The sequence below is a fragment of the Papaver somniferum genome, chromosome 11 (assembly GCF_003573695.1).
Source record: "Papaver somniferum cultivar HN1 chromosome 11, ASM357369v1, whole genome shotgun sequence".
NCBI lineage: Eukaryota > Viridiplantae > Streptophyta > Magnoliopsida > Ranunculales > Papaveraceae > Papaver > Papaver somniferum.
The window spans coordinates 35,743,984-35,816,072 of NC_039368.1; the positions used below are offsets into that span (position 1 = coordinate 35,743,984).

A 72,089-nucleotide genomic window follows, 5' to 3' on the forward strand; every position below is an offset into this window, starting at 1 on the left:
AAATCAGGTAAAGAATGAAGTAGCCAATATCTTGAAAATTAAAAAACTAGCTTTAAATGACAAATATCTTGGTGTACCTCTTCTATTGCAGCAAAACAAAATGGAATCCTTCTCTAGTTTAGTTGATAACAACTATGGTAGACTTGCAGATTGGAAAACTCACTTTTTGAACCGGCCTGAGAGAACTATCATGATTCAGTCTGTATTAGGTACATTAGCTACTCATCAGATGGTTGTTTTCCAGATGCCCAAAAAGCTGACTGATAAACTTTATACTATCCATATGAGGTTCTGGTGGAACAAGAAAGAAGGAAAAAAAGGTATATTCTTTAAAAAATGGAAAGAAATTTCTCTAGCTAAGGAATTAAGGGTTCTAGGAATCAAACAATCTGCCATTATGAACCAAGCCCTCTTAGCTAAATTAGCTTGGAGAATGTTACATTCCCCAGATGCTTTGTGGGTCAAGCTCATGGAAAGCAAATATTTTTTTGGGATTAATCCTTTAACTGATACTGTTAATGCTTCAGGTTCTTGGATCTGGAAAGGAATGCAACAAGGTTTATAGATCATTAGGAAACATGTGTGCTGGGAAATAGGAGATGGTTCTAAGATTAAAATCTGGAAAGATGTTTGGATACCAGATACTGATAAACCAGTTGATAACACCTTTGATTCTGCACACTACGAAACAGTTAATCAACTTTTTGATCAGGATACCAAGCAATGGGATATGAACATCATTACTGCCTTATTTGATCCTAATACAATAGCAAAAATCACTAGAATTAGAATTCCTTTTAATGGACAGGATAGACTGATATGGAAGCACACTCATGATGGTATTTTTTCTGTCAAGCCAGCTTATAAAACTATTCAGTACTCTACAGTTACTATTACTCATAGCAACTGGAATTGGAAAGGTTTCTGGAAGAAGGATCTTTCACCAAGAATCCTAACTTTCTTGTGGAAGTGCATACATAATTGTCTTTCTACTAGAGACAAGATAAGTAAGTATATTTCCACTTGTCGTGAAACTTGTCCTTTTTGTACTTCTGATTAGGAAACTTTCCAACATATTTTTTGTGAATGCAATGTCACAAAAGAAATTTGGAGAGCATATGACTCAACTCTTGCTGCTTTCATGGAGAATATTATGCTACATGATTGGTTGATTAACAAATTCCTATCTGCTACTAACAGTTCTGTTAGTCAAGTTGTTGATGTGGATAAAATTGCTACTGCGTTATGGATTATTTGGAAGGTAAGATGCTCCTTAGTTTTTGATAATGTACAGGTCAATGTCCAAGAAACAGCAAGGAGGATTAACAGGGATTTAATGAATGGCTAATCCACATACCAATTCAACACTCAAGAAGTCAGAATACTGATACAGAATTACTATCCTGGAAAGCTCCTGGCCAAGGAGTTTTTAAGATCAATTTTGATGCAGCATTTTATAAACAGACATGAAATACTGGATTGGGATTAATTTGGCGTGGTTTTGCAGGTAGCTGCCATAGAGTTAGAAGCATCCCCACAGCAGCAGTAGATGCAGAACAAGCTGAAGCACTTGCATTACTAGAAGCAATCAAGTGGGAGAAACAAGTAGGGCTAAAGGAAGTTCAATTTGAGGGTGAGTGTAACAATGTGGTGCTGGGTGTTGTTTGTGGGTGAAAACCATTTCTGCTGATTTCGGTAATTTCGTGTGAGTGCGGGTGAGAAACGAATCTAAACCCAAAACAATGTACTGCACGGGAGTACTTTTGATTCGAGAGATCATTTTGTAAAACCCAGGCCTAAACCAAGAAATGGCCGTTCCAGGTTTACTTCGGTCACAAAGTGAAGGAGAAGGGTTGGTCTTAGGGAGGGAAGCGAAGAAAGTGTTGAGGCCAGAGTAGTTGATTCTAGAAGTGTGGGTGTTTTGCGACTTGTATCCGAGAGTTGAACTGGCGAGCTAAATGGAAAGCTACCATGTGATTTCTGGATGTGTATTGTTCTCCTGAAAAAAACTTGTTCTTTGGTGGAAATAGGTGAAACCTATTTATACAAGTCGTAATAAAACGTATCCTGGCCTCGTAAGAAATGGAAACGGTTGAGTAATAAAAGAAAGCGGTAACGGGTAACGCATGGAATCGATGTTTCCATAATGAAGGAAGCGTTTCACCAATACTTCTCGTATTTACTAACCGCCTCACTCTTATGACACTTTCTTATAACAGGCATATGGCACGCTGCACGCTGTAAACCGCCAGACCAATACCCTGATGAGTATCCCCCAGTTTGTGACATGTTTTGATGTCTCGAGTGTTTTCGTGGAAAACGTGTAGCAGGTTTCTATGTGTGGCATGGTGGCATGCTAGTGGACGTGGCATAGCGACGTGCTAGTAGCTGTGGCATGGTGGCATGCCAGTGGCCGTGGCATAGCGACGTGATAGTAGTTGTGGCATGGTGGCATGCCAGTGGCCGTAGCATAACAACGTGCTAGTAGCTGTGGCATGGCGGTGTGCCAGTAGACGTGGCATAGCGACGTGCTAGCAGTTGTGGCATGGCGGTGTGCCAGTAGCCGTGGCATAGCGACGTGCTAGCAGCTGTGGCATGGTGGTGTGCCAGTAGCCGTGGCATAGCGACGTGCTAGCAGGTGTGGCATGGCAGCATCCTAGTAGTTGTGGCATGGTGGCATGCGAGTGGCCGTAGCATAACGACGTGCTAGTAGCTGTGGCATGGCGGTGTGCCAGTAGACGTGGCATAGCGACGTGCTAGAAGTTGTGGCATGGCGGTGTGACAGTAGCCGTGGCATAGCGACGTGCTAGCAGCTATGGCATGGTGGCGTTCCAGTAGCCGTGGCATAGCGACGTGCTAGCAGGTGTGGCATGGCAGCATCCTAGTAGCCGTGGCATAGCGACGTGCTAGAAACGTGCTAGCAACTGTGGAATAACGACGTGCTGGTAGTTGTGGCATGGCGACGTGCTAGTAGCTGTGGCATGGTGGCGTGCCAGTAGCCGTGGCATAGCGACGTGCTAGTAGTTTTGGCATGGTGGCGTGCCAGTTCCGGCGTGGCCAAAGTTAAAATTAACATCGTGGACGGATTCAGTTGAAACTTTTCCTGAATTAGGGTTTGGCGTGTTGAAACCCTATTTAGTGCGTGTAGTATGCACGTGCAGGCGCGTCTGGAAGCTAGCACGTTTTTGGGAACCTGGCATGCTTTGGGAAGCTAGCACGTTTTTGGGAAGCTAGCATGATTTGGGAAGCTAGCACGTTTTTGGGAATCTAATGTAGTATAGCGACCTCTTTTGAGACAGTGACAGGTTTGGAGCAACCTGATTGGGCGACGGGAAGTGGGGGCAGCACGTTAGGGGCGTGGTTACACTTCCAATGTGCGGTGGCGGATTTGAAGCGACCTAATTGGTCAATGGAAAGAGGGCCGACATGCTAGGGCGCGGCCACACTTTTAGTGCGCTGTGGCGAATTTGGTTGCCTAGCTTGGACGCGTGATAGGGTGTAGAATACATCCTATTTATTATCTATTGTTTATGCTTTCTCTGCTATTTTTCTTGTAAATTATGTATTTTACGCATGTTTTTGAGTTATTAGGTATTTTGGAGTCGCACGGAGGAAAAGAAGAAGAAATCACCCAATTTGTGCGAAATGGGCAATATTGTCATTTCATAGGCGACTCATTTAATGAAGAATTTTCTAGACTCATCTAGACTCATGGGTTTGAATAATTGGACTTGGATTTGGAAAGAGAAGATGGAAGATTTGAGAAAGACTTAGATTTGGAAATTGATATACAAAGGGAAAGTGGTGTTATTATGGAATGAGGATTCTATTCCTAAGAGGATTGCTAGGAAATTGAAGCCTATAAATAGAGAAGTTCTCTACACAATTTTTACACACACAACACTTCTCTTTTCTTTATTCTTTGTGTGAACTTCTTAGCATGAGTAGCTAATTTTATCGATTGAGGATGAATTCCTAGTTCTTGATATGTTTTGAGTTTTGTTTTAAATCTACTTTGAAGTTTTCACATGATTATCGTTTGTTTTACTAATAGGAATGTTTATACATTCATGGTTGATTGATAGGTCGTTTAGGATGCATACTAAATTTATTTGTTAATTGATCTAAAGCTAGTGAAAGTTAGGGGATAAGTAATCGTTTCTTGACTCTTTACATAAGTAGCAAACACGAGACATTGCGGAGGGATTACGTTGAGCAATTGTGTGTGGAAACAACGTTAGGAAGTAGACCTTGAGCTAAGAGTCTAACTACTAATATAAACCTAATAAATTCATAAATCTTAATGCGTTTAAATAAATTACATCTTGAGTGAGCTACTACTAGGTGGTTTGGTGAATAGAATCTGGTAGTCGAGAACTTCCGTATCTGGTGATACTAGGGATTTAGGGGTTTAGCACTGAGATAGCTGCTTTACCTACGGTTGGTGATAATCTGTGACTAATAAAAAGTGGAAAAGAACATAACTTGAATCATTGTTTTGCAACGAAGAAGGATTCCCTGATCTAATCTCTCTTATTGATTTCAACTTTATCTTTTTAATTGCTTTGTTTATTCTTTTACTTTATAAAATCTAAACCCCCCCTTTTTTGTGACATTATAAGACAACTAAAACCTCTTGCTCCTCGTGGGAACGATCCTTAATATCGCTATATTACTTGTTATTTAGTGAGAAAAATATTAATTAATTTGTTGTGGTTACGACGCGCATCAAATTTTGGCGTCGTTGCCGGGGAGCAGCGAAGCAGCTTTAGTTGTTTTTATTTTCGTTTTATTTTTGTTTTTAACTTTGTTTTCTAGATTTTTTATTTCAGGTACCAGTTTTCCATGTACGGTGGACAAGATAAAGCATATTACAACAATCAATACGGTTTTCTACCTCAACATTATGGCAACTTCCAACCATCTTTAGGATACAATCAAAACCAATCTTTTGGATATGATCAATTTCCTACAAAACCTTATGGATATACTCATACATATAAACAACCTTGTAGTAGGTATGTAAGTCAAGCACCAAGGTGGGATAAGTCTACTTCTAAATGGCTTCATTCGAGTTGTATGCAGATTATGAAAGAATTGCAAGATATGCGACAAATACTAGACCAACTTGACCGTGATAAAAAGAACGTCGCAAAAACCAATTTCTGCAACACTTTTTCTTATCCGACTCTGGATCGTAGTTATGATCATTCACCCATTCAAAGGGAAGAGTCCTGGGAAAGAGAACCTATTGTAGCCAACGGTGGTAAGCGTGTGAACGTCAAGAAACTTGCACAGAAATTATACAAGTTTGAAGATGATGGAACCTCGGAAGAGCTTGTCGCAGAAATTAATAGGACCATTCATATGGAACTTAAATGACGTCTGGATAAAGGTTATGAAACCGATGAAGATTCTTATTATGGTGAGTCTGAAAGTGAAGATGATTGTCTTGAAAAGGACCAACCTTTGGAGACTTTTGATGACGCTAGTGCATCCTACTCGAGCCTTGATCTTAATAATGATCAATCACCTATTCAAAAGATAGAGCTTGAGGAAGATGCAATTAGTTCTTTTAAAAAATTTCTTAGGGAAAGAAATGAGTCCGCGGTAGTGTATGAGCGTTGCAACAATGAGGAAGTTATTCCAACTCCGGATCATAATAACGATCCTTCACTTATTCAAAAAGAGGAGATTGGGTGTGACTTACCTATTGTTATAAACGGTGTAACACCCTCACAAGATCTTACAATTTATACCGATGAAAATCATTTTAGTGAATGGCCCAATTCCGATGATGAGAATGTTGAAGAGATGATGCTAGAGGATGAAACCAAATTCATTGATTTTGTGGAAGACCCAATTGAACTTGCCAATGATTTTAATGATTCCGATACTTCGGTTAAGGTAGAAAACGACGAAGAATGGTTGCAAGGTTTGATAGAGGACCACGATATACAAGAGGTAAGTAATTCACTTGAATTTTTTAAAGATGAAGAGGATTCCGTAATACAAGAAATTGTGCAAGGTTTGTCAAACCCTTTGCATATTGATTCTTCTCCTTTAGCTCTTATTGATTTGAATGTATGTGCTTCGAAAGTATTTTTGGATGATTTTGTTTCTAGATATCCACCAGTGGAAATACTTGATGCTAACACTATGCAGGTTTGCCAAGAGGAATACATGGAAGTTCCCAAATTCTATATTCTTTATGCACTTCTGAGTGTGGACAAGACTAAGTGCGGGGGAAATTTCTATCGAGCGATAACATTATTATTATTTTCTTGTGTTAACATTTGTATGGAGTTATTGTTTGCAAAACAGGTATTGTGGGTGGATCCCCAAATTTTCAGATTGTTAGTATATGGGGAGTGAATCTTACAAGGAACCAAGTCGGGTCGTCGACTTTAAAACAAGCGCTAAATGGGAGGCAACCCATCGGTTTTGTATTTCTTATCCTTATCCTTTTTTTTTTGTTTATTTATTTTTTCTTGTTCCATATCATACTAGGATTTCCCACCTTGACTTTACTTGGATGATTCAATTACATTGAGGACAATGTAAGGTTTAAGTGTGGGGGAGTGGTTAAGCATTTAAAAAAAAATTTGCATACAACCTCCAACTTTTAGATATTTTAGAGTCACTAGCATACTTCTAAGTATGTTTACATAGAGAATTCTGAACGACATAACTGAACTTGGAAGGGTTAGGGAACTACTTTCGGATTTCTTGCTTGTTAGAGTGTTAAATAATAGATTTAATCATGCCGGTGATGTAGATTAGGAGCAGGGAGAAATGCATTATTAGAGTTGCTGATCAATCATTAGTGGAGACTACCCTATTTATATCATGCGAGGCACCGAACAGATTTCTTTATAAATAAATAAAGAGCTTTCTTTTGAGTGTGTGTCACCGTACGTTAATTCAGGGTAGAATGCTGAGCTACCCAACCTCCCACCAATAGAAGCACTACTCTTTGATCTCTTGAGTGATAATTTTGTCAATCATGAGGGTGACGTCTATAGATGAAAGCCTCCTTCTTGTAGTTCGATTTGCAGTTAGCACCATTCTCTCTCTCTCTCGACAACAACGGATCCATAGAAACACCATCATCATCAACAAGGGAGCGACATAAAAATATACAAGGAAAGTTGAAAACGTTCGAGGTTTACAAGCAATGGAACAAGAAAAGAGTAAATTTCATATCCAAGTAAAGCAACATATAATGAGCGGATTTTTATATATACATGTTGAAGACTTACATATAAGGAGCGTAATTTTATATCCAAGTTGAAGACTTATTTACAAGAGCAAAGAAAAGCAAAAGGTGAGGATTATTGAAGTTTATGATTTCGAGACGATACAAGTTGTGAAGAATCAAGCGGTAAAGTACTTTTCCCACGACCATGTTTTGTTTTTATTTTCACTTTGTTTTGTATTTTATCTCTCTTGTCTCTAAAAAAAAAGTAAAATAAAAAAATATATATAAAAAAAAATTATGACAAGAGAAATTTTTGGTTCTTGTTTATATAATAAGCCGTGGGGAAGAAAAATTTATAAAGAAGTTTCAAGCAACAAGGATTTTAAGGAAAAAGGTTACAAATTTTCAAGGATCTACGAAGTTCGAGAATTTATCATCAATAGTTGCAACCAAAGACGAAGACCAAAAGATAAAAACGAGGAGCGGAAGACGTTTCTATTGGATGTTGTGAGAGTGGTGTTATCATCATTGCAATCGGATGTGAAGGTGAGTAAGTAATCTCATCCTCGATAATAGTGGTGGATTTCCTTTCTTAGAGATCGTCAGAAAAATGGTTTTTCAAAACGTTAAAAGATGTGGGTTTTTAAAATATTTCGGAAGTTGTCCTTCCCACCATTCAACGTGTTGCAGGAATTCTCTCTTCATTCCTACCTGCACACATGTGAGAACCATAAAAGTACGTCCTTTGAGTGCAATTTCATAAACCCTTTTTGGTGAGGCAGAAGTCGAGGCGAAATGCTTATTGATCGCTCTCAAACATGCGTTCTCTCATTATGGTGTGGTTATTTCTCACTCAACATTTAAGAATGAGAATATGTTCTTTAGTATTTCTAACTTCTTATTACTAGCATGCAGAAACTCTATGTCCTCATAACTCTTTGGATGCTTGGGACGCTGAAACGCTTTGAAGTTGTAAGTTTTAGTTTGATTTGCTCGAGGACTAGCAAAGTATAAGTGCGGGGGAATTTGATAGGGTGCAGAATACATCTTATTTATTATCTATTGTTTATGCTTTCTCTGCTATTTTTCTTGTAAATTATGTATTTTACGCATGTTTTTGAGTTATTAGGTATTCTGGAGTCGCACAGAGGAAAAGAAGAAGAAATCACCCAATTTGTGCGAAATGGGCAATATTGTCATTTCATAGGCGACTCATTTAATGAAGAATTTTCTAGACTCATCTAGACTCATGGTTTTGAATAATTGGACTTGGATTTGGAAAGAGAAGATGGAAGATTTGAGAAAGACTTAGATTTGGAAATTGAGATACAAAGGGAAAGTGGTGTTATTATGGAATGAGGATTCTATTTCTAAGAGGATTGCTAGGAAATTGAAGCCTATAAATAGAGAAGTTCTCTACATAATTTTTACACACCTTTTACACACACAACACTTCTCTTTTCTTTATTCTTTGTGTGAACTTCTTAGCATGAGTATCTAATTTTATTGATTGAGGATGAATTCCTAGTTCTTGATATGTTTTGAGTTTTTTTTTAAATCTACTTTGAAGTTTTCACATGATTATCGTTTGTTTTTACTAATAGGAATGTTTATACATTCATGGTTGATTGATAGGTCGTTTAGGATGCATACTAAATTGATTTGTTAATTGATCTAAAGCTAGTGAAAGTTAGGGGATAGGTAATCATTTCTTGACTCTTTACATAAGTAGAAAACACGAGACTTGCGGAGGGATTACGTTGAGCAATTGTGTGTGGAAACAACGTTAGCAAGTAGACCTTGAGCTAAGAGTCTAACTACTAATATAAACCTAATAAATTCATAAATCTTAATGCGTTTAACTAAATTACATCTTGAGTGAGCTACTACTAGGTGGTTTGGTGAATAGAATCCGGTAGTCGAGAACTTCCGTATCTGGTGATACTAGGGATTTAGGGGTTTAACACTGAGCTAGCTGCTTTACCTACGGTTGGTGATAATTTGTGACTAATAAAAAGTGGAAAAGAACATAACTTGAATCATTGTTTTGCAACGAAGAAGGATTCCCTGATCTAATCTCTCTTATTGATTTCAACTTTATATTTTTAATTGCTTTGTTTATTCTTTTACTTTATAAAATCTAAAACCCCCCTTTTTTGTGACATTATAAGACAACTAAAACCTCTTGCTCCTCGTGGGAACGATCCTTACTATCGCTATATTACTTGTTAATTAGTGAGAAAAATATTAATTAATTTGTTGTGGTTACGACACGCATCAACGCGACTCGGCTTGGTACAGCTTGGGCGCGACTCGGCTTGGACGCGGCTCGGCTTGGCACATCTTGACTTGGTGCGGCTGGGCTTGGACGTGGCTCGGCTTGGCACAGCTTGGCTTGGACGTGGCTCGGGTTGGCATAGCTTGGCTTGGTGCGGCTTGGATAGGGCGCGGCTTGGACGCGACTTGGCTTGGATTGGGCGCGACTTGGTATGGCACGGCTTGGAATGGGAGCCGCGGGCATTGTGCGGCTTGGTAAGCGCATCTTGTAAGCGCGTCTGGCATGCGCCTCTGGTAAGCGTGTCTGGCATGCGCGTCTGGTAAGCGTGTCTGGTAAGCGCGTCTTGCATTGTCTTGGTCGCGAACTGTTGGCGCTGGAACTCGGCTACCAAGCGGTGATGATAGCGCTAATGGATTCAATCCGTGAGACGGTGGAAATGGCCCTTGGAAGGCTTGCAGGGTGGATCACTGAATGCTGGAGCGTTGGCGCTAACTTGACCACAGAGTGCTGGAGTCCTGGAGAGTTGCATGTTGAGCGACTGGTGTTTCTCGTGCTTTTCCGCTGTTGGTTCGGTCATGGAGCAGAGATATTGGCACACTACTTGTTCGGCTATGGAGCATGAGTGTGGTGCGCCTAGTCATCTATTCCCGTTCATGGAAGTAAGGAATCCTTATTCTTTTCAAACTCTAAAAACTGCGTTCGTATGAAAAGGGGTATCGACCCTCTTCTGTTTTTGTTGTTCGTCCAGCTCCGTGCTTTCATATGCAATATCTGGCTCCTCTTCGTAATTTGTTAGCGGTGGTAGAGCGAGCACTAATGGCAAAAAAGAAATCTCCAAATCAACATCAAGGCGAGCCAGGAGAACTCAAGGTAGGTACTCTCGCATGTATCCACGCAACATTTCCATCGATATCCTCCAGAATGTGTAATAAGGTCTGACTCCATAAGGATGAGTATCTGACAGTGGATTTAAAAATTTACCGAAATCCATTGCACTCTTTGGATGGATGGATGAAATAATATCAGGGCTAATCTTTGAGATTGTGGTTGCGTTGTTGGTTCATCCTTGACTTTAGGTTATTTGGTACCTAGACTTTTGATTGCGATGATGATATATTGTGGATGCTTGTATGGTCGAAATCTTCCGCAACCATTGGGTGAATTAGATGAGTTGAGAGATGTTCCATTTCCGATGTGCTCCTATCAAGTCCTCAAGGACTTCGTTCTAAACGACATCCTTTAAACCATATTCTGAACCTTTGACTATTGTATGGAATGGGATGCAGTGAGTAGTGCCCAGTTATACTTCTGTTAGATCCGATAGTGTGTCTGGATATGTGAATGTATCTCTATGGTGTGTTTTTGGGGACTTTGATGCACGTGTACGGCTTCATGTTGAGAAATTATTACGTCTTGTAAAACTTCGACAGTGATGGTGTTGAAATCGGAAATAACCTGGTTGACAGCAATAAAGGCATCCCTTTCTGGTAGTCCCCATGTGTAATTCTCCTGACCCTATTTTCTCGTGGAAGATGTGCTTCTGCTGCATTCGCTGGTAAGGTGGTGACTATGTTTAAGCTTCTAAACACGAAGGAGGCTTCAGTCCCAGGTGTAGTTTACATGCTTATATCCGGTATGGTCGGTGAGTTGACCATGATAAGGATATCACCATCTCACATCCGTAGTGGTGACTCTATCACTTATTCCATGTGAAACTAAAGAATGGAGAAGTACGGATTACCCTTGTAGCGGTTGTTGCTATGGTGAAGTTCTGGATGGTATCGATAAACGAGTAGCAACAGTTCTTGGCAGCAGATGTGATCAGAAGAGACTACACCGCGTGGGAACCAAAATAAGTCGGCTGGAATTGTATGGGAGTCCATGGAAGCAAAGGGATCGGTTGTATGCGTAAACGAGTAAACTGTCCATGACCACGAGGTTTGGCGAGATGGATCAAAAAGCGGCCACAAATGCGATCCTTGGCTGGCTGTGATCACGATCCTTGATAGGGAGGAGTGTGGTGGCTACAGGCACGAACTTTGGAATGAAGGAGTGTGGCGTTGAAGCGGCTTCATCTCTTGGAGACGACGTTGAATCTTATGGAGCAAAACGCTGAAGCTTCGGCTTCGGATCCTGGAGCAGTTTATAGAGAGGATGCTGAAGCGGAGCGACTTCTGGTTCTGGAAACGGAGGCGGCTTCCCGAGAGAATGTTGAAGCGGTTTCCAGAGCGAAACATTGAAGCGGAGCGGCTTCTGGCTCTGGAAGCGGAGGCGGGTTCCCGGGAGAATGTTGAAGCGGCTCCTGTAGAAAACTCCAGTGAGGGTGCCATTAACCCTTGACTCCAAAAAAAACGAATTGATACGATATGGCATGGGAAGACGTCACAATCTGGTCGGCAAGTAGCGTTTTTCTCCTTATAGGAAAGAATACGCTTCTTCTGTTCGATTCTCCCTTGCACTTCTCAGAGCCTTGATGGCTACAATGTTGAAGTCGGAGGCCGCGTCAATCAGCGTGCTGTCAAACTCGACATCCTTCAAGTGAACAATGGTTAGGAGTTCCCAGTTCTGTCTATAAATCGTGCTTCCCATGAGAGGTTGGGGTTCGGGAATGGCTTCCCTGGCTGGAAACAACTGCTTTCCTGATGCAGTGCGGTTGAGGGATGCGAGTATGTCTTGACGATGCGCCTTTTAGAAATACAGAATCTCACAAAAACGGATTATCATGGACTGCATGATTTGGATGGAGTCCCAAGAATCATGCAGCTACTAATGGGAAGAGGGTCTCTGCGAACCCAGGAGGGTTACTGATTTTCTTTGCCTCGATTTTGGAGAAGTCGTTCCTGATCTCTACGTGTGATAAAATTGGATTGCTGATTTTTCTACTGGGCGTTAAGGAGCAACGCGAGCCTTTTCGTCTATAAAGGCGCGTCCTGCTGAAGTGCTTGCGCCAGATGTTAAAAGTATTCTTTGCCGGTTCCATCTGGGGTTGACGTGACTCTCGTGGTAACCGCTCCGCTAGTGTCTTGAGGAAAATAGGTATCTCTTTCTCAGTTGTAGCCATGTATGTCTGAGACCTGCGAGAACCTTTTGTCTTTCCATCAAATCAATAGTGGTAAGAAGAGATCGGCTTTTGCTGGATCCTCCAGTCTCCCATCCTGATGGTGGAGTAGCAGCGGTTCTGGTGACGGTTGGAGATGTCACACTTGGATAAACGTTGGGAGCGGAGGCAGCGGCTCTGGCTCTGATGATCGGTGGCGTAACACCTGAAGGAACGTTTTCCGCGCCGCTGGTGTTGGAAGGTGGTGTATTAACCCCACTGGAAGGAACGTTAACACCGGGAATAATTTCAGTACCAGTGTTCTCAGGGTTTGTTGCTGATCCGAACCGTTTCTGAGGATGTAATCTCGAGTTGGGAGTTCCACCGAGACATGTGAATCAACTTTGAGTTCAACGTTCCCTGGTTCGTTGAGGGTTTCACCGAGATCCAAAAGTTTCAAATTGTGGCGACCAAAGGCTCCTCCGCGGATGTGATCAATCATCAGGAAGCGAAAATCGGAAGGTTGTTCAAAAAGTTGAAGCTGAAACAGGCGGCTCTCCAAAGTGCGAAGGAGGTTTTCTCTAAGAAGAGCAAGTTTATGAAAGGCAAACGAAAATTGGATAATAAAATAGGTTTTCTCTACTTCATGTTTTCTCTTTTGCTTAGGTTTTTTTTTTTTGAAAGGCAAACGAAATGCCTAGTTTATGGTTTGGTTTTCTGGTTTTTGGAGTGATAGATGAATGCTTTTTATAAGAGTTTTGGATTATTTTGGAATAATGGTCTTTTGATATGTTAAAATCTGAATTGCAAGTGTAAGTAGCAAATCATCTGGGAAAATTGTGAAACCGTGAATATTGCATGACGGTGGAAAACATGGGATGAAATTTGGGAATAACATGGTTATCGCTTTCCAATGCGAAAACCTGAAGTAGTAGATTGTGTACTCTGTCTAATAACACTTACTTGCTTTTAGGGTCTCCCAACAAAATGGATCTTCCGGGTGTATGTCTGAGCTTCATGAGCGACGTCGTTGTCTCCGTGATAAGTCCCCGGTCATTCCTCATCGTGTGATAACTGACAACTGAGCCATTGAACCCCGCGCGATCGTTGGCTTATACCATCTTGATGTCTGGGTTGAAGAATGAAACTTGGAATTGGAAATTGATACTGTAACCGAGAGATTAATCTCCCACCGTGGTCGCCAATTGTTTGTGGGTGAAAACCGTTTCTGCTGATTTCGGTAATTTTGTGTAAGTGCGGGTGAAAAACGAATCTAAACCCAAAACAATGTACTGCGTGGGAGTACTTTTGATTCGAGAGATCAACCTGTACAACCATGGCCTAAACCAAGAAATGGTCGTTCCAGGTTTGCTTCAGTCACAAAGTGAAAGAGAAGGGTTGGTCTTAGGTAGGGAAGCGAAGAAAGTGTTGAGGCCAGAATAGTTGATTCTAGAAGTGTGGGTGTTTTGCGACTTGTATCCGAGAGTTGAACTGGAGAGCTAAATGGAAAGCTACTAGGTGATTTCTGGATCTGTATTGTTCTCCTGACCAAAACTTGTTCTTTGGTGGAAATAGGTGAAACCTATTTATACAAGTCGTAATAAAACGTACCCTGGCCTCGTAAGAAATGGAAACGGTTGAGTAATGAAAAAAAGCGGTAACGGGTAACGCCTGGAATCGATGTTCCCATAATGAAGGAAGTGTTTCACCATTACTTCTCGTATTTACTAACCGCCTCACTCTTATGACACTTTCTTGTAACAGGCGTATTGCACGCCGCACGCTGTAAACCGCCAGACCAATACCATGATGAGTATCCCCCAGTTTGTGACATGTTTTGATGTCTCGAGTGTTTTTGTGGAAAACGTGTAGAAGGTTCCTATGTGTGGCATGATGGCATGCCAGTGGGCGTGGCATAGCGACGTGCTAGTAGCTATGGCATGGTGGCATGCCAGTGGCCGTGGCATAGCAACGTGCTAGTAGTTGTGGCATGGTGGTATGCCAGTATCCGTGGAATAGCGACGTGCTAGGAGCTGTGGCATGGCGGTGTGCCAGTAGATGTGGCATGGTGGCGTGCCAGTAGCCGTGGCATAACGACGTGCTAGCAGGTGTGGCATGGCGGCGTGCCAGTAGCCGTGGCATAGCGACGTGCTGGTATCTGTGGCATGGCGAAGTGCTGGTAGCTGTGGCATGGTGGCGTGCCAGTAGCCGTCGCATACCGACGTGCTAGTAGTTGTGGCATGGTGGCGTGCAAATATCCGTGGCATGGTGGTGTGCCAGTTGCGGTGTGGCCAAAGTTAAAATTAGCATCGTGGACGGAATCGGTTGCAACTTTGCCTGAATTAGGGTTTGGAGTGTTGAATCCCTATTTAGTGCGTGTAGTATGCGCGTGCAGGCGCGTTTGGAAGCTAGCACGTTTTTGGGAAGCTGGCATGCTTTGGGAAGATAACATGTTTTGGGGAATCTAATGTGGTATAGAGACCTCTTTTGAGACCGTGGCAGGTTTGGAGCAACCTGATTGGTCGACGGGAAGTGGGGGCAGCACGTTAGGGGCGTGGCTATAATTCCAATGCGCGGTGGCGGATTTGAAGCGACCTAATTGGTCAGTGGAAAGAGGGTCGGTATGCTAGGGCACGGCCGCACTTTTAGTGCGGTGTAGCGAATTTGGTTGCCTAGCTTGGCTAAGCATGGATTCGACCAATGAGGTCTAGTATATGGCGCGAGGCGCAAAACCCTAATTTGCGAGTTAGTTGGGTTTATGAGTTATCACAATGATTAGCTGGATTTTTGTACGTTTGCCACAAAAAATCCTTATCTACAGAATGCAGTATGCTTTCTGTCTGAGCCTTTCGTGCAGTGGCCTTAACTTTGGTACTTGGAGGTTTTATGCTACTCCACTACGAATGAACATAAATCCATCATGCCATACCGATTTAAGGGTTCTTCTGAGGAACATAGCACAAGAAAGTACTCAACGAGTCTAGTATCGGCAAGGCGCCAAAATTTAAAAAGTATATTGAGCGGTTCCATAAATGTGTCGGTGAAGAGGTTAGTAATCGCAACACCGTTTCCTTGTAGAGTGACGTCACATCTGATGCAAGGTTTTACGATTTTAATCCTAAGCTAAAAACCACCATCAACAACTGTCAATGGAACCAGAGGAGCAGTCCACTGGATCCATAATAATATCATAGAAGATTGCATTTATTTACTTAGGCAATTTAAATTTTGGTCATGTTCTTATGTTAAAAGAACAGTCAATAATGCAGCACATGTAGCTGCAAAACTATCTCTAGAGTTATCTGTTAAAACAGATTGGAACAACTCATATCCTACTGGAATTGAGAACTGTATTCAAGCAGATAAATCTGCTATTTAATCATCAATACAACCCATTTTCGTATTACAAAAAAAGTGAGCAATCATAGGAATGGGAGGATAGTTATACTTCTGATCTAGTAATGTGCAGATGACAGAGAGTTTGGAAAGACCTACTCTTCTTTATCATGTTCTTTCTTCATTTATGTCAAAAGAAGAGATACGGCCTGAACTTTCAATCGTGAATAACGGCGAAAAATGTATCAATATCAGAAAACTTTCTAAGCAATATGATTAGTTAGAAGAAGCTGGAGCGTCGGAAAAGACTCTCGAAGAAATTAACAAGGTAATACAAATGGAACTTCAACGTCGTTGGGACATTGAAGATTATGAGGTTGACGAAGACTCTGATGAAGATGAGCAACCTTTGGAAAATCCTGGCAATAACGGTAATGTTATTTCAACTCCGGATCATAATAACGATCACTCGCCTATTCAAAAGGAGAAGAATGAATATGATATAACCGTTGTTATAAATGGTGTAACGTACTCAAACAATGATATTATGATTTGCACCAATGAACTAGACTTTCTAGGAGATGATTCTGATTCTGATGACGAGGTTGTTAAAGAGATAGAGATTGAGAATGAAACCAAATTGGTTGAAGTTGTGGAAGACCCAATTAAGCTTGCCAAGGATTATAATGATGCTGAGATTATGGTTAAAGCAGACGAAGAATGGCTAAATAGTTTGATAGAGGACCACGATACATATGAGGTAAATAATTCATTGCAATTCTTTAAGAATGATGAGGATCCTATAATACAAGAAATTGTGGAAGGTTTGTCTAATCCTTTGCATTTTTCTAAATATTTTAATCCACATCACTTAGGGTTGAGTATTTGTGCTTCCAAAGTTTTAAAAGTTTATTTTTCTTCTAAGTATCCACCACTTGATGTGTTTGATTCTAGCATTGTGCAGGTTCACCGAGAGGAACCCGAAGAAGTCCCCATATGTTATGTTCTTTATCCACTTTCGAGTGTAGAAAGGACCAAGTGTTGGGGAAGCTTTCAAGCTATAACAATTTCATTACTCATATGTTATGCTAATCATTGTGTGAAGTTGTTACTAGAATTGCAGATTGTTTTCTGGGCAGGCTACCAGATTTTCGGACTGTTGGTATATGGACGATAACAAGAGAGTCGGGTTGACGACTTTAAACCAAGCGCTAAATGGGAGGCAACCCATAGGTTTTGTATCTTAAAGCCTTTTATTTTTTGTTTTTATTGTTTTCATGTCATGTTTGCATCCCCATGTTTAATTTCATTGAGTCTATAATCTATTTTACAAGAAAATTAAGACGAATACCTTTTCATCAGGCAAATTCAGACTGCACGTAGTTCAGTCCAGAGATCATAACTGTCAGACCGTTTAGAGAAACACTATGACCTTTTGACACTATGTAGAAAAAACATAGATGAACAACTTTTGTTAAATGGAGTTTTTCCAAATTTCTTAACAATTTGTACAGTTTTTGCATTTTATCTGATGTTACGTCAGAATTCAGAATTTTTAGTTTTACACATTGAGGACAGTGTGAAGTTTAAGTGTGGGGGAGTCTTTTTCATATAGAGTTTTTAGCATTTTTGAGTCAAAATTTTCAAATTTTTTGTATATATTTGAATTAAACCTCCAACTTGTAGAGATTTTAGAGTCACTAGCATACTTCATGGTATGTTTACATAGAGATTTTTGACCGACATAACTGAACTTGGAAGTGTTAGAGAACTACCTTCGGATTTCTTGCTTGTTAGAGTGTTAAATAATGAGGAGCAGAGAGAAATGCATTATTAGAGTTGCTGATCAATCATTAGTGGAGACTACCTATTTTAAAATCAACAGAGGCACCAGACCAAATTTCTTTGTAGCTGACTACAAATCTTTCTTTTGAGTGTGTGTCACCGTACGTTAATTCCGGGTAGAATGGTGAGATACCCAAATTCACGCCAATAGAAGCACTACTCCTTGATCTATTGAGTGCTAATTTTGTCAATCATGAGGGTGACGTCTATAGATGAAAATCACCTTCTTGTAGTTTGATTTGCAGTTAGCACCATTCTCTCTCTCGCCAACAACAGGTCCATAGAAACCCATCATCATCAACAAGTGGAGCGACACCGAAATCCACAAGGAAAGTTGAAGACGTTTGAGGTTTACAAGCAACAATACAAGGAAGAGAAAATTTCATATCCAAGTAAAGCAACAATACAAGGAAGACCAAATTTCATATCCAAATAAAGCAACATACAATTAGCATATTTTTATATACATGTTAAAGACTTACATATAAGGAGAGGAATTCTATATCTAAGTATGAAGACTTATTTACAAGAGCGAAGAAAATCAAAAGATGAGAGTTATTGAAGTTTATGATACGAAAACAATACAAGTTGTGAGGATCAAAGTGGTAAAGTACTTCTTTCATGGCCATGTTAATTTTAATTTTAATTTCATTATTATTTTTATAGTTGCAATCTTTTTATCAAAAAAAAAAAATGAAAAAAAAAAGAAAAAAAAAAGAGAAAATACAAAAAGATTTGCATTTAGGTTGTTATTTGTTCAATAAGACAATGGGGAAGAAAAATATATAAAGAAGTTTCAAGCAACAAGGAATTTCAGGAAAAAAGTAGCAAATTGTCAAAGTTTTACGAAGTTCAAGAGTTCATCAGCAACAGTTGAAGACCGAAGACCAAGAAGATGAAGAAGACGAGCTGAAGACTACAATTATATTTGACGCTGTGAGAGTGTTGCTTTCATCATTGCAATCAGATCTGAAGGTGGTAAGTACTCTTGTCCTCGATAATTGTGGTTGATTTCCTTTCTTAGAGATCATCAGAAAAAGTCTTTTATTTCCCACGATCTTGTGGGGTCTCCAAAAATTATTCGAAAGGTTTCCTTCCCAGCATTCAACGTGTGTAGGATTTCTCTCTTCATTCCTACTTGCACACTTGTGAGACCCATAAAAAATCCGTCTTATTGAGTGCAATTATCATAATATCCTTTTAAGTGAGGCAGAAGTCGAAGCGAAATGCTTATTGATCGCTCTCAAACACGCGTTCTCTCATTATGGTGTGGTTATTTCTCACTCGACATTTAAGAATGGGAATATGTTCTTTGGTATTTCTAAATTCTAATTACTAGCATGCAGAAATTGTATATCCTCATAGCTCTTTGGATGCTTGGGACGCTGGAGCGCTTTGAAGTTGGAGTATGTTTTGTGGGTATATCTCTGGTAAACCCTCACGAGACTGTAACTCGTCCACTAGGGACACCCAGGGGTTTAAAGGCATGTTGCACATGCTAAGTGCAACCGTATCCTCGACGACATGGACTTGTTGTATTTAGATAGTTTGCTCGAGGACTAGCAAAAGCCAAGTGTGGGGGAATTTGTTAAGTGCATATTTTGCATATATTTAGTGTCGAATCCATGCTAGTAATTGTTATATATTCTTGTTAATTATTGAATATTACTCTTGTTTTCTCTTATTTATGTTTTGCTAGGTGAAACATCCAAAAGAAGTCAATTTGCACTTAATTGTGCAAGGAAGAAGTTAGCTACAAGAGGAGAAAGGCTAAAGACCAAGTGGAGCTCATTCAACTCTAGGAGTTTTTGCTATCACCTCGAAGAGGACGAGAATACGAAGCTAATGGCGAAAAAATGAGGTCAATCCGATGTCGTATGAAGAAGATATGGGTGAAAAGAGAAGTCAAGCTTGTCGGTTCTCCGGAGCTGACAGTTAGATGGGAAATGTTAAAGGAGGACGCTGGAACTACGGGAAGACAAGATCACTAAAGGCACCAGGATTTTGGATCAGGGCTGTCATTGTCATCTTCCTTCTCACGATCAGTTATGAAACAGGGTGAGGCAGTTGAGCTGTTGCTTCAGTATGGCAGTGAACATGGTTATGCTTGGTGTTTGTAGTGAAGACTGGTGGTTGTGATTATCATCAGCGATGATGAAGAATGCCTGAATGGTCGAGCTTGGTGGTGGTGACTAGTTTACGATGAAGAAGAATAATGTTGCTGCCGTGATTATCTCGATGGTGGTTAACGTGATTTGAAGTGGTTTCGATCTAGAGTGGACCACTGGACTGTTGGAGCAGTGATAAGACATAGGTTAGTCGAGAAAAGGGCTGTGGATTGTTGGTTCAAGAGAAGGTTGATGTGGCTGGTGATGGCAGTAGTGATTGACTCAAGAAAGTATTGGCGATGGTGGGCTGTGACGAGAGTTCTGGTGGTTAATGGAGTTGCAGACTGAGTTCGAGGAGAACGAGAAGATGGAAGATCTGTGGTGTTGTGTGCTGCAAGTATCAGTGATGGCTACTGATGCAGAGGACCATAATGCAGAGAAGGGTCCTTGCTGCCATTTCCGATGAAGATCAGGGAGATGGTGATGATATTTCCGTTGATCATTTTGACTGCAGAAGAGATGATGAATGGTGTGGCTGGAGTTTATGGTGGCTTTGGATGAAGTTTTTTGTTGCCGGAGAATGAAGGAGTTGATTTTGTTGATCTTGGTCGGCAATGAAGTGAATAATGGCATTGGCTGCTGCCATTGAGTAAGAGGGAATGGTTTGCTGAGTAGAAGCTCGCAATGGTAATGCAGTTGAGCTGCTGGTTGGATGCTGAAACAGTGGGATATTGGAGGTGTTATAATGGGTTGTGATTGGTTTAGCTTCAAACCGAGAACATGGAAGAGTTCGTTGCTGCCATTAACGAGAAAGGAGGGATGGATAACTCGGTCTTGCGGTTGCTGTTAGGATCGGTGGAAGTTAATGAGGCAGTGAAGACGAGAGTTTGAGAAAAGATACAGGGAAGTTATCGGCCAGAAAGTTTCAGCCGTAAATCAGTTCCAGTAAAAGAGTAAAAGATCCAAGAGAACTTACGGATAGAAAATCCAGCCGAGAAAAAGTAAGATGAAAATAGGCTGTCAGTTCCACGGAACTGACAAGCCAAAGTTTATTATTTGGGCTGGGCTTCCTAGTTATTAACGTGAGCCCATGCGACTATTTATTCCCAAATGCACGGCCAGACTTTGGCAGTGGCTTATTTTTGGAATTTGGTGAGTTTCTGGCAACCTAATTCGACCGGGATTTGGCAGGGGCGCAGCTACAACTTGGAGACTATTTAAGAGACTTCTTAACCTAAGTCTTGGTATCATAATTTTACATTTCATAATACATTTTTGTTCTTCATTCATATTTTAGGTTTTACCCCTTTAGGGAGAAACCGGGAAATAGTGTAATCATGAGAAGCTAAACTTTTATTGGTTAAGGATGAATTCAATGTTCTAACGTGAAGCTTTATTATTACACAAATTTGTTTGGAGCTTTAATCATCTTATCGTTTGTCTTTACCATATGTAATGGATATGAGTGATTATTGGATTGATTTGGAGTGCATGCTAGATTGATTTACTAATTGTTCTATTGCTAGTATTGACTTAGAAGATAAGTAATCGTCGAATAATTCATACACAAGTAGAAATCGCGAGACCTTGCAGAGGGATTTTCTGGAGCAATTGCGAGTGAAGATAACACCAGCAAGTGGATCTTGAGCTAAGAGTTTAACTACTGGGATCAACCTAATTCACAAAGCCTAAGCGTTCGATCGGATTACACCTTGAGTGAACTACTACTTGGTGGTTCGGTTGGATAGAATCTGATATTGGAGAGCTTCCGTATCCGTGGTAAAAGGAGTTTTGGGGATAACACTGAGCTAGTTGTTGTTCTACGGTTGGTGATGAATGGTTCTAACGAAGATAGATAAGTATACTAATCCAGTCATCGCTTGGTAACGGCGAAGGATTCTTTGACCATCTCTTTCTTTTATTTGTTATTCTTTTTATTTCACTTAAAAACAATCCCCCTTTGTGTTTTATCTTTATTTTGCTAACTAAATAACCTATCAATTACACAGCTCACTGTGGGAGCGATCCTTACTACCGCTATATTATTTATTTAATTAGTGGGAAATATATCGATTAATTTGTTGTGGTTACGACACGCATCACCTGCCCCGTCGTCGGTAACAAGATGTTGCAGGAACTGGGAAAGGTGATTGTCATAGGTCTTAGCAGCCTGCTGTAACGCCATGGGATCAGCAGTTCGCATTTTCGAGTATAGTTTTGATACGCCTATACAATTGCGCAAAGAAGCAGCTCTGACTGTAGGTCTTGCAGGTTCTTAACATGGTTCATTAGCCGAACTGCTTTGTCTACTCGTTGTAGTATCAGGTTGTTGTAGAAATCCTTGTCCAAGCTAACCAGACCACCTAGTAATTTCACACCAGTTGAAGGCCGTTTGATGGAGGTAGGGAAACCTCCTGGAGCTGCCCGTTTATTATTATTATTTATTTATTTCCTCTTTTGCTTAGAATTCTATATCCTCATCCGTCCATGTTTTTGGGTGCTCGTTTGAGATTTATTAATAAATACAGCCGCACCATTTCCTTGGGGCTTACTCAGTGGCAGCCCGTATGCTAGAAAGGTGAATATCAATATTTAATACTAATTCATGGAATTTAGCCGGGAAAAACCGTGAATTGAAGTAATAGAATATTATGGTGAAAATAGAATTAATTAATTGACGGCCCTATACTAGCATGGAATATGTCTAGGAGCATTAAATTGATTAGAGAATCGAGGTATGAGATGGTAGAAGCATCATACTCGTTTTGAAAATTTATTATGCGTAGTCAGGGAACATTAATGACATCCGGAAGACGTTATCACTCAATACTAGTGGTCAGTCCATCTAAGAGCCGTCTAACCATTAAGATTCTATACAAAATTGAATATTGAATTGGGCAGTGTATAAAATATATGGAATATCAATGGATCATTCGGTCTCAATGTTGTCGTCATACATTTTCAGTAAAATATATAGGATATTGGGAGCTCGGTAGGAAGGTTTTAATATTCTCGTTACATGTTTATGATTTGAAGAGATTACACAATATGTCGGAGATCATTATAATCCAGAGCTTTGTAAAAACATGAATTTCATACATACGCATGAAATCGGGTCATAGGTATACAAAACTATGATTTTACGATTTTAGCCTTCGTCAAAAATCCACCATCAACATTAAGTCCCTGTTTAGTGAGGGACAGTCATGTTCCGCGATAAGCACTGGATGGTAAATTTAGCAATAAACGAAATAAATAACCGAAATCAGTCGATAAAAAATTTACCATGAGTTTCGACCCGCGCTCCAATGATTTCATGTTCGAGTAATAATTGGAATGGTGATCCTGATAATATGACAGAGCATCTTCTGGAGAGCATGAAATGATAAAGCATGGCTGATATTGATGGAGAAATGACCAACTTGATGGGTTTAGCACTGGTGGGCCGCTTCCCAAAAAGAAAATCATTGTCCAACTAGGTTTATGAAATAAAATTAATATAAAAAGAAGGAAACCCTTTTTTTTCTCACCACTGACCGATCATCTCTCTCTTCTCTATCTCCCATGTTCGTGCAACGAGGAACGAAAGAAAAAAATTTGCCGGGACATCATTGGCTGGTAACCGCCGGTGACATTCCTGCCAACTCCGGTCGGTTTCCGTACCGATCAAGTAAGTTTTTTTTTTTTTTTCGAAAAAAATAAAGTTTTGACTTTTAAGCAAACCTTGCACTTAGTTTTTGTAGGTGCTTATATCAGCAACAACAGGCAAGTCCTTGAAACGTCAACTCTTGTGCCGTCATCACTATTTTTTAGTGAAACCATAAACAGGTAAAAGTTTGGATGTTTACCATTTTGTAGACAGACGTTGTCTTTAATCGATGTATGCATCTTTATGATAGAACTATGATACAATATTGTTGCTCTTCAGTTCTACTAGTTTGCCGACAATTTGTCTTGTATGAATGATGTATTGAAGTATAAGTGTTGCATGAATATTGGAGCAACATTGTATAGATGTCAGACGATAGTCATGATGAATCCTCCAACGACAATGAAGAGAGAGGATAAGTAGTTAAGAATACACCGAATATGGATGATGAGTTCTTTGTAGTTCAGTATACACCCGAAAGATTCCATACAGATTATGCATTTCGTCTCCTCATAAATCCTAAAGACATTACTCAGATGAAACTGACCTGTCCTCAAGCAATAATTCGGTTTTTCCTGCAAGGAGGGAATTACTCTGCTTCGTCTATCAAGTTCAAACTTTCTCAAAGACCCTTATCGGATTTTCTAGGATGGACGAGGCACGTGCTAGGTTATGACCACGTTCGAGCCTTTTTGGACAATGCACGAATTACTAAGGCTGTCAAATTGTCTGAAGAATTGTTTATTTATCATGATGTCCCAGGTATTGTGGCTTTGCTTGCTCGATGGTGTATTCCTACTCATATATTCATATGTAAGTGGGAAGAGTTTACCATCACCTTAGAGCACGTGGTAGTTATGTTGCCTCTTCTAGTTACAGGTAACCTTCCTGAAAAATTTTCAGCAGAAGAAATTGTGATGATTGGAGTCCTGAAAGTTAAGATGAAGGAAATTAACAAAGCATCGGGAAATTTTTATTCTCAATGGATGAAATATTGGTGGTCGATGAAGAAGATCCATAACAGACCTGATGATAGTACATTGACCATTGTTGCTTTTTTTTTATCTTTGTGGTTGTCCAGAGAAGATAATGGACCTTCGTTGAAGCCGTTTTTAGGTCCTCTCGCTATCAAATGGCTAAAGGTGAGAAACTTCTCATCGTCAGTTTATTTATGGGTTCATTATTGTTAGAGAAATGCTCGGTTGAACCCACTAGCATTGGTATATCAAGTTAGTTGTCAAATTTATATGAAAAAACACATTCTTGATTTAGTTTACTAAAGTCGGTTTTAGACTAGATTAGGATTAAAAAGTAGAGTATCAAATCAAATCTGTCCTTGAATACTGAAAATTAAAGACTCATGAAGACATCTATGAATAATTTTATTAAAGATTAGTAATAAATACTTTATTCTCTTGTTTATTCTACCTCTCTGTTCCAAACAAGTGTTCACTCTATGGAACAATTCCTATGACTGTACACATTTATGTATAGACTCGGGGATATTTGAGCCTAATATTTTAAGGAGAATGACTTTTATCCTTGGAAAGGTCCTCATGTTGTAGTGAAAGAGAATAAGAATTGAACGGGCCAAAAATCATCAATTCCGAGTTATAACGAAGAAGATATGATTGATTTACTAATGCAACACTTATTACGTGTTGCTAAGGCGATTCATGAATAGAAAATTATACACAAACTTTTTGCAACAGTTCGCTGACCAAAACGATAAATACGTGATTAAACGCCTTTTTTGGTCAACTACTTGGTGTTTCCTTTTGTAGATAAGGTAGCTTTGTTTCCAAGCAACCTAGCCTTGATCATTCACTATAAATAGAGGTTTCATGGAACCATATAACATATCCCTTGAAAATTTGTGTTTGTATGCATAAAGTTGTTTTCCATATCTTTGTTCTCCACGAACAAGAATGAGGTTTCAAAAGACTTTACTTGGGGATCGTAAAGCACAATGAATCTATATTTTTTGATAGTTTCAGTTCTTGTTTCTAGGTATTCTTCATAAATCCTAGACTCAATAGATCAAGATATCTCTAGATTATTTCTACGTGATCTTGTGAGGAAGATTCAATTAGGGCTTACGGTTCCGTAACCTAATTGTTGGATAATATCTTCTAAAGAGAATTAACCTTCTGCTAGAGGATTTTTCAAGAGCATCTTTTAAAGAGAATTGAGGTTCTGCTAGAAGATTCACAAGAGGAATTTCTAAAGAGTTTTTGCTAGGAGTTCTACAGGTGCGCAAATACACCTTAAGCAGGTATTACATCTAGTCTGATTTGGTATTAGGTAATTGGTGCAACAACTTATAATCAGGGTATGTTCAATCTGGACTAGGTCCCGGGGGTTTTCTACAAGATTGTAGTTTTCCTCGTTAACAAAAATCTTCGGTGTCTGTGTTATTTCTTTTCCGTATTATATTGTTTTATATTTATAACTGAAATATGACAGGTTGTGCGTATCTAAACCTAGATAGTATTAAATCAACTGTAGAGAACCTACAAGACTCGTTTTTGTTGAATTTGTGTATTGAAATATAGATTATAAGAGTTGTTCTTATTGGAATTCGGTTCGTGAACAGTTCAGGTATATACTTGGTTTACCTTGTTAAAACAATCTTAAGTATAGTTTCATAACCGAACGTATAGATTGTATAAGAATTGTCCATATAGGTTTCTGAATGAAAAAGTTGGTGGTGTGTACTAGTTACCCTCTCCTTTTCAATTGGTATCAGAGTAGGTGGACACTGTAAAGACCTAATAAGTCTGTATTTGTAGCAATTCGAACATGTATACATGAATCTCAACTTGTATCAACCAAGTTCAATTTACGTACCACCAGGATTTGATGGCACTAATAATTACTTATGAAGGAAAATAGTTATGCGCTCCTTCTTACAAGCCCGTGAATTTCAGACATGGATACTTGTTGTAAAGGGGTATGTTCCTCCAATAGTTCGTGAATGTGATAATAATGTTTCTAAGGATATGACTATATATAGCAAAACTGAAATAAGTGCTGCAAAACATAATTCTGATGGATTGAATGCTATTTTACACGCCATAAGCCAAGATATCCAACATCACGTGACTACATGTGAAACTTAGAAAGAATCTTGGGATATCTTGCAGGTCGTACTCAAAGGGAATACCACAGAGAAAAAAGCAAGGCTTCAAAACTTAGCATCTGACTGGGAAAACCTTCGTATGTCTGATGATGAAACCTTTGATGAGTTTAACCAAAGACTCTCTCAGATAGTTAACTCCTTACATTCGTTAGGAAGTTACCGAGAAAGATATTGTGTACAAAATTCTCAGGTCTTTACCATCAAGATGCGAGTCTAAGAAACATGTCATCAAAAAAGAAAATTATCTTTTAACACTTTCGATAAACACCCTCGTTGGAAAGTTAAAGATCTTTGATAATGAACATCAGTATGAAAAAGAGGTGATGTCTCTTAAAGTTGTAGACCATACCGAATCCTCCGAGGATAAATTTTGTTCGCCAGATACGAAGGATGATATTTCACGATAATTTAGAAAAATATTGAGTAACAATTAAAAGATAATATGTAAAGATACAACATCTTATGATGATGTTGTTCAATGCTTCAACTCTCGTAGTTGTGGGTATTTGTCATCTATTTGTCTAAGCAAGGACCTTAGAGAACCAACATACACTGCAACATTTTCAACTCTTGATGATACGCCTAAAAATTATTCAGAGTATACATGCGAGTTTGCATTAACTTCTGGATGATGTTTTTCAGACCAGATTCTGACTCTGACGAAGAAGTGTTGCATGAAGATCTAGTTGCAAAAAAATTTCATAAGAAATGTCATTAGAAACTTTCTAAAGCTGAAATATCTTTATTCAGTGAGAAAGTTAAATATGACAGACTTCATAGTGAGAATAAAAACTTGCTAGACCAACTTGAGTCTATTAGTACAAAGGATTATTTTAAACAAATACGAGGTCTTAAAGATGAAATCTCCGAAGGACGCGATCGAGAGAAGGTACTTCAAGAAAAACTAGACAATTTAGAGAACATTGAGATGAACTTGTTATTTGATTCATAAGGAGAAGATCTCAAAGTTCAATTTGAATCATCCAAAAATGATCTTGTTAATGCTCTTAAAAAGATCAAAAGGTTGGAAGAAGAAAATATGAGCTTAAAAGAAAGCTTGTCTCTCAATGGTAGCTCAGATAAAAGAATCTCAATATTGGGAGCATGTACAAGTTATCGTGATACACAAGGATTGGGCTATAAAAGAATTAACGTTCCTAGTATTTGCAAAGAGGTGAAAATTTTAAAGGCTAAATATTCTTCTCAATCAAAAGATCCCACTGACGACAAGAGTAAAGTATCTCCACCACCTGCGAATGACAGAAAAAATAAATTACATCAAGCTCCAATGCAAGCACAAACACATCCAGGTAACAATAAGCATCATTTTTATCATTCTACTAAAAATTGCCTTTATTGTGGAAAACCAAGTCACTTGCAAAGGGGTTGCAGATTTCTTAAAAGGGATAAACCAAGATCTGATTATGTTAAGATGAAAAGATCTGATGTTCTGAACTAGAGAAAAACTTATTTGCATAATATAAGTTCCTCCGGTATTCCCCCGAAAAGGTTGATTGATGTCGTAACACGTCAAAAATAATTACACTTTCTCACTACTCAAAATATATTATAAAGCAAGGGTAATAAAGGATCGTTCCTACAAAGAGGTTTAGGATTGTCGTTTGTTTCGATTTCTTATGTAAAATAACGGGGGATGTTCTGATTTTTATAGAAGTAAAACTGAACTAAAAGCAAGTAAACAAATAAAATAAAATAAAAAACCAAAACTTAGAGGTATAACCGACTATCTTCAACGATTCATTCTTCACTTTGTCAGGTTTTTTCATCAACTTCTCTTCCCTCGTAAAACTCAAAAACTTAATCTATTTTTCTACCTAATAACTATAAATATAATAAACTATAATACCGATACCATTGTAGGCAGTACAGTGGTAAATTCGTTGAGTGATGATACCAGCAACCTGAATTTGAAACTCGTTAGCTCGAAAACCACTCGTTATCTCGAAACAAACTTGCAACGTTAGGGTTTCCAAGACTTTTAAATTGCAGAATCTTAAACTTTCCGTACTATGTGGAACTACTAATAATATTAACACCCACCCATGCTGACGAGTTTCAAACTCGGGTAGCTGGTATTACCACCTAACGGATTTGCCAACTGTACCAATATAACCCGCGCTTATATGTAGTGGACCTTTTTGAAGTTAAAACTTTAATATAACCTTTTGGTCTTTAACCCAAATTTTTTAACAGAATTTTTTTTTAGTAACTAGTGACCTTATTTTGTTAACCTTATTTTCGCTTACGTGAAAAGTGTTTTCAATAACCCCTAGTTCCTTTTACTAGAAAAGATGGATGATGAGGCTGACTTACTACACGGACAAAAAAAATTCCAAAAGTAGATGCTAGTAAAAAAGAAAAAAATAGTCTGCGAGTTACAACACCAAAGGTGTTAATCTCCATGCACAAAAACTCCAACAATACAAATTGACCACAAAAACCCCATTTAACATAAACTGCCTATATTACCCTTTTGATTTAAATCACCCCAACAAAAACAAAAATCAACCCCGCTTTTAATTTTTATTATATTATTACCACCAACAACAACACACCACGAGCAACACCACCATCGTTCCACCACCACTGACCACCATTGCCGCCAACCACCACCACTACTGACCACCATCGTCGACCACCACTACCGTACCACGACCATCGCGCTACTGCCACTGCACCACCACCTACGACTCCGTCCACCGCCACCATCGTCCACCACCACCGCCACCACCGCCGACATCTATCACCACTGCGCCACCACCGTCATTGCACCATCGCCACCAGTCAGCACCATGCTGCCGACCACCGTCGATCACCACTGGCCACCACCGACCAAAACCATCACCACCACCGACCAGCACCGCCGACCGCCCACCACCACCACCAACCACAGCATCGCTGCCGCCTACCATCGCCAACCACTAGCACCACCGTCGCCGCCAAGAATATGATGAAACCAAAAATGGTTTCATCACTCAAATGGAAAACCAAAATTGGTTCCAACAGTAAATTACTATTTGGTTCATCGACAAATATAAAACATGAAACCAAAATTTGTTTCAACATAAAATTCTCGTATCACCAACAAGATTGGTTTTGTTCACAAAAACTATATAAAAAAAGTGCGTTAAAATTAGATGAAACCGAAACTCGTTTCAACATAAACTATCGTATCACCAACAATATTCCTTTCGTCGGGAAAAATAAAAATAAAAAAGTGAAACCAAAGCTCATCTCAACTTAAAGTTATTATATCACAAAAAAATTGGTTTCGTCGACAAAAATTAGCAAAAATACGATGAAACCAGACAAATTTACAAGAGAGCTTTACCTTGAGAATAAGATGAAAATATAATTGGTTTCGTGCAAATGTCTATGAGTATCAAGAGAGCTTTACCTTGCATGAAAAAGAAGTGGCCCAAGCAGAAACGAATTCTCAATGCTCCTTAATCTGGGTCCTTTAGGATCTGCGCGAGCCAGTAAGAAAATAACATGACCTTATTTCAATAAAAATTTAGAAGTAAGATGTCAATGAACACTATTAAGAAAGAAAGCTACCAGCAAAAAAAGTTGGAGCGGCAACAGGTGTACCCTTTGTATGGGACAAACGGAAAAGTGTATAAAGGTTGGAGCGGCAACGGTAGTGCCTCAACAGAGCCAGGCGACATACTTCTTCACACTAATGAGAGAAACATAAGTTAGTCGCAATTTTCCGATAAAACATGCACACTGTACCTATATCAAGATTATGGTGTTTTTTCTAATAGTAAAAATAAACACAAACCTCCCTCCCAAAATCCCATGGCTCATGATCACAGTGCCCTTTTCAGAATGGCCTCGTCAAAAATGATGTTGACAGCACAAATTTCTTAATTAGCAAAAATTAGATAGAAACCCATTTTGGTTTCATCATAAATAGATGAAACCACTTTTGGTTCCATCATAAATAAGTTGAAAACATAATTGGTTTCGTGAAAATGTCTATTCAATTATAAGAAAAATTACAAGAGGTATTATACACGTCCATTGATAGAAAGACGTCATTGAAACGTCATGATCGACATGGCATGCCTAAATGCTATTTCGCAAAGCTTTGAAAACACTAACGGATGTAACGTAGCTAAACAAAGTGCTCACCACCACAAAGTTACTAAGATGAACTTATTTTCTCCCCAGTTGTTTAAGTTGCAGGTAAGACTATACGAGCTGCTAATACTCTGCAAAATCTTTGCAAGTAGATACTACATTACCTATCTCTACATTTTCAGCACAAACAATAATATAGAGAAAATATGGAGCTACATTAACTCCACCACAAAGAAAAATGAGAGAACTAGTTTTGTTATGCCCAAAGCTAATCACATAACACATGCTTACCCATTATGTATCCAAGCATCCCTTCAAATTTTCAAGTCCATACTGAATGTCGAATGTGAACTCGCAGAGTTTCACCTTCTTCTCTGCCAAGTAGTACCCACTTTGTAGACTGACCAGAACCTGCAAACACATAAAAGTACGCATCAAACAACCAAATAATAACAGTATTAATGTTACTAGCAAGGATACCAGCTAACAACGACCATCTAAGTAAAAAACAAAAGACCGAAAATGCCAAGAAACTACCAAAACGAGCCAAAGAGAAGTTCGACCACTAAACCTGTCACAAAATGATTCAAGACAAAATCTTGTAAGTTATACTATCATTGTTTGTTGGTTTTTTGATGTAATATACTGCCATTATATGTTGATAGAAATAGAGTAACAAGACTCCAGGTAGATAAACCTTCTTAAGGCAAAATACAAGTAACTACTTCACCAACAAACTGGTTTCATCGACAAAAATTAGCAAAAATACGATGAAACCAGTTTTGGTTTCATCATAAATACGATGAAACCAATTTTGGTTTCATGAACTGTCTACTCAACTGCGGGAGAAATTAGAAGAGTGCATTATACAAGTCCATTGAACATATACAGACTTGTTGTGTACCTGCAAGAGAAATTATAAGAGGTGTTATACAAGTCCGTTGAACAAATGAAAACAGAGAAAAGGGGCATGGATATCTAGTAATTTAGTTTACCAGATTTTTGCAAACTGAACATGCTTAATCTGACCGGTGGGGAACTTGTTACACGAATATGGGGGTGATGATTTTGAGAAGCCACCAGCACCTCGCAAGTAAACAATCATCCTGCAAGTTAGTTACACATTAATACTAATAACACAAATTAAATCCTTCCAAAATGAAAATCCCACTTCATACTACGTAGAGAGAAATAACAAGTACACTGACCAGTTCAAGTATAGAGCTTTGCCAAATTGTTTGCACATACAATTGCAGTCATTGTGAGAGCAAAGAAAACCTATGACATAACAACAACTAATAATGAGAACACAATTATCAACAACTGTGATTGTCTAAGATTTCAGTGAACGGTTTTGAGAGTTATCAAGGGGAGCCTTACTAATAATTGTACTAAAAACTTAATCAACTAGTTTATGGTAAATGGAAGTACTAGTTTCTTTCTCTACTCTTGTTAAGACTTCTCAAAGCATTAATATAACAATAAAAAATGTTAGAAATCCTAATCAACATGGGTAATTAAACAAAAATATGTGACGCATCTTCAAAACCCAATCAATTCCCACACATGGATCAAATAGCTGAAACGAAATCATACTTTGAATCAAAAGCAACAAATCTGTGTTTAGTTACCATTCCAGACCAATAACATTCTCACTCAACAGTAAATTCAGAGTAATCTTAAACTTGTTTCAATAGAAAATTATTTATCACCAACAACGTTGGTTTCACCGATAAAAGTTCAAAAAGTATCAAACAAAATTGGATGAAACCAAAATTAGATGATTACCAAATTGGTTTGTTTGATTTTAGAATATTTTTTACTCACTGAAAATGTAATTGCTCCACCAAAATTAGATGTAACAGAAAATTAGATGAAATTAGATCCTCCACCAAAATTAGATGAAAACGAAAATGTAATTACTCTGTTTGAATCATTGTACTAATCGATTAGAATACTCATCGAACTTAACATATAAGTGAAAACAAATCTCTGTACTAAACACACGCGAGATCCACAATTTATTAGAATATCATAAGACGGTTTGATTTATTCATCATTTGAGACCCAATTCTTCAATACCCTAGACGTAGTTCATCAAAATCACAAACCAATCAGCATTTGAGACCGACTTGTTTGACATCCAACTTCTGAATAGATAGATTGATAAGAAAAACCGCATTAATGTTACACAAAAAATCATATCTCTAGATTTTACTGGATTTTTACCTTTTTATTTTCCTCGATTTGTATTATCTATCTGTATATATTTATGTTGGTACGGGAGTAGTAGGTGTTGCTGTTGGTGATAGGAGAAGAAGAAAAGGAGGCGACGTTGGTGGAGGATCAAGAGATGATCGTGTTTCTGGTGGTGGTGTGGGAGGAGAAAGATGAGGTTCTGTTAATGGTGTTGGTGTGAGTGATAGAGAGAGATAATATATCTCGTATGGAGAAGAAGACATGAATAGTAGGGTAGGTTGGGTATTTCTTGAAAATGAAATGGATGTAATTTACCCATATTAAAAGATTTGAAGTTTTTGTATCACCTTTGGGGAAAATGGAATTCTTGTAACTCTCAACATATGGGTGGAGTTTTTGTACCACAAATTTGTTCACCTTGGTGTTATACGACTAGTTGTGAAAAAAAATGTCAAAAACAAAAATAAGACTGCTGTTGTGGGAAACATGGACGAACGTCCATGTGAAAGAGCATTATGACCGCATATAAGCATACCATATCTCAACTCCACAAACTTCTCCCAAAGTCCCACCTTACCACTCAAATGGATAGAAAACAATTTCTGGTCACTCAAATCTCTCGTCAACCAAATAAACTCTCATATAAATTACAACTTCTCTCTCGAAAATCAGACAAACAAAATACAAATTACTTCAATTAGAAAGGTATTTAAGCTTGGTAATCATTAAATTTTCATCATACAAAAAATGAGTTGCAGAAAAGTAGCAAGATTGGCCTTTATTTCCATGTTTTTAGTGATAATGTCATCATCAAGTACAGTAGTACAGGTTCAAGGAGGTTGTATCGATGAATGCCTGCCTGTATGCATGCAAGTGTTACAGTTGCCCTCACCGGATTGCGAAAAGGAGTGTGCCAACGGTTGTGCTAACAAGCAAAAAAACGGCTCATCAAATGGTACCGATTACATATTCTCGACCAGTTCAACAGCAAGCACCAATGCCACCAAGAAAAAACATCATGAGCTCCCCTAGGTTATTAAGTATTTTCAGTCACCAGAAAAATAAAAGACGAGCCGTAATGACTTTCAGATATTTATCATCTGTAACGATCTTGATTTCATTTCTAAAAATTGTTGAATCTAGATCTTTTTATTGTACAAAGAAATCAGCTAAAACCATAAATTGTTGTCTACAAGCATTAGTACAAACAGCCTAACAGATAGAGATACAAGTAGATTCAATACAGCATGCTACAGACATAGCTTGCCATTTATCTCGATTCATTTCATGCAAATAAACTTCTTTTCTGTTGCTATTGAATACCCTTAAGGGTAGTTGTGAAGGTCAGTCAAGAGTAAGGGTAATTATATAATTACCACTTATGATTATTACTCAAGATCCATATTACTTCACAAATCTATATATGATGCATGATGAATACACATAAACCACTGACCATCAATTTTCTCGAAGACATTTGTTGCGAATTGTTTCCCCCAACTGCTTCCTTTGGTCTTAACTATTTCTAAACATGTTACGTATCCAACATCACCTCTTACATGGACTTGGACGTTTTTCACCTCTATCTCTAGCGGAAATTCATACTCAGCCCAGACAAATTCCCAACTACCCATAACGAGATCATAACCAGATATTCCAGATACGCCAGGGTGCACGCAACAGACATGATCAGCTTTCACCCATAAAGCTTGCATCGCTGACAGATCTCCTTGTCTGAATGAGTTGTAGAAGCGCGCATTTGCTGCTAGAACAGAAGCCTTGCCGTCTTCATGTAGAAAACGGAGACTATCCCTGATTTTTGCGGCTTTGGCGTAATTTTCTTGTTCAATGGCAGTCTGCAGTTCCTTCTCCAGGGCTTGCTCATCCAAGATAGTTTCACTGCTCAAAGTTCCTTCAAGGTCTTCACCTTTTACCCTGCATGGTTTCCATGAATTTGAGCGAGAAACTTGGCACCGGGGCACTGCACTGAATAATAACATATCAGACACTGGCGCTCAAATTCTTTTTTATCTTGTATAAAAGGTTGCCATACCTCACCATTGTCTAGATTAAAATAACTCTCTAGAATCTAGATTAAGATTATTCATGGTCCATACTCCACTTCTTTCAGATAATTTGTCTACAGGATATCCTTAACATGGATTCATTATGTAGGGAGTGTATCAGGGGAATACAAATATCTGAGAGAAAGTCTGTTATGTGATTTGACCTAGTTCAAAACAATCATATAAAATCATATCCACGAAACATAAAAAATTAGACATGTGGAATAACTTGCAAGTTATTTCTTTAACAAATTCAACCGTTATCATGGGTTCGCGATGTAAGAACTGCATCAGGAGCTAAGAGAAAGGTAACGTAATGCGATATGAACCAGTTTGAGATGAGTCAGATGACCATATATATCTTATCCATCAGAACAGAAGAATTAAGATAAACTGAGCAACTTGTGAGTTTTCTTCAAAAAGTTCAACCATTTTATTGGCATTCAGTATTCAAGGTGGAAAGAAAGGGCAAAGAAACAGTTTCTTCTAAATCACTTGGGAAGCTATGTTAAACCCAATACAATAGATAAGTTTATGGCTCAGCAGTCGAGACTTAGCCTAGGACGTGAAAGCAACTTGTAATCTCGAACAACAGGGTCACAACTTAGTCTCGGATATGCAGGAAACTAATTCTTACCAGTTTATGGTACATTAAAATACTTTAATAGATATTATGATTTATATATAATGCAAGCATCAATTAGACAATTACAGATTTCAGTGATGAAAGTTAAGATAATCTCCATGATTCGTGACATTCAATGAACAACAAACACTCCAAAGGTTCAAATTAGTACAATTATACTAAAGAAAAGAACACTTACTTGATCCCCCAAATTCAGCCGAAACCTGGCCCAATAATGACCTACGAAGCACTGGAACTGATCCTTTGACGGATGATACATTGTAAGAATTAGATTTGCACTGTAATGATGGAGAATTGCGAATTAACAAGCTGGACTCAAAATATACAAAAGCTCGTATTGAACTCGTCTCCATCTCAACTAAACATCTGAAAATCAGCCTAAGATAATACAAAGCATATATTATCAGCTAATTTAAGGCTTGTTTTGGGGTTTTCATACTTATGTCTAACCAAATTTAGTAGCAATTTAGATTCACAGACCAATAGTCATAAATCAATAGGAAGGTAAGACAAATTCTAGCACTTGTGGCTTGATACACAAACGGAAAATAAAATGAATGAAAAATTTAGAATACTTACAGTGCAGGGTCGATGAACCGCGGGAAGTTGCAATAAGCTAGAAGAAAGACGAGACTTGAGTGAAATTGCAGAGATATTGGGAACGGCCATGGTTACTGAAACCAGGGTTTAGAATATGAAATAACCCACAAATTGGATAATATGGAAGAAAATACAAAAACTCGAAGCTCAAAACCCTAAAAACATCTTGAAAATTAGGTTTAGGAAAGAATCTTTAATAGAGGGGATTTTAGATGATAATGAAGCTCAGAGGAAACTAATCTTTACTTTTATCTCATCGACTCATCAGATAGAACGCCAGACAGGAAAGAAAGAAGGAAGGAAGACGATTTGTTTGTTTTTTCTTCTTTTATGGACTTTTTTTCACCCACCTACCAAGGTGGCCCCCAAATTCACTAATGTCGGGTTTTACCCTATTCCCCCAGTGCCCCACTATGTATGTTCTCTTTAAATAGACCAAGTTCTGTGTTAGGTTGGAATTCTGTGATGCCACCAAGTTCTGCTTGTCAACTTCTGGAGTGCTCGCAGGCATGGTTATAATATATTAGAAAAAAGGGTTAAGTGGCAAAATGCCCCAAAATAGACCTCAAGGTTGTGAAAATGTCCCGGACATTAGGCAAAAGATGAAAATGCTCCAATCCGTTACTTTATAGTAAAATGGTCAAAATGGGGCCTTTTGACTAGTCAATGCCTGTGAAAATGTCTAACGTACCCTTTGTCAAAAAATAAAAGGTGTAAATATAATTTGTTGACACGTGTTCAAATCTCAGATACTACGGATCACGGTAAAAATGGACGGTTAGATTGATTAAAAAGAGACGTGTGCAAATCAAATGGTAGTAACGTGGACAACCTAGATTGTCGACACGTGGAAAGTGACTTCCACCTAACCACACATGTGATTAACACGTGCACCTCCAATCTTATCTTCAACCATAGTCGAGTTTCAACACAAATTTTTTTGATTTGTTTTCTTCACCAAATTTTCTTCAGCAAATATCGACAGACAGAGAGACAAGAGAGATCGAGAGACAGAAATATATCGAGACATTGATAACGATAAGAGAGATAACTTAGATCGAGAAGGGAAGATATATATGAGAACTGATCAAGAGACCGTCGTCGAGGCTAAGTTCTGAAACCCGCGAGGTTGGTAGGTGTTGAACAGAGGGAAGAACATGTAATTTCTTGAAACCCTAATCTTCTTTTGTTTTACTGTTTTGATTTGTGATTGAAGGGTTGTTTTTTTTTATTCGCCCTTGTAATTGAACGATTATGGAATTGAAATTAGGGTTTTTGAGAAACAGAATTAGGGTTTCAGAAAAACGAAATTAGGGATTCTTCTTTTGCTTTGTTGTTTCTGATTTTTAATTGAAGGGTCGTTGTTTTTGATTCGCCGTTGTAATTGAACGATTATAGAATTGAAATTAGGGTTTCTGAGAAACAAAATAGGGTTTCAGATAAACGAATTTAGGGATATAATTTGGGTATTTTTCAATTTTGTATGTAATTGATTGTTCATAGTAGACTTCTGTTCAATTGGTCGCACATTACTGCAATTGAATGAGTAAGGATTTGAGTGCTCATAGTAGGGACAATATATTTCAGAATTTTAATCAGTGGGGTTAGTGGGTTTGATATGATAGACCGTTTTAAATGATATTTGGGACTCTATAATTGGTATTTGAAGCCATATCTTAGTGAAATTATATGGCCAAGTACTGAAGTCTTCAAACTATTAGTTGTAGTTCAAGTATTCACATCTGCTTGTATAGTTCTTTTCTTTCTCCAGTCTTCTTATATGATCCCCGTATTGTTGAGTTGAGTGGTAGTGATGTTGATCAGTGTTGTCTAGTGGATGTGGATGTGAATTAACTTAAATGTATAAATGTTGATGTGCCTTCACTAATCTATAAAAGACAGTATGCATGTGATATTGGCTTGGCCATATACATATGTACACCCTGAAAGAATCCCTGATGGCTTGATGTATGTATATACCTTGCAAATTGAACTCTGAATTGTTTTTGTTTTGTTTTCTTTCTTGGATGTTTTATGCTTCTAATTTTCAATCCCATCAGCTCGTGCTCGGCTACTCGTGATGTGATGAAGCCATTATTTGTATATATATGACTTTGTATATACAAATAATGTATACGAATTTATCATGAAAATAATACTTATCACATAATGTATATGAACTTTTTATATGGACTTGTTATATTTTTTATTGATTTGTTTCTTTTTTGTTAAATGTTTCAGAATAGGTAGTGAGGATAGGAATTTCTGGATAACTGACATAGGTGGCCGGTTTAGGGACTCGTATTGTATTGGTTATAAAACTGGTACCAGTGAAGGCCTTGTCTACACCAACTACTGCAACAACATCTGCATCAAAGAAATCTGGTGATATACCACCATTGTCAAAGGGCAAAGCAGCTGTTATTATGCCATCTTCTTCTTCAGCTGGTTCCCAAAAAAAGGGTAAGACAGCTACACCATCCTCCTCTACTGCAGCTGATGTTGGTGCTAAAAAGAAGGTGACACATCCATCTACTTCTTCTGCGCCTTCTACTGCTTGTTTTAACCGGACATACAATGGCACAGTGAATATCTCTAGCCAAACCATCAATATTACTGAACCATCATCTAAAAGGGTTAGAAAGCTAATTCAAAATATCAGTAGGTTTAAATGCTTTCACTTAATGACGGTTAACAATGGGTTCTTCTTTTTTGTGCTTTTGTTTGTAATGGCGGACATCTTAATCACTATATGTTTGCAGTACTGATGGTGTTTTTAACTATCATTGCTTATGTAAGTGCAAACAGTTTAGCAATTTAAATTATGCAGTGTTGTTTTTTTGGGTAAGAATGCAGTGGTTTGTTATCTCGTTCTAATTTCATTTAAAATTTCTAAATTGGTAGCATTATGTCCATTGAAAAATGGAATGTAACTGGCTTGGATATGTGGCCGTCCATTTTTAATCACATGCCACGCGTCTCAATCTAACCATTTAGGACACGATGGGCATTTCCGAAAAAGACTGCTAGAGTCAATAAAATACACTCTCACGTGAAAGTCATTTGACTCAAATTTCATTGGATAACAGTTGGATCAAAATACCACGTGGCGTGCACTGGTTCAACCTAATTCTAAAGGTTAGAAATGTAAATGTTTCACACGTGAGAGTTACATGTGTGGCGAATTTGACCATTTAACTCTCTTTAACGGCTAAACTAACAGATTGGGGCATTTTCATCTTTTGCCTAACGTCCGGGGCATTTTCACAACCTTGGGGTCTATTTTGGGGCATTTTGTCACTTAACCCTAGAAAAAAAGGGTTGCAAAATATGGAACTTAAGCTCGAGAATACTTGTTCTGTTGAGCACTGAAGTTTCAGCAGTTTGCAAGGGTTAATTTTCTTTTAATCCCCTTTTCCTGATCAATGAATTTTGCTAATGATTAAAAATATGTATTAGGAGCATGATATGAAGAACTGTAGAATATCATCACTAAGCTACGCATCCGACAGCCCAAAGAAGTTGCATTACAAGAAATTTGAAGCAGACACAGGTGTTAGGCAAAATCAATGTAAACTTGATGTGGGATGTGGCACATTATTTGGGAAAGATAACTTAAGTCAGCGTGTTGGCAGAGGAGCAGTACTCAAGTGATGGAGAGAATTCGAGTTAAATGAAATATATGAAACCTCGAGTAACCCTTTCTGCTTCTAGTGATGAGAATAATGAAAATCTAAAAGAAAAATAAGGGAGCCAGTAAACCATGTATACCACATAGATGTCAACATTTAACACAGAAGAATCCCCCCACACTGCGGGAAGTAAGAAATACTACTCCATCAAGAGTAAAAGTAGGAAATCGATCAAAAAAAAAAGTAGAAGTAGGAAATATTACATTGTGTACTTATTCATATACATAATAGTAGTTCGTTGAACATTACATCTACAGATTGTTTCACATGCTCCTTCATAGATGTGGAACACTGAAACAAAGAAAGAATATGTTTCTTCCAACTTCTTCAACAGCTACAATAAACTATGGATCATAACTTTGCAGAAGTTAGAGAAAGATTGACTAGTTCCCTCCTTAAGATTTTTCCTGCAGGAGATTTTGGGATTGCACTGACGAAAGCTACTTTTCTTATCTTTTTATAAGGTGCCACCTGCAAAGAAACAACATTGGTTATGTAGGTAGTAAGAGTGAGACGGTCAACTTGAATAGAAACTTGATTATGAGAACTGTTGTTTTCAGTTTGCCGTGCATTCTTTGCTTACTTTAGTGCTGCCGTATGATATCCTTACACAATTATGATAACCCTGTGGTTTGTTTAGAATGCCGTTCATAAAATAAGTGCAACACGCTATAATCAAGAATATCAGTATGTGAAAAGAATAGGATGAATACATCATGAAATGATAAAATCCTCTCGTGAATGAATATCCTAAAGTCCGAGTTTAAATTAAGTTCTGAATGGCCCTGTGAAGCCGATAATTATATCCATTCAATTTCAAGAAGTAACATTGATAGTGTTCCAATGGGTTATGTAAATCATGCATACCTGCTTTGCAATGAAGTCCTTGACTTGAGCATCACTGAGGTTACTTCCAGGTTGCCTCACTATATATGCCATTGGAATCTGCCCTGCATCTTCATCAGGGTACCTGAGATCAAGCAAAGAACATCAGAAAGTCAAATTAAAACGTGTTTATCAAGCACACAAAAGTTTACGACAATAAGTCCCAATTGAGCATGAATGGGTGCCAAAATCCAGTATAACAAGAGCAGACTAGTCTTATTAGGGACCTAAAAATTCATATATGGACTTGGAAATTATATGCAAATTCAGGAAGTTATCAAAGCTGCGGAATTGTAAAATGATGGAGTATCCCGGCGACTGGACTGGTTCCAAAACTTAATCCACTCCTAGTCCTTCCCAAGAGGATTGGCGTAGCAATCAATCCAGTAATTTTTCATTAGTTTTTCATCCAAATGGTTTATTTCACAAGGAATACAGATGGTTATGTTTGTCCAATTTCGTTGGACATGAAAAATGGTTCCAGTGACCAGTCAGTCATAACCATCTTTTTTGTTATAATCCTTGATATAGAGTTTGTACTAGTTCCTCTAATGACAGTAATCCTAAAACATATTCCAGGATCTATATTAAGTAATAGACCAAGTCTTGCAGTAGCTTAAGTATATAAGATACGCACGGAATAACAGCTGCATCAGCAATTTCTGGATGGGATTGAAGTAAATGCTCCAACTCAGCTGGAGGAACCTGTAATAATTTCCACGCCCAATAAGATGATTAACAATTCAAGGCAAATCATTTAATTTCAAATATCACATACTGGTCAAGAGTCAAAACTCGTCTGTACCTGGTATGCTTTATATTTAATCAATTCCTTCAATCTATCGACAACAAAGAGATAGCCCTCAGAGTCAAAGTAACAAAGATCACCAGTTTTTAACCAGCCTTCTGAATCCAAGGCTGAGGCAGTCGCTTCATTGTCTCCTACATAGCCTACAAAATACCAGGGTTGAATTTCTTCAGACAAGATGTTATATACACATATTAGGAAACTGGTATCTCCATTTGAATTCCCAATATCAATGTTTTCGGACAAGTCACATCATCAATTCGAGTACAGTGTATCTGTCTATTCCAACTTCAAAGTAAAATGAAATAAATCACAATTGAAACTAGGTTCGCGAAATAAAGATATTCAAGACCATCACCTGACATGATGATTGGACCTCGAAGCCATAGCTCTCCTTGCTTGCCAGGAGACAAAGCTTCCCCGCTAACAGGATCAACTATCATAGCTTCTAAGTTCTCAGCAAGCAGTCCAGCAGATCCATAACGTGTGCTCTCCTCAGGTCCTATCATCCTTGTTGCTGATCCCGCTGACTCCGTCAAACCATACCCCTAGAAAACAGATGCAAGATCAATTATGTTAGACCAACTGGACAATGTACATGAGGTAATGTGTTTCACAAATTTAAATTTGTATACTTTAGTAAAAACATGGTTGATTTAGAACTGCAGTCATAAAGCTAAAATCACTAGTTAAATAAGGCAGTGTTAATGTGCCTAGTGAGAGGAATAAAAGTAAAAAAACAAAAAAGTATGCCCATGTGAGAATAAATAAACGGAATATGGGTCTGGATGTGGTTGAGTGCTAAGTAGTGCTGCAATAAGTGTGTGGAATAGCAGCTCCGATAAATAAACGTGTACAGTGTGTTTGGAAAGCTAAATTATCTCAAATTGCCTTACTATCATATACAGACAAATGCAAGTGGATGAAAGATTATTATACTTAATCCAAATTTGAGACGAAACCTATAATATTAATTAACCTTTGTATTTTGTTTTCAGTTTTCTTATTGACCACACCATTGCTACCAGTTGTTCTACATGTTATATGAATATTGCAAGCTTCTAGTAGAAGGTTTTTGAATTTCAGTTGAAGAACTTGAAATGACTCAGAGATTATGCGCAAGGCAGCTAAATACTAAGGTTTATAGACAGAAAAGTGAAAGTACTAAAAGTGAGAAACACCTAAAGGTCTAGAAACCTCAACAACTCATCTGAGTCAAAACTCATACCAACCAAAAGCTTTTTGTTCTCCAACAACATAATCATCATAAGAATAAAATTAGACCATATAAACGACATGTTTAATGGTAATTTTTGTTAAAAAATAAATTGATCGGCGGAATCATTGAACAAAAAAATATTTGACTTCTCAAATCCATAAACTTAAACTATGAAGTTCGACACCAAATATTGAAGATGAAAACTAGTGCAATAATGGGGTAAAACCCTTTTTAATTTAATAATTGATATTGTAGGTGTAAAGCTGATGCAATAAAGGGCTAGAACCCTTTTAATATAGCACTAGCACTACCAAAGTGTTTCATGGAAATCTAGTCAAAATTCAAGAAAAGTACAAACAGTTTATAATGCAGCATTACAAATGAGAAATTTAGCAGTAATTCATTACCTGAACTATGAGAACATTAGGAAATCTGGCAGTAAATTTCTCAGAAACATCTTTCCCAAGCGGCGCACCACCACACCCCACAACTTGAAGTGAACTAAGATCAAATTTCTTAACCACATCTAATTTCGCCATTGCAATAACAAGTGGTGGTGATACAGGTATGTAAGTAACTTTATACTTCTCGATAACTTTCAACATCTCAACAAAATCAAACTTCTCCATTAAAATAACAGTCTCCGCCATAGCTGCCGCTTTAATAAACATAAAAAAACCAAAAACATGAAACAATGGCACCGTGAACAACGCTACCGGTTGAATCATCGTATTCTCAACTTCCTTGGTTTGATATCTAATTTCATTGTACCCACATATCAACCCAATAAAATTCCGGTGTGTCAACACAACACCTTTCACTTTCCCCGTCGTCCCGGACGAATATAATATCGCCGCCGTATCAATCTGTTTCACCTCAACCTTCTTTTTCATTTTCTTGTCAATTCCATCCGAACCACTCACCAACACCGACTCAAACTCAAGAGAATCAAGTAAAATCGTTTGGTATTTTAAAGACGGGATTTTATCAGTAGTATTCTTAGTAGCAAAAGCAATCACCGGTTTAGTAAGATCAATTTGACGGGAAATCTCACCTTTAGAACTCAATGGATTCGCCGGAGAAATGATTACCCCGATAGATAAAAGCGCGAAATAAAGAATTGGTATCTTAAGCGAAGGTGATGAAATCACATAAACTGAATCACCTTTAGATAAACCGATTTTGTATTGTAAATAATCAGCTAGATTTTCAACATGCCGAAGTAACTCAGCAAAAGAAATCCGATTACCAGCACTGGAATCGATTAATGCGATGGTCGTGTCTAGATTGGTGCACGATGATTTTAGAAGAGACAAAGTGTATTCGGTTACGGAAAGTGGTGTTGATAATGGTGGAAGGTTTACTTTTGGACGGAGGCTGTGGTATATTTTTGTTGTTGGGTTGAATCCTGATTTTGGATTTATGTTTGTTTTCGCCATTAATGGAGCTCTGATTTTCTTTTTCTTTCTGGTCTTTGAATTTCGAAGGAGAGGAGGTGAAATGAATTGCCGAGTAATCAGTGATTGTTACTGGTTATGGATGTCTTTATATGATGACGATTGTGCCACGTGCGTTATTAATTAACCAACTAACTAAATATACAACTAAATATTGTTACTGTAGTAATCGTCAGACCGGTAACAAATGGGTCGTCCGCTGCTGATTCTTTTTTTGACGCTTGTCGGCTACCAGTAATACTAATAGCGTTGAAAACAAAGACTTTGTCGATGTCTCTTTTAGTCTTGCTGAGATCGGATGATAATCGATAAACTAAATCAGGTTAAGGGGTACTTCAATTTCAAATAGTGATTTTGTGCACATGACGAGTTTTCAACTGACATTTCATTTTTAAGTTCTAACCTTTCAGGTGTATTTTTACAAAGCAATTGAAAAATGAGGAGTAAGTAAATGATACTCCCCTGGTGAACAGATTTGTGGCCTATACTATTGTTAGGTGAGGAGATTGCTACCAAGACACCAGCTCTTTTGCCTGTAGTTGGCAGTGTAATTGGTTGCTATTCTGTTTGTTACTTTTGCCTGATGTGTAGATTTGCGACGTATTGCTCAAATGCTGGGAACTCATGCCTCTGCGGCACATTTGTGGAGGGAGAGAGAGAGAGAGAGAGAGAGCTGATGTTCTCCTAACTCACCATGATCATGAAGACAGAGCATTTATCTAGATTTGTACCTTAAGCCAACTTTAAAAACTCAAGATCCAATTTTAGCCTCTCCATTCACCATTCGGTTTCCTTCTTTGTCATTAACACTGCTGCTTTTGCTTTCGTCTTTTCGTGGTTCCACCTTTGCAGCTCGCCTAAATATACCTTTTGGTGGGGAAATTGGTGAAGATCCTGCTTCCTTCATGGGGGTATTAGGTTGCTGTTTCACGCTTTTTTCTGAACTTGCTTCTGGAAGTAGTGCTCGCACACTAAGGCGCAGTTGACCCTTATCATTAATCTGTACCAAATACACAGTAAGAAAAACAATGCATTTCAACAAAGGTTCATGAAGAAGTTAAGTTCCCTAGATGAGGAGAAACTATATGCAAAACTGTCAATGAGCTTCTTTTTTATCAGGCATAAAATACTACCTATATTGCATATGAAATAAGATACAAAAGGGATCGAAAAAACTTTTAGTCCTAGAGGAAAAAAAATTAGGTTACTTAGGATCATCCTGGTGAGTTTGTAAAATTTCACCAAGGCCCAACAGAAAGCTGAGTATTTTGTGGAGGAAACTATACTACTAACCCCTCACACCTGCAGGTACAGAATCTCAGTCCTCGATTTGCCTTCGTGAAACCTCGAGGAAATATTTTTTTTTTTTTTTTTTTTGAAGCATAACCTCGAGGAAAATGGTGCTGGCTAAATAAAATGTTACTATTTTCCATCATGGACATGGGATTATAAAATATTGCTTTGAGTAAAGTACACGAATACAGCCTACTTCAGTTCATGTTTTTAGCAGCGTTGGGGGTTTTCCCGTGTGCTAAATGTCGACATCTATTTAGCATTCTTTACTGGCTCCCTTAACTCTCTTCGCCATTTTCATTATTCTCATCATCACTAGACGCAGAAATGGCTACTTGAGGTCTCATACATTTCACTTAACTCTCAAGTCCGAATTCTATCTATCACTTGAGTTCTGCTGCTCAGCCAATACGCAGACCCAACATATCTTTCCCAAGTTACATAATTCCATATGGAATTATACCAAATTACCTTGACACTGACATAGGTTGACAAACAGATGATGAACTTGATCTCTGCCATAAAATTGTGTGGGCTAGATCTGCTCCTAATTTCTTATAATGACACTTCTTCTGCTGTCAGATGCCTAGTTTAGTGATTATATTCTATGGTTCTTGATATCATGCTGGCAGTACATATTAAAGTTAAACTAAGAGTTTGACCATGTCACAACAATAGTACTCATTTAAAAAGACAAATCAAAGAGGGGAAATAGTAACCTCTATGAGTTTGACATCCACACGGTCTCCCACGTTGTAAGCCTGCAACGAGGTGGAAAAGAAAATTCAACCCAGCATGATCATAATATAACTTGGTATATATTAAGAGAATTCTGTACTTACATCTTCAACCTTGGCCAGGAAATCTGAACTTAGCTCACTTATATGACAGAGTCCCTATAGAGGATAGAGAATGAGAATGTTAACACACGATACATAATAAGTGTAACGCAAAAACAGGATTATCGACAAATTATAAGTTCACAAATGCAGATGGAGGAGTGGTGCGTTGAAATGGCTATTTATTTTCATCAGGTCCAAAGGCCCAGAGGATTCGTTGATGGTGATCCATCAAGTACAGGGCTCAAACGGGCAGTGGAATGGTCTCCGTAGGATGCTTAACCAGTGAGCCCCTTTTTGAAAGGCTTGCGACCAATATGATTGTGAGTGAAAATGCTCTTTTACCTTACATTCTAACAGAAGAATAAAGACATACAAAGAATTAACTTCAAGTTGATGAAAGTTTCCTCGTCACGAATCATTCCCTTCAATCTTTCAGTTTCTCACAATAGGATATTATACATCATATTTGTATATAATCCCATCTATATTATTTTCTCTTTTGCTATCACCTTAACTATACAAATGTTTCAGATCCGAAAACAACTATCCTTGGAAATTCATCTATAATCGTCCACTTGTTTCATACTTTCAAAGAAAACTAGCACTAAATCTGAACAGGCAACGTTGGATCACAAATAAATGAAAGCATATCCTGGTTGACTGATTACCTCACGTCCAGGAGCGATTTCAACAAAAGCTCCAAACGCAACAATCGACTTAATCTCACAGTTCCTGAATGGTAACAAATCATGCAGCTATTGTAAGAATCTATAAACTATTAGAAGGATATTTATTATGTGCAACAGCGCAAAAGTAAACTGAGCAAAAGAAGTACAAACCTAAAAATATCACCAGTTTTTGGAACCATTGTTAGATTCAAAATAATGGCTTTAGTCTTCTCCAAGCTTGCCAAGTCCCTCGCAGTAATTTTAACCTGCCAAAATAAATCAGGCAAAATTAAAAAGATTGAATGGCGACATGAATAAATAAGACTGCACATGTTCTGTTTAGGCTTACCACTCCATTACTTTGTGTGTCGATAGATTCGACTCCAGTCTCTTCAATGATACTTTTTACCTTCTTCCCCCCAGAACCAATGATCATGTTAATTTTTTCTGGTTTGACCTGTAAACACAATAACACTGCTGCCCTCAAAACCAACTAGAAGACTAACAGGATCATGCAAAAATGAAACTGGCATCACAGCAAAAATAAGAATCTACAACGGACCCGCATAACAAGAATCAGTGGAGCATGCTCAGAGAGCTTCCTCGAGGGAGGAGGTGTGCACTTCGCCATTTCAGCTGCATGACAGAAACCATAAATGATCTACAGTTAGGACAGACAATTAAAATGAGAACTATGATTGGCATCAGGGCATGTATGTAACGATTTAAAGTACGGTACAGCTACATTGGTTGTTGGTAGCTGTACTTGTAACTACAGATCCTGCACTTACTCTTTAGCTCAAGACTGTAGAAGCAATGCTGGGGATATAGCCAACAAGAGCTCCATCATGAAAGGGAGTTTGTTTGAAAGATTGGGTTTTAAGATGCATGCCTTTGTCAGACTAAAAACTGTGGTCTGTTGTCACTACAGTAAAAATGTACTTGCTCCTTACAGGGATGTTACTATTTCTAGTTTGTTCAAATATATGAAAAGATTAGGGTTAAGACAAAAGTGCAACAGGGATAGGGGAAGGAGAAGTTAAAACATAAAACGCACTGTAGAGATCCCATTTCCCATAAGATGTTCGTACACTGAATTTTATGCGTGTGTGTATGGAATCCAAATTTAGAAGACTAATTTGTCAAGCTGATGGAGACGTCATTCCATCATCCTCTTTAAAGGACTCTAGGGTCATTGTACACTATATCATTTCTTCAGTTTACACCTTGTTTTAAAACTCTAATAGCATAAACTTTCCTTTATAAACCCTTCGTTTGTGATGAGACGTTATCCATAACACGATCTTTATACTCTTAACCAATCCTCAGTTTGATACTCAAACCCCAAATTTGATCTAATAATATTTTATCTGCTTTAGTTTTTCTGTATTGAGCTAATTTATGTTCTAAGCCCTACTCTGCTCTTAACCCTGCATTATCAACTGCCATGTACTTTTTATAGCTCAATTTCCTCTAAAACACAACACAGGGTCATGAACTGATAGACGCACACTGGTCACAAAAGATAGTCTCTTGTTAGTAGATATGTGCAGGTAAAAAATAAACTGCAGGACATCGACAGCCTCAGCAGTATTTAGACAGACCAAAATCTAATGAACCTTAGTTCCTCCCTTTGCTACCGAACACAACAGACATCTGACAACAAGAAAAAGAAAACCACTGCATTAGAATCATCAAGAATTATACCCAGAATTTGCTTTCTCCCATCTCTTGCTTGAAGTAGTGATTGCTCCATAATGGATAAAGTAACTCCTCCTACCTGTAAGATAGTACAAACCAAGAAAGTAAGCTTTCAACTTGAATCAACTGACGGAAGACCCTGACAAAGACATTTGTGCCTATAGAGACGCAGATAATCAATACCTTTATGTCCATCTGAAAAGCTGTAATACCAGTCTCATTTCCAGCAACCTGCATCATTCACAACACCCATCGAAGTTAGGATAACATCTAATGCTGTTGGTGGAGCACAGAGTTGATAATCCCCTCATCATACAACTGAATGAGACTAGATTTAAGGAACCCTAGCAAGACAACAGACCTTAAAATCCATATCTCCAGAAGCGTCTTCCGACCCAGTAATGTCAGAGAGGATAAGTGGTTGTCCGTCTCCGCCGAATTCTTGGGTATCCAAAACCATACCCATTGCTATCCCAGCTATTGATCCCTTCACAGGAACACCAGCATCTTGAAGAGCCAAACAACCACCACAAACAGAAGCCATACTGTTGACCAGAAAACCAGCTGTTAAAGATTAACTATGGATTTTAGTTGCAGAAAGCCTGTATATAAATGACAGTGTAAAGATATTTGGCGCACCTTGATGATCCATTGCTTTCAGTGATGTTACTCTCTACACGTATTGTGTAAGGAAAATCGTCTTCAGATGGTAAAATAGGTTCAAGTGCTCTCTCTGCAAGCATCCCATGACCAATTTCCCTTCTACTGGGTGCTCCCATGCGCCCAACCTCTCCGACGCATGATGGTGGAAATGAATACTGAACAGTTCATTGAGTTCAAAAATGAATTTCATGATTCCCCTTCCAATTGAGAGTAACCCAGACAACTTTTAACTACTAAGATTGCAAGAAGAGCAAATAAATTTGGATTCATCATCTGGAAAGTTTCTACAATAAAGAACCTTCTGAAAAAGCATGAAATTAGAAAAAGGATACATGTGTGTAAGAGTGCCAGGAGTAACATAAGCATTAAATTAGTCTGGTAAGCAGCACCATGAGAAGCTAATTGATCAAGATTACTGAATAGTATTCGCATGACGAATAGTTAGGTGTCAAGTGCTAATTATCAATATGGATTTATTTTAATTTTTTTCTTTTTTATATCAATATGGATTATGATTAAGGTATATGAACCTTTAAAAGTTAAAGACCACTTTTGCAATATAAACCTTATCTTTGCTTGCTGAGGATAGGTCACCAAATGACAAAGAACAGTTTAATTTTATTAAACCAACCTGTAAATAGAATCTCTTCACTTCATCGACATCCACAAGGTTGTCTATCCTCTGCGCCATTTGCTTATCTCCAAGAGTAACCACTGCAAGTGCCTACAAGGATAAGCCAAATGCATTATGATGATATGAACAACTAAAAACACATTAAGCAGACAGAAAAGCAAAGATACGCAGTGATGACTTGAAACCTATTGCGTTTCAACGTTAAACTGACCATAAGAGCCATATTATGACTTTGATCTGGAAAATTCCAACATTAACTGAATGAGTAATCCAGGGCTAAAACTGCCTACTAGGCATGGGTGATCAAATTAAATAAAGCAGCTCAGTATGATTCCATGCCTAAAGTACCATAGTAGAGTACAATTTCATCTTCCACATTTGAGTTGACTTCGTTGGAATTCACCACTCAAGATCATCACAACATTTTTGTGCATATAACAACAATAACAGGCTCGAGGGAAATATATTAGACTAATTATCAAAATAGTGAAGAAACAGTACTGGGTCACTAAATATTTATTTACATGAGTTGTCCATTGCACTAAAGGAGGTATGGGGCACTTATATGAAAATTACTTCCACTGATGAAGATATGGCCTCTGCTTCGTTTAGTCATCTTAATATCAAATAACTTTTCAGTTTGGAAATCATTTTAGCACATTCACATATTCAACCAATTAGACAATTACCTAACCTATGTATGAATAAGTAAATTTCAATGTCCTAAAATGAGGATCCTTCACTTCAAATAGAAGAAGCCATTCATTTATTTCATTTAATCAATCTAGTAAAGAATAACATTTTAAAATTGGTCAAACACGAACAGAAGGAAATGATACAAATAGTGGCATTGCATCATAGTATGTCACCCCTTCAACTTCCTAATAATGGTTGCATCAGAAGCGCGGATTACAAACCTGTGTCTCGCCACGTGTAAAAAGTGTACTTCCATGTGCTCTGGGAAGCAAACCACATTCAGAATTAATTTCGCGTATTCCAGTCGAGATACGTCCATCGCTTCGTTTTCCTCCCTATGACAACCAAAAACACGAAATTAGCTGCAAACGTTGCACGAATGATCTTCAGCCGACAAGTTATTATAACAAAATGTGGCACACCCACACCCACTGACAATCAGGAATTTTTATACCCTTGGAGCATGAATATGAGTGTATGAGTACGTACATAAAAGAAAAAGGTTTAAGATAATAAGATCCTGTAACTTGGCTTAGAAAATAAGAAAGTAAGACAGCCATAAGGTCTTCGGTATAAAGAACAAACTGTGAGCAATGAACTAGAAACTAGGAAGAATAAACGCAGAATTAGAAACCTCAATCGAATCCGTCCTAAACTCCTATGTTTCGTGATAGAAGATTGTACATACCTCCACAATACGTCTCCGCAGAAATTTGGACGTAACATCCTTAAATACCAGCTTCACATCAACTTCAGAGAAAAACTACAAAAGGAGGATACATTCTTCAAGGCCAGGGCATATTCTGAACCTGCCATTAAATTCTCCTACTGATCACAATAGTAATACTTGATTCACTAAGTTACCATTATTCTCATGAAAAGAGAAAGATGGAACATTTTCTTGATTGTGACACTCAGCAATACTAGCAGTAATTGGCAAGCAATGATATGCAACAATCATTCTAAATACTGATTATACAAGTCCTGGAAACATAATTCTGAGGCAAACTTGCTTGTTTTGCTAATTCTAGAAATATTAGAAGTACAGTAGATCTCAACCTTTACTGCATCAAATTGTCCTGGATGAGGAAAATGAGACAGTACATAAAAGAAAGATGGTACACAAATTAAGATCGGGGAGATCCAAGAGACCAACAGAAACACCCATACCTTGGGGATTGGTTTACGTGAAACTGGCTTAATGTGTACATCACCTTCATCTACCTCACCATCCAAAACCAACGCCTCTTCCTCATCTTCATCTTCGAATAACTCAGGTATAGTTTCAGCACCCCCAAATGTTTCATCCTTACTTACAAACCCTTTTTCTGTAAGAATCGTAATAACTTTCTCTTCCAACGCAGACAGAGCTTTTCTTCTAGGTATTTTGTTCTTCAGCTGTAGCGCATTGACCAACTCATCACCTGCTATTTCCTGTTTGAGATAAATTTGATGCATCACCACTCACATTAAAACTGACAACTTCCTACAGCTAAACATGCAGTTAATCTGAAACATAAAAGAACACTCGTATACAAAAAAAAAATATAGAGAGAACTTTAGGAAATGGAGATACGGAAACTTGTGACAGATTTCGTACAGTTCAATAGCTGATATAAACGGGAATTAATTTCATTTGAGGGAACTTTTTTAAGAAGTGTTTGATGAAAATGAAGCAAAAGAGACCATTATGTATTCTACGCACACTACTAACGAACGCTGTACTTTCTACTCACTAAATCTTAAGTTTAAGGTCTGAGTCAAAGCACATTTGTGCAAAGACAGTCCTCTTGCTGTAAATCAACACGTCAACATATTTAACCTAGCCCAACATGACAGCCTAGTTTTTGCTGGAGCCAGTAGTTACTTAAGTTTTAGCTGAACTTTCTAAGAACCTAATATTAGTATTGGCCACGACTGGTAGTCGTAGTCACCAGCAACAAAAAATGAATATGATTCGAAGGCTGTGAGATTTTTACAGTTTAAACTTTAAAGTACTGCTTTTATGCAGCTTTTACATCAAACCTGAGAAAGATATCTCTTCATGCATCGTAAAGTACTATTATAGTGCTGTAACTGAACGAACTAAAAGATCACTAACACGTAAAATTTGAGAAAGGATCTGTGTAAGAACAAAAACATGCCAATCTCAACTACTAGTTTCCAGGCTAGTGAGCTCCTCAATTAGCATGCTAGTTTAAACTCTTTTGAAAATTTTCCACAAGACAGTTACAAGAGAATGTATAGCTATTGAGTTTCATTATGCAAACAGAAGGTAATTTAGAGACACGAGATAAACTTCAAGAACTAGCTACAAACACAACAATACTGAATCGGCGAAGTTGGTCATTTGCCTCTTCACAAAATACAGAAAATATTTTTATTATCCAGACTACAGAAGGCCGCCAACCAAAAAACCGCGATGAGGTTAACAGCAGTCATGTTATACGCTCATGCCATGAATATTTAAGGTTCATGTTATATGCGAATACCAATTCAGAGAAAGAAGCAAATATTTAAAGTTCATGCGCTGATCACATGTCTCTTCATTAAAATAAAACCAAAACAAAATAAATAGAAGGCACTGTGCAAACCTCAACATGCCTATATAGCTCTGGAGGAGGCAATTTAATTGCTTCCACCATTTTTGGTTTTCCACACTTTTTTACCAAGGCCTCCACTTCATTGCAAATGACCCGTACTGCGTCCTGTTAATAAGCACTAGATAGGTCAGAAACTTTTAGATGAATATCATAGCAACATTAGCAACACTAGCAAAATGAGCATCTTTTCCTGTCGCAGACCTCCAGTTATGACAAACATGGATAAATAAGCAACTAAACTAAAACTATATCAGCATAATGAGCATCTCCAGCTATTACAAACAGTCAAACACTTTTCTACTAAGATATTGGGAAGCTAACTCAACTCATTGAGTTTTTAGAACCAGTGGTGTCGCTACGATTGCAAGTATTTTTTTGGAACAAAATTGAACCATCTATCCTCTTGTGAGAACCCGGCGGTACACAGACGATAAGGTCTAATTGGCAAAACATTAGTATGATTCTGCAGTGGAGCAAGATGATGCAGATGATAAGGCAGGAGATGCATGAGGAAAAGACAGGAGATGCACCAGGAAAAGGCAAAAACTGTTGTGTTCTTTCGTTTTCTCTACTTGAAAAACAATATAACCTGCTACTAGGTTTTGACAAACCTTATGCTTACAGAAAGGCAAGCATTGATCACATTTGGTCTAGCTGGTTTATGGCAGTATCCCACTAGTTACTTTCTGTTTTAGAGTTACTGACTCTATGCGAACGCATTGATGTTTCTTTTTTACTCAAACATATGTTCCTTTTCTCTTACAAAGAAATCAAAGCTACATATGTTGCATAGTGCACCCACGAACCAAAAGATTTTTAAAGCTTCAAGTCCTTTGAGGTAGGAATTATGAAACATGTCAACGGATATAGAGTTACGGGAACATATATATTTAACTATTGATTCACACAATCTAGCCTATATTTTACAGGCTTTACAGAATGGAAATACGGTAAAGATACAAATAAGTGAAACATGCACCCCAACAAATAACAAATCATCAAGCAACCCAGGAAGATGTAATAGGAATAAACAAGAGCAATTGCATTAAAGACTTCAGTTTAACACAATAATAGCACGCCATACAATAAAAGAATTACAAAGGAAGTTCCAGGAGAAAACAGATCTTTCTAAGCACTTGTGGTACTTTTATGTAGTAAAGAAATACCTGCCCAATCTCCACAGCTTTCAGCACTTTTTCTTCTGGGAGGAAATTGCAGAAACCCTGCGAGGAGAAGTAACCAGTTAATGAGGGCCAGTAGACCCAAAACTCAACATAGTTGTGCAGATAAATATGTAATAACTGATATGATATAAACTCAACAAATGGCGCTAAGTTATAAATATACAAAAAAGAAAATGAGACATGACTTTCCAATTTACGTAGCAACAAACTCAGAAACCAAAGGCATATAAAACATAATAGATGACCCAGTATCTCTTGCGTGCAACCTGAGAAAATAATTCAAATCTGTGTTTTCTGGTTGGCCTTATAATTACTTTGGTGGTGAAATAAAATATCTAAGTGGAAGATTAAGAATTATAAACATCAAAAGTAAAAGACCTCTATCATTAAAATGGCAGTATCTGTTCCTGCCAGCACCAAGTCTAGCTCCGACTCTTCCATCTCTTTGGTAGTTGGATTCACTATATACTTATCACCAACAAGACCAATTCGAACACCTGCTATTGTTTTTGAGTGTGGTACTTCAGAAAGAGCTCTGCATTTTTTCACATAAGAAAAGACCAGAATCATGACCATCATTTAAGTTTTGATTACAATATTACATGCATACAAGATATAGAATATGCCTCCGAATTCGGAGAGAATACAACAAGAGCTTTGAAGATTTACACTGCTATTCCAGATGCTGTTATTGCTAAAGAATCGGGGGAGTGCAAACCATCATAACTCAAGACCTGTTGGTGCAAGATGATAGTAATGATTAGAGAAGTAAGCAACCAGAGTAGGAGCTGGATGTCACTTGATGTTTAAGAAAGAGTACAAAGTTTAGGAAGAAGAAAAAACAAAGAAAGAAAATATGAAAAACACTTGACGAAAATCATGTAGGAAAACAGTACCCATGATAGTACTTGTGTCTCATGGTAGAAACCCTTCATCATAGTCGGCCGTAGCGGCCGATCAATCAATCTACAGATGAGAACCTGAATGACAGAAGTATAAGACAACATCTCAGATTCTCAGGAAGATCGTATAAAAAGGTAGATGAGTTGAGAGTTCACATAAATTTACTCCATCTATCCCTGTAAAGCATGCCACCATATTATAAATGAACGACAGAAGTACAAGACAACATATTTTTATCGAAGTCTTCGTTCTGTAATTTCTCTTTACTGTTTTTCTCTAGTCTTTCTGTACAATCTCAATTTTGAAACCATGACCTGTCTCTTAAGCCGGAATAGGTGTCAAAATCTGTCACACTGGCAGCATATCCTATTTTTACATTTTGCGTTATTCGGCCTCTTGAGCTCAGTTTAGCGGAAAACATTTTCATGAGCTCCCAGAATGCGAGAAGTTACTTCAACTCTCTCAAACAAATAAATGAAATCCATTCTGATCAAATTGAGGCACCGAGATCCTTATTTTACATATATTCAAGAGAGGTTTTATAGTTTATCAGACAACAAATCTGCTGATGGCAAAAGGTTTGACATTCATACCTCGTGATCTTTAGCTCTCCCTTCACGTTTGAAAAATCCTCCACTAGAATGTTGAGAATAAAACAGTGGATAACTTAATGAATATCGCTTTTGTGACAAAATCAGTATCCAAATTATTTTAATTGAGAAAATACCTGGTTCGACCTGCAGCAGAAAAACGCTCTTGATAATGTACTGAGAGAGGGTAAAAATCTGTAGGCTCACTCGGAACATCTGCCAAGCAGCAAGATGCATAGACAATCTACAAGAAACCATACAAAGTCAGTTTCTCTTCGCTCATGAATATCCAAAATGACTCGAAACAAGTTACAGAAAATAAAAGATACATAAAAAATAAGACATAAGAAACTACAATTAAATTCTACGGAACACATAAGAAAGATCATGCTCCGCATTGTCTTTAACAACTGCAGAAACATCTCCACTAACTACAGCAAACTCTTGACACATAATGCAGTTACAGTGTGAGAAGCTCGATGAAATTTAATAAGTTTCTTCTTACACTGATTCAGAAATTTACTTAAAGATTCAGTAATTTACAAGACTTACAGTTTCTCCATCAGTCACGGACACAGAACCACTGGCTTGTCTCCCAATATGTCCTGTCTCGACAAAAATCTGCAAAAATGCACACGGAAGTAAACACCTTTTACAGTTTAGAAACCTAAAACATCCGTAATTCCTCATTCTAAACATGCAAACTCTATAATTTACAATTCACAAACTTTAGTTACATTAAATGAATCAGAACTTTGAAATAAAATTACATCCAAAAAAAAAAAAAACTCATTCAGAATATTTACCAAATAGAGCACGTTCAAAAGGACAAAGGAACTTACATGTCTATCACCAACAGGAATCTTGACAGAGTATGGTTTAGAAACGTACTGAGACCCCTCGGAAGAATCATTGGTAACTTCTGCAGTATTCGCTTGATTTAATGCTTTTATGCGTAAGCCTTTACTAGTTCGAACTAAAGAAAGAGGAAAACAAGATGACAATGGGAATTTTCCTGGGCAACAAAAGGAGAAATTGAAATTTTCGTTTCGCAAGGACTGAAGAAATGTAGATTGAAGTGGATATTTTCCATGATATCTAGGGTTTGCCAACATTATTTGCTCACTGGAAAAACTACTGATATTGACGGTAGTGAGTGCAAGAAATGGGAAGAAAGTAACTTCAAGCACAGCAAACACTCTCTGCGTTATCTACTCTTTCTCTCTCTAGAATTGTGAAGTTTTGCCGCGACCTATATTCCCAGAGTAGTTCCGGTTTTAGACAACACCAAAACAATCTACTCACGTGGAGTTAGCTGGGATCCGCTTTTGAGCCCACTAATTAGAAGTTATGTGAGAAAGTTATTTAGGCCGGTTTCTGTGGTGGGTGGCTAACCCATCCATTTGTCATGCCAGCTGGTCGGGCAAACTGGCCGTGCTATTATGGTAAAAATGTTAAGCGATCGGTGGAGACTGCACCACTATAGGTCGAGACTCGACCGTTACCATTGAAGTTTCGACTATTCTGTTGATTTCAAACCTCGGCTCTTTCTCCGCTATATAAATGTGACATTCAAACACAAAAATTACATAAAAAATTTCTATCTTATCTTTCAAAATGGCTAAGTTTGAATCTCAACTTGACTTGGTTACCCAACTTGATTTTTCGGGAGTGGTGCTTAAAGTCGTGGTTAGTATGGTATGTGAAGGTTATAAAGAAACATATAAAACCAAAGAAGTCTACAAGTTTTAATTATTAACCAAATCAAACCTCCAACTAAGAAAAGACAAAGAAAAGTTCAAGGTAAGGAAAATTTGAAGGCAGAGAAGAAGATAACAAAGGAAACTCCGTTCATGAGCGCATTGATTGGAAGTTTGATGCAATGAAGAAGATCAACAAGATGAAGAACATTGTACCAAATTTTTACTTTTGAAGTCTTTATTGTAAGTTATATCTAGTTTATATTATCTAGATGAATGAAAGAGGCATTAATGTAAATAAATTCTAAACTTAATGAAAGATGCACTAGTTTTATATTAATAATATCTTAAAATTAAAATTTGATACAAATGAAAGATGTATTATACAAATGAAAGATGCATCATATTTGGGTTGTTAATCTAAACTCATCATATTTGGGCAACACCCTCAAGATAAGATAACAACCATCGAATTGAAAATATTTTCCCATTCTGTTGCGCCATTCGAGCCGACACATTTGCTCCACATCAAATGCGTTTTGGCCATTTTGTCTTTGATAGCCTTCAGTAAGTGCAGCAACAAACAACTTCACATCCTTGCTGATTATTCTGAAACGATGACATGACCCATTTGCATCTCGATTATTGAGGTTCAATGTTTCTTCTTGAAATCTCTGAAATATGCAACTCCATACAGTAACTTCTTGTTGTTGTTGTCCATCATTGACCATATCTTGTATAACAAAAACATAATGCCTACAAATAGATTCATCTTCAGCTCCTAAATCTGCAACCTCGAACTCGAACTGACATGTTGGATTTGTCGAGTGAAAGAATGGACATTTAAGAAATGGTGTGAGTTGAAATGAAATTTGATATTGTATTTATAGGATGATGAAATGATGATCGTTAGATGAGATGATATAAGCGGTCAAGTCTAGACCGCTGGCGTTGGAAAGTAGACTTACCGGCTTTTGCTACACCGAGCGGTCGAGTCTCGACCGCTCGGTAGAAACTTGACCTGGCCTGGCTAAGTGGAAAAATTTCCACTTAGCCATGCCAGTTTGCTTGTTTGCCATCTCCATAGTGGGTGCAAAACTGGCAAACAAGCCAGTTTTCTATGCCCATAGGAAGTGGCCTCACTGTTGTCTAAAATGTTGTATGTCTAGAATTTTTGATATCAGTAGTTCTAGACATACAACATTTTAGACAACACTAAAACAACCTCCTCACATGGAGTTAACAGTGGGCGCTTTTGGGCCCTACAATTACAAGTTATGTGAGAGGGTTATTTTAGTGTTGTCTAGAATTTTTGATATGAGTAGTTAGGTATATTAATTAAATACCCTTAGTATTGACACCCAACAAATATACCCTTATACAACGATAACTACACCCATATCATTTAAAAATCTTATCCATTAAAAAATAGATTACCTTAATACCCTCACTTATAATATTATTTTTCATTTAAAAACCTTATCCCTTGATAAATTTATTTCTCTATAACTTCACAGCCACCACCACCACCAGCATCGCCACCACCATTCCACCACCACCACCACCATTGTTGATGTTGTCACAGCTGCTGCGGCTGCCGTCATCGCCACCGCTATCAATATTCGATGTCAACAACCGAGGTTGATCCAAGAAATTAAAAGTTCAAAAATAAATTTACTAATACATATTCAAGTTTTTTTGTGTGTGTCAACAATCGAAGTTGATCCTAGTGAATGGAGTCAACAACCAAAGATGATACAAATAACTAGAAAATATTTCAGTTCAGTTGTGTCAACAATGGAAGTTGATCCTAATGAATGGGGTCAACCAATATAAGTGGGATCAACAATGAAAGTTGACCCAAAAAGGTGGAACCCATGAACAATGTTTCCAGATTATAGTGTCAACAACCAAAGTTGATCCCTTTAAGTGGGATCATCGATGGAAGTTGATCCACAAAAAATGGGATCAACAGTTGGAGTTGACACCATTTATATAAGGTCTTCCTGTAAAATCAATATACCTGGAACCTGCAAACTGACATATCCTTAATAAACAAAAGAATAATATTCATAAAAATAAATCAGAATATATGTCATTACAAAAATAACAAGTCCAAACCACAAAGCATAAAAAAAAAGAAACATCCAACTACTCTGAAACCTCAAAAAGATGCAAAAAAAAAAAAGTTGTTGTGAATCAACTTCAATATATCAAGCCCTTTCGCGCTAGAGCAGTGAATCAAAAATCTCAGCAACAACCATCTTTGGCCTGCAACAACCAAAGTTTGACACACACAAAAAAGATACATATATGAATGAGTGAACTTGGCGTGAGTCGAACAAGCATCATCTGACATTGAGTCAGTTATGCTACCAATGCACCACAAAATTCAATATTTGAAGATTTTTACAAGGAAATTAAGCTATTTTTTTAGCAAACCTGATTTAAACTACAAGCATGACTATACTGATCCAAGGAAATGTTGTCAAAAAATAGGAGTTGATCCCATAAATGGGATAAACAACTGTAGTTGATCCATAAAAACCGAAGACCTCTACTACCGTCACTACAACTACACCTGCCACAATCACCACCACCTCCACTATAACAACATCCAGTACCACCAGAACTAATACCAGTCTTGATCTTCAATAAATCAAGCATGCAAAACTTAAAAATATGTATGAATCATGTAAAAAAACTTGAAATATCACTTCTGGTATAGACTACGGAGCAAATCACCATGCCCAACAATTAACAGAGTGGCGAGAAGTAATAAATAGTAAATTGTAGTGACATACCCAACTCATAAAATCACCACCAATACCATCATTTGTATACGTTTTTTTTTTGAAAGCAAGAAGTAATCATCACCACTAAAACATAGAGATTTTTAAGCACAAGTTTATGTGAAAATCAACAAATTAACCAAAAAATTTATCTTCCGTATTTCTTAGATTTATCTTTTAAATTCGTATTCTCTACATTTTGAAATTTAAAGATTCATAATCGACACTAATTACAATGAAAATCAGAGATAAAACTTACCTTTTAATTCGTTTTGATGATTGAATCTATAGATCCAATTACTGGTGACGATTTTCATCATCTCTTCCCAAATAATACATACAGTTCTTTAAGAACTAATATTGTTATCATCGGTTTTAGATAATTTGAAGCCGGATCAAGTTGAAACAAACTGAATCTGATGATATAATTCTCAAAATTAGGTTTTGAAGATTATTTTCACATTCATCCATCACCAGATTTAAGTTTTTGTAACTAATGATGAAGCTGATTATGGAATATGTAAAGACAGTGGAGTAGGAGGTGGTGCTGGAGATGATGGTGGTGGAATTTGGTTCGATCGATTTTTCGTGATGGTAGGACACGAATATGATGGCGACAGAGACGGTTGCGGTGGAGATAAACTGAGTTTTAATGTTTTTGAGAAGCATCGATCAATAGATTAAGAAGTAATAGAAGTCTGGGAGGTGTATTAAATGAAAGTATAATTAATTGGATTTCCTTGTTTTTGGATTAGAGGTATTAATATAGTGGACAAGGGTATTTGTGAAGCCCATAAAACAAAGGGCGATTACATAATTATCACCATAATGTTTAGCGAAATTACCCTTTCATTTTGTCGTTTGAGTGCTGTTGCAATACGGGGCATGGGATACATGCGCAACTGGATACGTCCTAGTATTATACGGATTGGTATAAATCAAATTCGGTCAAAAATCTGGTCAATGGTTGGTGATTTGGAAATAATACGAAACGACATACATACGTGTATAATTTGTTTTAGAAATATGTGTTGAGGGGTGAATATTATATTGGTTCTACACGTCATAATCATAGCTTTGACAACACCTAGCAGTAAAATAGTATGAGGAAGAACTTGCTTTCCATTATACTATGTATCTCCTTTTATAGACTTTCCTAAAAGCCCTTCCTTTTTTTGACCTCATGACACATGTCCTTGAACCTTCTTAATTACTACTAATGCCCACTCCTCCTAATATACACTCTAAATATCTCACTAATTCCTTCCTTGTCATATGGATATACTTTATGGGCTTGGCCTCTAGTCCCCAAGTCTCTATTCTTCATAATATAACCTTCTACTATTCCATTAATTACTCCCTTATCCTTTTTATCTTATGGATATAATCCATTGGACGTGGGCCTTAGTTCCCAGGTCCCATACGTTTCATGATGTGTTTGTCCTCCCCTTAGGAGTTCCCTATCCCTGCTAAGGGGTAACTATTTTCATGTATCAACATTATTCCCCTAACTTTGGGTTAATTTTCAAATAACCCAATAGTCAATTGGTTCCCTTACGCGTGTTCCCTCCCCTTAGAGGTAGGAAAGGGGCTCCCTTTATCAGTCCCACGTTTATTGCGGCGGTTAGTCTTTCTGCTACGTGTCAGAAACTTTTTCATTTTCTTTCAGGTACTCCACTTTTGTAACCGCCACGTCTTATCTTGAGATCGCCTATATATATGTTCATCAAATCATTTCTTCATAATTTGTTTTACCTTGTTGTTTCCTTCCCTCATTCTGAATTTATTACATACGGGCCATGTCAGGCAGTTATTCTAGTAGTAGTTCATCCGAGGAGGAGGAATCCGAGGAAGAGGTGGGTACAAAGACAGAGAAGATAGATCCCATAGGGCAAGAAGTGTTGCAATTACCCCACACACAGATGGCACGGCGTACACGATCGAGGAGATCGTGCATAATCCTGATTTGAAGCACGCGTTAAGTTTGAAGGCTCTTCGCGATGGTCAGCGTGCTCCCTCCATTGATGATATTCTAATTATGCACCTTCTTAACCCTTCTATGTTACCTTATTCCCTTGTACTTGGGTGGCTCATGTACCCTGAATCGGATAAGCCGACCACCTTTTCATTCAAGAAATTCCCGTGTATGGCTATTCATCATGGTGATTATAGTCTCTATACCATTGAGATTCGTTCTATGGTGGTAACGCCGTCCATATGGCTAGGTGTCTTACATTAGTTCCAACCCCGACCATGTGACCGCCCTTCGTTCGGCGGGCATTGAGGAAGCCATGGATTTATCCTTCCACCGGGAGGTGGTCAGGCGTAAGCGCGACGTGACGCGGCTCGCTGTCGTTGGGTGTCTCCTGTTTATACTCTCTTTTTTTGCGTGGGGGAGGCTACCATCTCTTGGGTATGTAGTCACGCATACAAGATTGCATGTTCACGGTAATCATTTTTACAATGAGGTGGTTTTTTTTGAGGCTTTGAACGATAAAAATAGAGATTTATGGGCTTATCTATTATATTGCAAAGATGACTTGCGCAATGAGAAGGTGAGAAAGAATCAGTTGTCGACAAAGTGGGAAAGAGGGGTTAAGTCTGAGGTCGTTGGTCAGAGTGAGAAATTGACTCCCATCGCCAAAGGAAAATCTAAGGTAACTGAGGATGAGAAACCTCCTTCGCCTCGCCCAACAGGCGAATGTTTACTCTCCAGTTTTATCCGTGCTCATGACGCTCTTTACGGCTCGGTGGTTCTGACTGCGCGGACTCCTCCTCCCGACCTTGTCATTAAGTGTAATCGACGCGCCTTTTTCCCTCTCTGGATCAAGTACTGGGCTCCGAGGTTGGTCAATAAGAAAGTCATGCCTCCCCTTAGAAATAAAAAGAATCCCTGCACCGAGTTGTCAGACTTCATTTTATTCAGTCTTTGTCATTATATTTCGAGTATAGTCCTCGAGATACTATTAAGAGCGAGCTTATGCCCATGAATGTATAGATATCACGCGGCGTTTCTTTTCCTCTAGCTCCGATATTTTTGGGTGGTATATATAGTCATTTGGATTTGCTTTGCCATGATGTCCGTAGAGTTGATGCAATCCATGAGGTCGAGACTTTTTTTCCTGTTTCTTTCATGAAAGCGTGGTCCTATGTATTCTCCTGATCCTCACTTGTTAGCGTTTCTTCGTGAAGAGGAGGTTCAACATGACGATGGAACTCTTGGTACGTCTATTGCTATTTATAGTTATCCGAGAATGGATCTTTGTCGCGGTAAAGGAAAAGTGACTAAAGGTGGTATAACGAAATTTATGGATATAGTCAAGAACTTCAAACCTTTTCCTTACCATGATGGTCGTTCTGGTCTGGCGCATTACGATTTCACATCTCCACTAGAAGGTTCGAATTTGGACTCGTCACAAGCTTTATCGGCGTCGGATTTTGATTCAGTAATGGCAGTGTTGGTGGTTATCTCCCTGGTTTTCATGACGGTAAATTTAAGGCGATGTTTTGTGATCCTGACTGCACGGCTTGACAGGTGGGGTTTGACCAATGGGTTCCTTTTCCCTTTCTACCTTGGACCGATTCTGATACTGCGGTGATTGTTGCTAGCTTAGATTGCTTCATCTTCAAAGTCCCAACTCGTCTGAGTGATCGTGGGATTAACTTTTCTTTCCAACATCCTATGCATGAGCACTTTTTGGCAGTTAATGAGTTGGCTCATGAATACCGAAATCACATTTGTCGTCGCGCCCTAAACTTTGTTTTGCATGACTGATGTCTGAAAAAGCAGGGGTCAACAACCACACTCAATATTTCGCTTAATAAAGTATATCAAAGAGTTATATCTCTCTTTCTTGATTCAATTCTTTCTCAAGCAAATAGAAATCTGCGAGTCTTTATTGAATACAAGAGAAATCACTTGAACAGTACCAAAGACCAATGTTCAAGGATCGATCAATTTCAATCAACAACCAAAGGTCGGATTTCCAATTGATTGATTCAAACGCACAACCTGTGATATTTCAATTATATAACAAAATATAATGCGGAATAGAAATAACACAGACACTAGAATTTTTTTAACGAGGAAACCGCAAATGCAGAAAAACCTCGGGACCTAGTCCAGATTGAACACACACTATATTAAGCCGATACATACACTAGCCTACTACAAACTAACTTCGGTATGGACTGTAGTTGAACCCCAATCAATCTCACACCAAGGTACAGTTGCGCTCCTTACGTCTCTGATCCCAGCAGGATACTACGCACTTGATTCCCTTAGCTGATCTCACCCACAACTAAGAGTTGCTACGACCCAAAGTCAAAGACTTTAATAAACAAATCTGTATCACACAGAAAAGTCTACAGAATAGATAAATCTGTCACCCACAGATAAACCTACAAGTTTTTGTTCCGTCTTTTGATAAATCAAGGTGAACAGGAACCAATTGATAACCCGGACTTATATTCCCAAAGAACATCCTAGTATTATCAATCACCTCACAATAATCTTAATCGACGCGGCGAAAGAAGATATCTTGGAATTACAAACGATGAAATGAAGATATTTGTGACTACTTTTATATCTTGCCTATCGGAGATATTAATCTCAATCCAATCATTACGATTATACTCAACACGATAGAATCAGCAAGATCGGATCACACAACTACGAGAAAGTAGTATCGGTCTGGCTTCACAATCCCAATGAAGTCTTTAAGTCGTTAACCTGGTTTTTAAGAAGAAACCAAAGGTTAAAGGAGAATCGACTCTAGCTAATACAACTAGTATCACACATGAGGTGTGGGGATTAGGTTTCCCAGTTTCTAGAGTTCTCCCTTATATAGTCCTTCAAATCAGGGTTTGCAATCAATGTTAGCTTAGTAACAAAGCATTCAATATTCACCATTAGATGAAAACCTGATTAGATTCAAGCTAATATCTTTCAACCGTTGGATCGAAAACTTAGCTTGTTACACATAAATGAAATGCACGATTTTAGGTTTGTGTAACCGTACCCAAACATGTACATTTGTTGGTTCAACAACAGTTAGCCATATGAGCACTTTCATATCAACCATATTATTCTTCGCCATAACTAGTTCAAATAACCTTTTAGTCGATGAAGATCCACTAGTTCCTTGAGTAGTACTTCGTCTTGTATGATGATCACCATGGAGTTCTTGATCTCAACTACACTTTCTATCCTGGTCTGAGACATTAGCTATAATAGACTAGAAATCAAGACTTATAGTTTTGATCACTAACATTGACAAACATGCTTGAGATAGAAACACATGCGAGTTCGAACGAGCAACGCTCTAACAATTTCCTCCTCCTGTTCTGGTTTACGAGGATCTTAAAGTGCTACACGCGTCCGATCACGTCAAACTTGATGATGGAGTAGCCGAGGAACATGGTTTTAATCCGGGTACTAAAGGACACCCCTTTGAACCACTAGTGATTTCCTCGGATCCTCCTGTGGGACACGAGCCTATAAGGAAAAAGAAATGGTCAAATCCTTTTTATGGCAAGAAACTTCTTACGCTTCATATTCCAAGACCTATCGCCAGTCTTCCTACAACGCAGGTGTGTCTCATGTTTAGTTATACGGTCGGTATGTACGAATTCACGAATTATACTCTTATAATTCGCGAACTTACCTTGATTCTAGTGTCGATCAAGAGAAACCGAGCCCGTTCCAATATCAGAGTCTAAGTATCAGACCAGTTAGCAAGTTTTAATACAATCAATTGACTACTGTGTTTGTCTATATTCTATTTTTGTGGAATTAGCCAAAATTTAAGAATGTTGGGAATTTAATTCTCGCGTACCTTTGGAGTATGGGAAAACTTCTTATTCGAGTAAAAATAAAAATCATTTCACAGTGGTCTGGACAGACCGTCCATTTGAATTAGTTTAAAAAAATATAGACACATCAAATGCGGGCCCGTCCTTTATTGGAAAAAAGGAGCCCCGTTTTTGGGTATCTTTGTGTTTATGAGGTTATAAGAGAGTCTGGATGGATTGTCTTTCTTTAACAAATGATGCATAGTTTTCTTGTTTCGTCGTGGTTATCCAGTAAATATATAAGTGCAACTCCACCCGTAAAGAAATTTTTTGTATTATCTAGCATCCTTCACTTGTTTCGTCGTGGCTATCCAGTATCCAGGGTGCTACACCCCCTTTAAGAATCCAAGCTCTAAAACTTTCATCGGTCTATTATCTGAATTATTAGGAATTCTTTAGAGAATGATTTCGTTGTTATGCAGATAGCATTAGTTCGAGGAATCTCGCTTTTATGAGATTTTCTTTTGTAATGCAGATAGCATTAGTTCGATAACTCTCGCTTTTATTTTATTTCTCTTGTCATTAATGTTAGTTGCACAAAACTATATCCTGATTTCAAGTCTACTAAAATTAATTCTCGTACTAGGATTAGAGTATGGTAGTTGAGTATTAGATACCCCTGAACAACCATCAAAGATTGAAGAATAATCGAAGACATTTGCGAGAAGTTCATCAACAAAAGGTATGTGAAGACTGACCTATCATATTTACTCATGGCATTTACCATTCTATCTTATAAGAGTAGGTCGTATGATTTCAATATTTTTAATATTTCAAATAAGGAATTTCGATTTCAAGCTTATCTCCATAAATCTTTCGAAATATGATTCAAGCGATAGACGTTCTTAGATCCTTAACAATCTTGGTTAAGAACAACTTATCGTTCATGAACTATTTTTGTTTCAAGTTGACCATTTGGAAATTGGTTGCACAACAGTGTATACAGTCAATAGATATTGAGAATGTTTCAAATTTATTAAAAAGAGTTCTCAGAACGGCGAAAGGTACACATTCCTAATCAATATGGAACTTCGCGAACTAAAAAGGTACGCATGCCCGATATACATACCCTTTGGATCTGAGTTCAGGAATATGGGAAGGTGCGCATACCCTGTACACATACCCCTTTTATCTGACTTTCACGAATTAGAAAAGGTGTACATACCCGTTATGCATATACTTCATGATATAAAAACTATTACACGGTTGATTTGTTAACAAATACAAAGACTTGTTTCTATCTTCGAAAATGAATAAAGCTTAATAGTTTTTATATCACGAAGGAAAAATTGTGTATTCACGTTAAAGTGATTTGATTTTGTAGGTTAACTAGAGGAGAATATCAGCATGGTAAAATTATTACCGTTTTGTTGATGGATTTGTGGCCGTGTGGGTCGATAAACCATATTGATTCAAGGATATGCTGGATATTTCATGTCTGACTTAAGGAGTCAATCCCTCCCTCCTAATTTTTATTCCCTCCTCAAATCCAATCTTTGCTCCTATTAACAGGACTCCAAAATTTCTTTCTTCTGTATCTATTTCTGGTATCTAGACAAGCTATTAACATTTGTCTAATAACATTATATTTAGCGTCGCCTTAACAATCGAAGTGCAATTCCTTGTAAAAATGTTAGTGAGAAGCGTCCATGTTTGCACCTATCTTGTCTTGGTTCCAACATTATCTTATCTTGTAAAAATGATGAATGCTAGAAATAAACGACTTCTCTTTCTATGAAGAAAATATTAGAGCATTATTTGTTATCTTGTGCATGGAGCCGATCATTGGCATGGAAAATTAAAAAAATCAATAAAATATAAGTAGAAAATAAAACAGTTTGACAACATTTTGTCAGCGTGATAAACACTGTTTTTCGTATGTACCCAATCAAAAGATTCAAAACCAACTACTTAGAGCTTCTCCAATGGTGGTTGTGTGTATTCTCTAGATGGCGACACATACAAGACATCCTTATTCCAATTTTTCCTTAATTTCAGGGAGAAAAACTAATTCATCTCCAATGGTATTGTTTGTGAAGTTTTATGAACTAAATGTAAATTTTATTTCTAGTAATTTTTAAATTTTATTAGAACTAAAAATGGTTATTTAATATATTATAATTAATTTAGGTAAGCAAAAGCTTACTAGAATAGCTGAACATTGTCAAGGTGAATGTCTAAAACTTGATATTCACCTTGAAAATGTCTAACAAAATTAAGCCACGTCATCTTCACATTGATTTAAGAAGTTGGGGTTGGAGAAGAATTTTGAGAAAAATGAATATCTATCTATGTGGACTTAAACATTTATCTTCATATGCATTCCATTGGAGAAGCTCTTATAGTCAAAGAGCCGTCTCTGGTCTAAGGAGTTACTTCCATGTACGGAACGAATTAACATATAAAAAAAGTTAAATATAGAGTATAGACGGGCCTAAATATTACACCATGAGCGTACTGCAAAACAAAGAAAGATGTAAATTTGGGAACAACACAACAACAAAAAAAAAAAAAGTGAAACAAAAAGATCATAGTTCTAGAACACAGATATTTTGTAGGTGTTTAACAAATTCAAGCTACATTAACTAAATATTAGGCATACCTGAGTACCCATAGCTTCATCTTCAGGTTGTGGCTGATAAAAATCCATCATTTGTTTGGTTAGCTTGAGATTCGGGAAAAAAGTTTTCATCATCTAACAAATAACTCATATTTTGATCATTAGAAGTATTGACAAATACACAATGAGGTGAAGGGGGTTCTAATTCTGATTCTGAAGTATCATCACATGAATCACTCAAATCATAATTACTAAACTCAAAAAAAAGATTTTTTGGGTTCACCCATCTTCATCTTCATATTTCCTTATTCTTCTTCTTATATCTTAATAATAATGTTATAACAAAACAATCCCACAAATATAACTCACTAATCACAAATTAATCAGTTATTAATCATAACAATAACACTAATTAATAATCACACTAACTAAGTTAATCATTAAGGGTAAAGTAGGTATTTTAAAAAAAAATCAGATAAGGGGTGATTGGAAATTACTACCAATAACCACCCCAAAAACTTGAGAGTAGTCCCCCCCAAATTTTTTGAGTAGTCCCCAAAAAATCGTTCAAAAATATGCGATGGCTCTAGAAGTGCCAAAAAGGCCAGGCCGGCCCAAGTCTGGTCTGGCTAGACCTGCATTAGCAGGCCAAAGCCTGGCCTGGCCCGGCCCGTAAGTAGACAGATCTGGCCAGGCCCAGTCTCAAAGCAGGCCCTGGTTAGGCTCAACCTTTCAGCCTGTTGGTCAGTTATGGCCAGGCCTGCTTTAGCCTGGGCCTGTATAAGCCTGCCATGGCCTGTATACATGGTTAGGCCTGTCAATATTTGTCTGATATCCGGAATCCGTTTCCGAGTATTCGAGATCCTATAGGATTTTATCTGTTTTATCGGATATCGGATCGGATAATCTATCGAATAATTCTTCCTTAATATATCAGAATCGAATTAGGCTCTATCCGAATTATTAATATCCGATATCCGATAGAACAAGGACTTATTTGTGATTTACCCTAACCATATTAAATTCGAGTAGAAGAGTAAGGAAAAATATCCGATATCCGATATGAAATGTCTGAGAAATTGAACTTAAATTTAAATTATGAACATGTTTTATAGGATGTTTAACATTTTTTATCGGAACCATATATTATCGGGTAAATATTCGTTATCCGATAGCTTAGCGTATCGGAATCGATATATAATTTTGATATCCTATTGGATATTATCGGATATCCGATAACGCTTAACCTATCAGATACGGATTTCCAAATATCCGACAGATATTCCTCCATTGACACCCCTATACATGGTCACAACACAAATATGTCTGTATATGTTTGTTTATTCCAAAAAAATATGAGCGACAACGGGGGCTCGAACTCATGTGTTCTGTTGTTGTAAAACTTAAGAAGTCATCTATTACCACCAAACTTGGTAGGCTTCCATGATTGATTTTTGCATTCAAACTAATTTTGTCCAATAATTACAATAATTTAACATAATCCCCTATTATGGTTGATAACTACAAAAACGGAGATAAATAGGTTTATGAAACTAAATCTTACCAAGGATATCATAATACCATATTTAAATTTTGAAGGTGGATGTTACCAAAAATGTTTAAGTATTTTCATAAGTTTTTTTCCCCTTGGCTACCCAATAAATACTAGAAAATTTTATATCATTGTCTCTTATTATCTTATTTATTTATGGTAAGCATGGATCGCTCATAATGTATTTTGTGTGATTTTTTCACACTTTACATATTTATAGTCGAGATTGAATGTCCCTAATTGAAATTCAGAATAAAATATTCTCGAATATTCTTAATAGTTAATTTTTATATAGATTCTGTACATCGACAGAACCAGCACCAGAGTTTCGCAGACCGATTGGTTGCACTAAAAACCTAAAGGAGGTAGTACATGGAGAACTCGTGTTCGAGTCTTTGTTATAGCACCTTTTTACACTTCAAAAAGAACTAACAGTATCACAGGCTAGCCCGGCCAGGCCTGGTAAGGCCCAGTTTAACGCAGGCATGGCTTCTTTATAGGCTCTTCAGGCCAGGCCTTCCAGGCCTGCTTATTTAAGAGGCCAACCCATGCCAGGCCGACAAAAAGCAGACCGGGCCAGGCCAGGCCGGCCTGTTTGACACCTCATGGCTCCTTTTGGGTAAGGCGACACTCAGAGTTCTGAGGATCGGGCGATATCATGTGTCAACTCACTCCAAAATCGGTTTTCAAAAACTAAGTTTTTTCCAGTTTCTATTGATCAAATCTTGTTATATCTTTCTCTGATTCTGTTTTTAATGATCTCTATAACCTTATTAACCCATAGTTCTTTATAATTAATGATTGTGGAATCGAGTTTTTAAACTCTGAATCTTTCAGTTTGACTTACTTTCCTTTCTATTTAGATTTCTCTCAAATTTTTTATGGTGCTCATTGATTCAATGGAAGCTTAATTTATTCGTGCAGGTCTCCTGTTTTCTCAACATGCGGGGAATCTAGTGGTGGAGTTTCAGAATGCAGTCTGCATTTGAAATACAAGTAATGGTGTTAATGACAGTGGTTCTCACCGTCTTCTCATGTTAGATGGTCCAAAGTAGTAGATTTATCTCCCTGAATCCCATTATAGGTAACCAGAATAGAATCTTAAATTATCCAAGATTGCATATCAATTTTCATAATCAATCGAATCATCAAGATCTTCATCCAAAAAGTCAACTAAAATTTCAATTTTTTTTACCTCCTAAATTGTTGCGTAATCAAAGGCGAGAGTTAAGGATGGAAGGAAACTACATGCAACTTTCCGGCTTTATACCACATAATATATATCATTCTCATAAATGTTATATATTTTCTTCGGATTTCTTTTTGGATACTCGGATCAGAAAAGTTATGCGTGGAAGGAATATTTTTCCTATTTATATGTCTCTATTTTTTCATAGTCAGATACTACCTCAGAACAACATCTACTATCAAGCCATTTACCTTCTGAAAAACCCTAAGATGTCTTATTCTAATGATAACCGCATCAACCTACTCTTTAGGAAACTCAGAAATGTAGCCATTGAATTACCACCAGTTGAAAGGCGTGTAGTTGGTTCTGCTCAAAACATTAATGCTGCTGT

At 37.7% G+C, this 72,089-nt stretch overlaps 3 protein-coding genes and 1 long non-coding RNA gene across 4 annotated transcripts; all 4 read right to left on the minus strand.

Annotated features, from left to right (window-relative positions):
* Window positions 1–31,235: 31,235 nt before the first annotated feature.
* Window positions 31,236–33,008, minus strand: LOC113321877. The gene is made up of 4 exons (XR_003346894.1): window positions 32,933–33,008; window positions 31,912–31,981; window positions 31,699–31,809; window positions 31,236–31,607 (listed from the first exon to the last, which is right to left on the minus strand). It is a non-coding gene; the product is annotated as an uncharacterized LOC113321877 (long non-coding RNA).
* A 977-nt stretch (window positions 33,009–33,985) lies between these two features.
* LOC113322682 lies at window positions 33,986–36,521 on the minus strand. The gene is made up of 3 exons (XM_026570821.1): window positions 36,194–36,521; window positions 35,793–35,892; window positions 33,986–34,883 (listed from the first exon to the last, which is right to left on the minus strand). Exons 1-3 carry the CDS (start codon window positions 36,281–36,283, stop codon window positions 34,312–34,314), a joined length of 762 nt encoding a protein of 253 aa, XP_026426606.1. The 5' UTR covers window positions 36,284–36,521; the 3' UTR covers window positions 33,986–34,311.
* Window positions 36,522–39,959: 3,438 nt separating this feature from the next.
* LOC113322446 (4-coumarate--CoA ligase-like 9) lies at window positions 39,960–44,346 on the minus strand. The gene is made up of 6 exons (XM_026570525.1): window positions 43,226–44,346; window positions 41,958–42,147; window positions 41,597–41,742; window positions 41,429–41,496; window positions 40,774–40,876; window positions 39,960–40,377 (listed from the first exon to the last, which is right to left on the minus strand). The coding sequence occupies exons 1-6, from the start codon at window positions 44,255–44,257 to the stop codon at window positions 40,258–40,260; spliced, it is 1,659 nt and encodes a 552-aa protein (XP_026426310.1). The 5' UTR covers window positions 44,258–44,346; the 3' UTR covers window positions 39,960–40,257.
* A 247-nt stretch (window positions 44,347–44,593) lies between these two features.
* Window positions 44,594–57,292, minus strand: LOC113322275 (probable polyribonucleotide nucleotidyltransferase 1, chloroplastic). Its single transcript, XM_026570337.1, has 24 exons — window positions 56,895–57,292; window positions 56,605–56,673; window positions 56,190–56,296; window positions 56,056–56,098; window positions 55,456–55,539; window positions 55,229–55,293; window positions 54,938–55,094; window positions 54,542–54,598; window positions 53,367–53,480; window positions 51,943–52,206; window positions 51,461–51,535; window positions 50,994–51,107; window positions 50,074–50,166; window positions 49,419–49,597; window positions 49,141–49,324; window positions 48,963–49,010; window positions 48,786–48,858; window positions 47,641–47,714; window positions 47,428–47,535; window positions 47,250–47,344; window positions 47,079–47,142; window positions 46,411–46,464; window positions 46,288–46,329; window positions 44,594–45,275 (listed from the first exon to the last, which is right to left on the minus strand). The coding sequence occupies exons 1-24, from the start codon at window positions 57,165–57,167 to the stop codon at window positions 45,027–45,029; spliced, it is 2,685 nt and encodes an 894-aa protein (XP_026426122.1). The 5' UTR covers window positions 57,168–57,292; the 3' UTR covers window positions 44,594–45,026.
* Window positions 57,293–72,089: the final 14,797 nt, after the last annotated feature.

Bases quoted from the DNA above. Each gene is read 5' to 3' on its own strand.
- LOC113322275 (XM_026570337.1), bottom strand. From the start codon at position 57,167: ATGTTGGCAAACCCTAGATATCATGGAAAATATCCACTTCAATCTACA. The intron at 49,598-50,073 runs GTTGGTTTAATA...TGAACTGTTCAG, and splicing joins TGAAGAGATTCTATTTACAG to TATTCATTTCCACCATCATG. The intron at 49,011-49,140 runs GTCTGTTGTCTT...TGAATGATGCAG, and splicing joins CTGGAGATATGGATTTTAAG to GTTGCTGGAAATGAGACTGG.
- LOC113322446 (XM_026570525.1), bottom strand. From the start codon at position 44,257: ATGGCGAAAACAAACATAAATCCAAAATCAGGATTCAACCCAACAACA. The intron at 40,877-41,428 runs GTGCGTATCTTA...GCTTGATCTCAG, and splicing joins GCTGATGCAGCTGTTATTCC to GTACCCTGATGAAGATGCAG. The intron at 40,378-40,773 runs GTATGCATGATT...GTTTCTTTGCAG, and splicing joins AGGACTTCATTGCAAAGCAG to GTGGCACCTTATAAAAAGAT.
- LOC113322682 (XM_026570821.1), bottom strand. From the start codon at position 36,283: ATGGCCGTTCCCAATATCTCTGCAATTTCACTCAAGTCTCGTCTTTCT. The intron at 35,893-36,193 runs GTAAGTATTCTA...CCATCATTACAG, and splicing joins CGGTTCATCGACCCTGCACT to TGCAAATCTAATTCTTACAA. The intron at 34,884-35,792 runs GTAAGTGTTCTT...TATTCAGTGCAG, and splicing joins GGCTGAATTTGGGGGATCAA to TGCCCCGGTGCCAAGTTTCT.